The sequence below is a fragment of the Lactuca sativa genome, chromosome 4, assembly GCF_002870075.4.
Source record: "Lactuca sativa cultivar Salinas chromosome 4, Lsat_Salinas_v11, whole genome shotgun sequence".
NCBI lineage: Eukaryota > Viridiplantae > Streptophyta > Magnoliopsida > Asterales > Asteraceae > Lactuca > Lactuca sativa.
The window spans coordinates 88,810,569-88,882,657 of record NC_056626.2 but is presented as its reverse complement, the minus strand read 5'-3'; the positions used below and the strand labels follow the sequence as shown (position 1 = coordinate 88,882,657).

The 72,089-nt window shown below is 36.6% G+C and overlaps 1 long non-coding RNA gene and 1 pseudogene across 10 annotated transcripts; both read left to right on the top strand.

The window, feature by feature from the left end:
• Positions 1 to 37,758: 37,758 nt before the first annotated feature.
• Positions 37,759 to 41,222, top strand: LOC111919469 (TATA box-binding protein-associated factor RNA polymerase I subunit B-like; annotated as a pseudogene).
• A 1,761-nt stretch (positions 41,223 to 42,983) lies between these two features.
• LOC111919444 (uncharacterized) lies at positions 42,984 to 47,577 on the top strand. 10 transcript variants are annotated; one of them, XR_008231638.1, is made up of 8 exons: positions 42,984 to 43,267; positions 43,753 to 43,853; positions 44,402 to 44,497; positions 44,587 to 44,676; positions 45,552 to 45,625; positions 45,707 to 45,788; positions 46,419 to 46,523; positions 46,647 to 47,577. It is a non-coding gene; the product is annotated as an uncharacterized LOC111919444 (long non-coding RNA). The 10 variants fall into 10 exon arrangements; XR_008231637.1 differs by having other exon boundaries at positions 45,707 to 45,988; XR_008231633.1 differs by having other exon boundaries at positions 46,419 to 47,577.
• Positions 47,578 to 72,089: the final 24,512 nt, after the last annotated feature.

The window sequence follows — 72,089 nt, the reverse complement described above, 5'->3', positions numbered from 1 at the left end:
GTAAATTATGCACCCATCTTGGTCTCTGCACAACGAGTTGGGGCCTCCAACTCATCGAGTAGGTCTTATGAAATGTATAAAAACCCTTAAATTTCATACCTGGGAGTCTGGATGTTACAGTTACTTTGTGTTTAACTATTCATAGTAGTACATGAATGGGTGAAAATATTAGTATATTGGACCAAAATTGCTAATTACATAATAATTGGTAACCACCTTTATTAATCTATAAATAGTAGCTAGCCATAGGAAAAATTGGATTCCAAACTAAACGAAAGTGTTTTTCATATATTGAGTAAAACCATTTTTAGTTGAGTGCTTAAGTTTTTCTGAAGTTGAAAAATCAGATAAAAACCCCTTTTTAATTATTGCATGCTTTTAGATTAATTTTTAGTAGTTACTTTAGTATACTAAATCCGTTCCCTATGTTCGATAACCAACTTGTTTTACTATACTATAAACTGACTAGGTACACTGCCTATAGATGCATTAGTAGATAAGTAGTTAGGTTATAAATTTAAAGCTAGATAGGTGATATATTTTTCACACATCATCTTCAAATAGAACAACCTTCGATATAGAGAGCAACTTTATTATTTTCTTCAAGGACCAAACATTTTCTTCCTTTTATCCCAACACATCATGAAACCTCATCTTCATATACTTGAAATTTTCATCTTCATGAAAATTATCTGCAAGCTTGAACTATATAAACATGAACATAACATGATTGAAAGGAAAATCCAGTTTTGACATTGGCGAATTCTCGATTGTGAAACTCGCATTTAGCAACTTCTCAAAGGCATCTTCTTCTCTAAAGGCTACAATCTCTATTGTTTCATAGTTTCATACTTGTTCACATCACCTTTGTTCTTTCCAGGAGGATCATTTTCTCTCTGTTTCAACAAACTATTAAGTTGCTTAATCTGCTCATTCTCCATTTCTTTCATTTCCTTCATCTCTTCGTATGTAGGCTCAATACCTTTCCATTTGTCTTTACTCAAAGTATCAATTGGATTGAATATCGAAGAGATCCCTCCTTCAATGATTGTTAAAATTTTCTTTAACTGGTGCTTGGAAGCAACAACTTCGACATGAGGAGTAACAATTGCACTCGAAGTTGTAGTTATTGCTATAGTCTACACTAGATCGAGTGGAAATGGAATTGGAATCTGGGTTAAAAAGACCTTCCCTACAACTTTGCCTTTGTATTCATCTTCAACTTTCGACGAACCACCTTTTTCTCCCCTCGTGATACTTGCTTAGCATGTAGATCATTCATGGGTAGGCAAAGTACTAGATCCAAGATTGGTGCAATTTGGTATTTTAAACCGGCTTCAATCGTAGACACATCTTTCTTGACATTTACATCAGATATCAAAGATCCAGAATTAGCTGCAACCTTTGAGATTTTTTCTTGGAATGTATTGATAGAAGTCTCAATATCCTTGAATAGTGTTTCATCACCCTTTTTCTTCTTATCAGGTGCTTCTTTATATGCGACACTGATTGTGCGAACATCTTCGATAAGAGTTCTTGCCGCAGAGAGCAAAACATCAACATTCTTATACACTCCAAGGAATAAGCCATAAATCTTTTTGACTTTAGTAGTGATAATATCATGTACCTCCTTAACTTATAGTTCAACAAAATTTATGAACTCATACAAATTCTTTACAATGATTTCATGTCTCTCCCTAGTAACATTGCAAACTTCATTCAAATCAAACTTAACAGATTTCGTGGTTTTATCAAGTTTGTCATGAAGATCAGTAAATGCTCCTGTCACCATACCCTTGACCTTCAATTCATAGGAATTCACTAAAGAAACAAACTTCCTGCTTGTTGACAAATGAAGAATTGCTACCATAGAAATCGTTGATAAACTGCAAAATCATGTTCATCTTTGAGTTTAGATTCTTGTACTGTTTTCAAGACATCAAAGCCTCATCATCAATGTATTCTTCCTATGGATGAAAAGTTAATTCTCTAAAACCAAAACCTTCATCTTCCATATTTTGAGAATCAAACTTCCCTTAATCAAGAGAGTGATCGGTAGATTGTGAGGAAAAAAGTGTTGCAATAGGTTGAGAAAGAATGCCATCATATGCTGGATAATTTGGAGGAATAGATGTAGACGGAATCAATGATATGCGAAGAAGTGAATTTGATGTTGGAGGAACAATCGAAGTTTCTACGATAGATTTCTCACCCATATTGACATTTAAGTCCACATGAGATGTGTGATAGGGTTGTTTGACAGTTATTGTAGATGAAGGAAGAGAAGTCGAAGTTTTTTCATCGTTTATGATGTTTTTGTCCATATTAGATGTGTTCACAGTGACATCCGAATTGCGTATCTCCTCTATATTAGATTTGACACTGGCAACCTTTCGTGGTGAAACATGTGGAGTATCATGATGAAATTCATCGTTGATAAAGTTGTCTACATCATCTGCATTTGTATCACGATTGTAATGAGAAGATTGTCCCTTCGACATATCGATATCTTTTGTGTCAATGTCCTCATCATTTATAACTCCAAGAATACTTGCTTTAACAACTTTCTTCTTATTTTTAACTGACTTGTTAACTTGCTTCTTACTATCCATTGTCTTCAAAACACCAGTTGTTTTATGTTTCATAGGTTGTTTCTCCTCACCCGATTGTTCTTAAATTAAAACATCCTTTGATGTGGTCTTTGTTTTCTTAGGTGTAAGCACCTTGGGAACATCACCTATCAATTTACTATATGGAATCAAGACAAGATTTGATAATGAAACTAACTCGAGCATAGCATCAGGTATCCTTCCAATAACTGGAAAGACTTCAGGATCATCAATCAAACTTTTAAGAATTTGGATATAAACAAATACAACTTCCACTCCTTCTAGAACTTGAATTCATGCTTGTTGATATTCTTCGACAAGCACCAAAACTCCTAAACCTTGCACTTGCAATATATGTAGCCTTCTTGGATTGATTTACATAGGTATTAAATTCTTCCCATAATAAGGATGCATAATCTACCTTCATATTATAATACAATCATGTGATATCGGAATATAACTGGAGTTTTTCACTATCTAGGCAAAAATTCCTTCCAGTTAGACATCGAATGATCACTCCATAGAAAAAACACCACATTGAAGATAAATTTGACTTTCTAAAAGCAAAAATAAGAGTAAGAGACTGATAATACCTCATTTCATTCATCATAGAAAATACTTGATCCATTGACAAATATTCAAACAAACCATCAGACTTCAACTTCAAAATCAGAGTAAATTGCTTCTTCATGAGATTCTTCTTGCCTTTCATTTCCATATGAAACATAATGAGTTCATTATCATTGTTGTAAAATGGTAGTTAAACATGACAAGGATAACCACTACATTGGTATGGAAAAGGAAGCAGTTAAAGCATGATGAAGAATAGAATTGTTCAAGCATTGAATGGGCATCTTCAATTCTTTAAGATAGGTAGAAAGATCGGGATTAAACCAGACGTTGTTAGATTGAATCTTCATTTTTGGTACAAAAGATTTTTCGTCGGTAGTATTAAACAAATCGACTCTAGACATTATAATGAATCGATCAAAGACTTTTTTAGGAAACTGAACGGTTTACGGTTAGGTTTCTTGAGAGAAAGTCGGGAGATTAGAAAAACTGTCAAAACCCCTTTTATAAATGGCATCAAATTTGAATTTGAATTGTTCACTAATAATAAGCCTCAATGTGTAAAGTGAAAAACTAAAGAGACATTGTCTCTATATGACACGTGTAAAAGTCATGAGTGTTTGCTCTTAATCAAAGAGAAACCAATAATATTTTGTCACCTACTACACAACATTTAATTCAAATTTTCCTTAAACAACAAACATCAAGCATATGAGTATCAAAGATGTAACAAACTTCGATAGGAACCTTACCTTTGAGTGGGTCTCATCCACTTACGGGTAAAGTAAATGAAATCATAAACTAGACTTTGCGGAATCTTTGTACGAGTTGGTATTACTCGAAACCTATAGGATTCCAATGGAAATATGTATCCAAAGAAAAAGATAAACGCAAATATTTTTTTTTGGTAAGTCGTTGTGACATCCCCATTTTAACGGCCAGAAAAGACCGATTTTGTTTATGCTTTATAAAAATCAGAGTACTTCTTTTAAATGTTGCGGAAATTGTTCCCAGAAAAACATGATAAATACATTATTAAAACATTTTCGAAGAAACGTATTTTATTCATTTTAAAACGTTTGGGATGTCATCGTTAATACAGAAACATAAGCATAAACAGAACTTACATTTATTTACACTAGTGATATACATCTCTTTAAATCTCTCAGTGTAATGTGACTTCATATCAACACCTATGATATAAATAAACTGAGTGGGTCAGGTTGGGAAACCTGGTGAGTACATAGGGTTTTCAACCCACAATAATATAATTATTATGTTTAAACAATCAAGCAATTAAACCCCATTACCCATCCCCATTATATTCTCTATTCTTAAGGATCTACCCTAAGAATCAGCTTATTCCTCGTTCATTCGTTCCTAAGGATCATCCAAAGGAATCGGCACGAAGTCCATCGTTGCCATGGTTTACACAACGGGCACTAAGTCTGCATAGTTTGGGTTTAGGCACTAAGTCTTCATAGTCGCCAAGGTTTAGGCATCAAGTCTGCATGATCACCAAGGTTTAGGCACCAAGTCTGCAGGATCACCAAGGTTTAGGCACCAAGTCTGCATGGTCACCAAGGTTTAGAGTACACCGGGTGAACACATCGTTCACAACACCTACAAGTTGCAAGCCTGCTAGTGTTCCACTAGACTGTCTAGAATAGTACATGGTTGTCATCCATACTCTGTTGAACGACGGGGACATCGTTTGGGAAAAAGGCTTCTCACATCATACACCTCTCACCCATACCTCATGTTCTATATCATCTCTCAACTCATCGTCCAACTCAAATTTCATCTATTATATCTACCCATGTTTTCCCCCAACATTTTCGTAGATATAAAATACATACATAGTTTAAATCATTTAAAACATGTATAAAATCTTTCACCGAGCATAGACAGCAAGTAAACAGACAATATGCACACATAGCACGTAGTAAATACTTCATATCTATGTGTAAGTTGAAGGGGACCATGCACTCACCTGAAAGGTGGTGACGCAGTACTCGGACAGCGGTTCGATACTCTCAAAACAATTTTCCTTCGATAAAACCTAATACCAGTACCACTAGGGTTTAGTCTAACGATAACCGCGACAAATTAATAGTCTAGCTATTATTATTATTATTATTATTATTATTATTATTATTATTATTATTATATAAGCGTTAAATAACACTCAATATAACTCATAATAATAGCCCAAATACTCATTATAAGTTCCTAATAGCATTACTATATTAAAACATAAGTTATACTAAAGATTGGGTAGGCATAGCTCGCTTACAGCGGGTTTTCTCGAAAACCGGGCTTCGCTGGAGCAGCGTTCCCGAGCCGAAAGGCTCTTTTCTTGGGGCTCCGGGAGCCTCGGGGCTTCCTTCGGGTGCTAGGGGGTTTACCTAGGCTTTAGGGGGGTTTGGGAGGCTAGAGAGAGAAACTAGAGAGAGAAAGTGAGTTTGGGTGGTGTGAATAAGAGGCTAGACCCGGCACCTCTATTTATAGTGAAAATATCTGATGGACTCGCCGAGTAGGGGGACCTACTCACCGAGTTGGTGCATGTGGTTTCCTTCTGGTGGTGCCACGTGTCCAATTCTGGTGGTGCCACGTCACCCCCTATCGCGTATCAACCTTCAAACTTAGAAAAATCATAACTCTCGCATACGAGCTCCGTTTTTGACGTTCTTTTTTTCAACGCGTAGGTAAAATCAAGATCTACAACTTTCATTTTGACTCCGTCGGCTAATTCTCGACCGATCTCAAATTTAATAGTAGGAGGCGTTTAGACTGTTAAATGACCACGAAGAATTCGTAACTCCTTCATACGGACTCCGTTTTCGTCTATCTTTTTACTGTTGAGTTACTATTAATGAGATCTTCAACTCTCATTTAGGTTGCGTAAGCTAAAACCGCTCGAACTAAATTCGAGTTTCGGGTTGTACACTGCTAATCCGAAACTTAGAAAAATCATAACTTCTTCATATGAAGTCAGATTTGGGCGTTCTTTTTATCGATGTTCTTAGTTTAACGTATTCTATGAATTTCGTTTATATTGATAAGGCTAAAGTTCATTCTATCGTTAATTCACTATTTACGCTTCCCGGTGCCGTGTCGGTTTTGCCGTAAAACTTCGACGGGCCATAACTTCTTCGTTATAACTTGGATTTCGGTGTTCTTTATATGTACGGAAACCTTGAGACATATTCTAAAACTTGGTTAAGACTATTTATTATAAATAATCTTTTGCCGAAATGTCGTTTTCGACACTTACTGCCTCTAAATTGACTAGCCCGGATCTACGGGCGTTACAATTATCTCCCCCTTAGGATGATTGCGTCCTGGAATCATCAACGAAACAGGATTGTATAATGACTCCATACGTTATCTCTTCATCCTAGGTAATAACTGTAACTTCTATGTTGCTTCGAACGAGTATCTAACTCTTGGACTCCTTGACTGCAGGCGGTGCTCGGTCTTGCACCTGCTCGTTAGACTTTCAATCATGACCTTCGTGTCACAACCTCATTCTTTATCAGAGACTCCTTATTCTTCTTAACAAACTTAGGATAATTTAATTTGATTACTACAATTTACCGATGTGTCATATTCTAATGACCTATCATCGTATGTAGCAATGCTTAGACTCAGGTCTCTTAGAGTCAAATTCCGAAATGGAATATGCCTTCCTTCATGGTCTAATGTGATATAATCACATTTTAACATGTAGCATTTCTAGCTACCAACTTCTTTTAATAGCGAGCACGATACTTCTATTGATCACTTTGATTTCAATCGTTTGGTTTAAGTCGGACGTTACATCAAACTTGGTTCTCCGAACCACGTAACATACTTATCATAGTCGAACTCAATTCGATATGACCACTAGGGTCGGAATAACAATCATCCTCTTAGTCATTACCGAAACGATGGTAACGACATGCTTGAATAAAACGAAATCATTTACTAGCTTCTTGGTAACCTTGGGACTTTCCATGATCCAAGCGTGAGTCCTGTGCTTCCGGTAGTCTGCATTTACTACTTTTCACACCTACTCATACTCGTCCCAAGTATTGTCTCGCATTTTTCCAATTCACCATACAAGAAAATCACATAACAGTTTAACACATCAGAGAACAAAACGAAGGCTTTATTATTTCTTGAAACGATTACATAGGTGTTCAAGTTCACCCTAGACTATGCCTTTAATAGGCTACATCATACGATATTATGGCTACTGCATAACTTGATCTTCGTATATGAAGTCCTCATCCTTGATCCCTCGCATGGTTTTCTGCTTCGTCGAGGATCATGTGGAATGTCATTGGCCTTGGTGGTGTGTTTAGCCTTGCTGCCTCGTTTTTCTTTGGGCAGTCCCTAGAGATATGCCCTTCTTTGTTACATTCATAGCACACCTTCTTGTTGGACGTACACTTGCTAGCGTAATGCCCTATCTTTCCATATTTGTAGCAAGTCACCTCCTCGCCACATTTCCCGAAGTGATTCTTTTTACACTTCTCGCACCACTTGGATTCACCTCCTCCTCCTCTTTCTTCCGTTTTTGAGAATTTCCATTCTTTGTTGGATTTTGAAGATCCTTCATGCTTCCTTTTTTTTCCTGCCTTGTCTTTTTCTAGACCCCTTTCTCTTATCTGGGTCTCTACATTCTTAGCTGCTATAACAACTATTTTCAAGGTAGTTTCCATTTTGGCCATTGGACCGAAGTCTGTGGGCAGTCCGTTAGCAAACCTATCGATCTTTGAGAGTTCAGTAGGAACCAAGTAGGGAAATAGCTTCATCCTCTCGGTGAATGCGGTGGCATACTCATCAACACTCATCTTCCCTTTCTTTAGGTTCTGAAACTCGTTGTTTAGGTCTATCAGATCTATCTCTGAGCAGTACTGCATTTTCAACTGTTCCAAGAACTCTTCCCATGACATCCTTAGGGCTTCTCCTCGTGGCATCGTATCTGCCAATAGCTTCCACCAACTCAAGACTCCAGTTTTCAGTTGTCTTACTGCGAAGACAGTCTTCTGTTTCTCGCTACAGCTGTAGCTCTCAAACACCATCTCCATCTCGGAGATCCAATCCATAATCTCAACCGGCTTTGGGCTTCCTGAGAGACTTGGTGGTTTCGCACCTAAGAAATTCTTGTACATTCACCCATCCTTGTCGTTTCTCCTTTCTGGGCCATCCCTCCGTTCACCTTGAGTCCCCACTTGACCCATTTGGTGGCTGTAGTTCCCTTCCTCCGATTGCTCGGGAATCAGTTTAGGTTGCTCAATGGGCATAGTAGGTTCATCCCTATTCAACATCTGCCTCATTTCTTCCCTTTGTTCAGCTAACATATCCCGAATCATGGCTTGAACTCCATCCATGGTGACTGGCTCAGGTGCAACTTCTTCTACAACAGGTATTTGTTGAACCACTGGGGGTTGGTTCCTATTCTCATTTGCATTCACGTTTCCGCTACGGGTCCTTTCCATCTTGATCTATACACTGAACAAGGTGAATCTAGACCTTTATTTAGGATTGATGTTTAAATCATCCTTATAACTCCGAAACGTTTATATGCTAGTTCTAATATCGTATTCGTACGTTTATAATCCTAAACACATAAGGTTTCCAGATCCGGTCGGCAACAGACCATAGATCCGATCAAACTATAGCTTACCAAATCATTTAGCACATAAAGCAATTTAGGCATCATTCCTAAAAAAGCTAGTGCTCACACCTCACAATCATCACTTAGCATTCTAAGTTTAAGTCTAGAAATAAATCCATATTCCTAGTTCGCTTAAACTAATGCTCTGATACCAGCTGTGACATCCCCATTTTCACGGCCAAAAAAGACCGATTTTGTTTATGCTTTATAAAAATCAGAGTACTTCTTTTAAATGTTGCGAAAATTGTTCCCGGAAAAACATGATAAATACGTTATTAAAGCATTTTCAAAGAAACGTATTTTATTCATTTTAAAACGTTTGGGATGTCATCGTTAACACAAAAACATAAGCATAAACAGAACTTACATTTATTTACACTAGTGATCTACATCTCTTTAAATCTCTCAGTGTAATGTGACTTCATATCAACACCTATGATATAAATAAACTGAGTGGGTCAGGTTGGGAAACCTGGTGAGTACATAGGGTTTTCAACCCACAATAATATAATTATTATGTTTAAACAATCAAGCAATTAAACCCCATTACCCATCCCCATTATATTCTCTATTCTTAAGGATCTACCCTAAGAATCAGCTTATTCCTCATTCATTCGTTCCTAAGGATCATCCAAAGGAATCGGCACGAAGTCCATCGTTTCCATGGTTTACACAACGGGCACTAAGTCTGCATAGTCTGGGTTTAGGCACTAAGTCTGCATAGTGTCAGGGTTTAGGCATCAAGTCTGCATGATCACCAAGGTTTAGGCACCAAGTCTGCAGGATCACCAAGGTTTAGGCACCAAGTCTGCATGGTCACCAAGGTTTAGAGTACACCGGGTGAACACATCGTTCAAAACACCTACAGGTTGCAAGCCTGCTAGTGTTCCACCGGAGTGTCTAGAATAGTCCGTGGTTGTCATCCATACTATGCTGAACGACGGGGACATCGTTTGGGAAAAAGGCTTCTCACATCATACACCTCTCACCCATACCTCATGTTCTATATCACCTCTCAACTCATCGTCCAACTCAAATTTCATCTATTATATCTACCCATGTTTTCCCCCAACATTTTCGTAGATATAAAATACATATATAGTTTAAATAATTTAAAACATGTATAAAATCTTTCACCGAGCATAGACAGCAAGTAAACAGACAATATGCACACATAGCACGTAGTAAATACTTCATATCTATGTGTAAGTTGAAGGGGACCATGCACTCACCTGAAAGGTGGTGACGCAGTACTCGGACAGTGGTTCGATACTCTCAAAACAATTTTCCTTCGATAAAACCTAATACCAGTACCACTAGGGTTTAGTCTAACGATAACCGCAAAAAATTAATAGTCTAGGTATTATTATTATTATTATATAAGTGTTAAATAACACTCAATATAACTCATAATAATAGACCAAATACTCATTATAAGTTCCTAATAGCATTACTATATTAAAACATAAGTTATACTAAAGATTGGGTAGGCATAGCTCGCTTACAGCGGGTTTTCTCGAAAACCGGGCTTCGCTGGAGCAGCATTCCCGAGCCGAAAGGCTCTTTTCTTGGGGCTCCGGGAGCCTCGGGGCTTCCTTCGGGTGCTAGGGGGTTTACCTAGGCTTTAGGGGGGGTTTGGGAGGCTAGAGAGAGAAAGTGAGTTTGGTAGTTGTGAAGAAGAGGCTAGACCCGACACCTCTATTTATAGTGAAAACATCTGATGGAATTGCCGAGTAGGGGGGCCTACTCGCCGAGTTGGTGCATGTGGTTTCCTTCTGGTGGTGCCACATGTCCAATTCTGGTGGTGCCACGTCACCCCTTATCGCGTATCAACCTTCAAACTTAGAAAAATCATAACTCTCGCATACGAGCTCCGTTTTTGACGTTCTTTTTTTCAACGCGTAGGTAAAATCAAGATCTACAACTTTCATTTTGACTCCGTTGGCTAATTCTCGACCGATCTCAAATTTAATAGTAGGAGGCGTTTAGACTGTTAAATGACCACGAAGAATTCGTAACTCCTTCATACGGACTCTGTTTTCGTCTATATTTTTACCGTTGAGTTACTATTAATGAGATCTTCAACTCTCATTTAGGTTGCGAAAGCTAAAACCGCTCGAACTAAAATTCGAGTTTCGGGCTGTACACTGCTAATCCAAAACTTAGAAAAATCATAACTTCTTCATATGAAGTCAGATTTGGGCGTTCTTTTTATCGATGTTCTTAGTTTAACGTATTCTACGAATTTCGTTTATATTGCTAAGGCTAAAATTCGCTCTATCGTTAATTCACTATTTACGCTTCCCGGTGCCGTGTCGGTTTTGCCGTAAAACATCGACGGGCCATAACTTCTTCGTTATAACTTGGATTTCGGCGTTCTTTATATGTACGGAAATCTTGAGACATATTCTAAAACTTGGTTAAGACTATTTATTATAAATAATCTTTTGCCGAAATGTCGTTTTCGACACTTATTGCCTCTAAATAGACTAGCCTGGATCTACGGGCGTTACAGTCGTGATATCAAAGGTACACTCATATAAAGGTTGTAAGATCTCGGGTAAAGATTATCTTCTTTAGACATCAGGAGAGATATCGAATTTTGTGTGGTTTCCCATGAATTACAATTGAATACTTATAGAGAAGTGTCGACAGACCTTTTTTCATAGGTATCAAAGGTAGGATACGTTTTCAAACATGTTTTCAACTTAACATAAAACCAAAAAATGTAAAAGAGTCCTTGATTGATCAGTGTAATCAACTTTAAGTAATCATGGATAAGATTTTAAAGTAACAAGAGTTAAGAAAAGAATGTTCAGGCTAAAATCTCATTTCATGAAAAAAATAAAACCTGGATCTTATTGGGTAGAAATGACTTGGTATTAATCAATTTAATTAGGACCTCGCATAAGAATGAAAATGAGATTTTAAACATTATGCAAATGGTACATCGAAACATAAATACTTTTTCCTTAATTCCCTGTTAATATCTAGAAAAATAGATTGTTCACCGTCAATTCCTTAAAATTTATTGTTTGTGGGTTTCACTTTCATCATGGTGATAATGATTTCAAGATCATAAACACAAAGTTTTGGCATGCCGCAGTTCTAGTTGGTTTTGACTATAAATCTACTGGGTAATGTGTCTAAGTGTGTGTATAGTGTAAGAAAATTGAGATTAGAAGATAGATAGTGAGTCTCTCACAAACTCATGGTGATAAAAAAAAATGATTGTGGAGACAATTTCCGAATAACCATAATTCCAAGTTCGGTTAAACTCGGAATATCAGGGGTTAAACAAAAATCATGGGTAATAATTCCGTAAATTCAATAGTTTCGGACTAGAATAAAAGATTTCACACACAAAAAAATAGTTTTAAGATTTTTCATTTTTGAAATAAAAGACAAAAATAACAAAAATCTTTTTGGTATTTTAGATTTTTGAACAAAACTGAAAAATAAAGAAAATCTTTTTGATGTTTTTGAAATTTTCAACAAAATACAGAAATAAAGAAAATCTTTTTAATATGTTGAAATTTTGAAAGAAAAGTAAAAAACAAATAAAATATTTTTGGTCTTTTTGATTTTTTTTTAAAAATTCAGAATAAAACGAGAATTTTACCAAAACTTCAATAGTAAGCTTACACCTTTGAATGGTTCATCACAAATGTCAAATGTGAAGCTCTACGAAGTGTTGAATATGAGTAGTAACTACTTAACAATATAGTGGTAATGTCGAAGTTAAATGAATATCAAAATCTACATTAAGAAACAACAACATCAATATCAAAGCCATAAATATTAGCTTGATTTTGGTACATAACATGCATCCATCATTCTCAACCCATTTAAAATTCATAAGAATGATTTTCATCAAGTGGTTAGGTTCAAATATCAGCAAGTTGGTCTGTGCTATTGACAAAATGAACTTCAATATTGTCATTTTCGACATGATCTTTGATGAAATTGTATTGAAGAGCAATATGTTTTGTCTTGGAATGTTGATCTAGGTTATGACATAGTCGAATTGCACTATGAGAGCCACAAAATAAAGGAATTTTCTTCATGTTGATCACATAGTCACACAGTTGACTTTGTATCCATATCACTTGCAAAGTGCATGCAACAACGACATACTCCACCTTTGCAATTGAAATCGACACACTTGTTTGCTTCTTCAACCGCTACCTTACAAGTTTCCCATCAATAAATTGACAATCACCAGTCGTAATTTTGTTTATTAAGTTGACAACCACCCAAATCATCATCGGAATAGGCTTAAATGAGAAAGTGTGCATTTGTAGGATACCAAATTCCAAGTGTAGGAGCTTGATGTAGATATCGAAAGATATTCTTTACAGTAGTGAGATGTGGTTCCCTTGGGTTTTCATGATACCTAGCATAATTACATATAAAAAACATGATATCAGGTCAACTTGCATTCAAATATTACAAAGAACCTATCTTGATTCGATATGTCTTCATATCAACAACAGGTTTATCTAAAGATGGACTTAATCGAGTTCCACATGCCATAGCTGCTTTCACATCTAAGTAGTTGGTCGTGCCAAATATCTTAAGCAAATTCTTCATGTAATATTGTTTATTGATAAAGCTGTCTTCTTTACTTTGACGAATGTTCAACCCCAAGAAATAATTAATTTTTCCCATCATAATAATCTCAAACTGACTGTGCATCAAATCCTTAAATTCCTTCGGCAAAGTAGGGCTAGTAGAACCAAAAAATAATATGATCTACATAAATTTGAACAATCATTAGATGATCCCCTACTTTCTTTTGAAATAGTGTGGGATCAACTGATCCTTTCTTAAATTTAGATATTTTCAAAAAATTAGTTAATGTTGCATACTAAGCCACCGGTTCCTATTATAAACCAGCTTTATCGAGAATATAAAAATGATTAGGAAACTTACCATTCACAAACCCACATAGTTGTTCAACACACACAGTCTCTTCGAGTACACCATTGAGAAAAAGCACATTTAACATCTATTTGGTAAACATCAAAGTTCTTGTGAGCTGTATAGGCAAGAAAAATTCGGAAAGCTTCGAGTCTTGCGATAGGATCAAAGCTTTCATCATAATCAATACCTTCTTGTTGACAAATAACCTTTAACAACAAGCCTTGACTTGTTATGAAAAACATTCCCTTCTTTATCAACTTTATTTTTAAGAACCCGCTTAATTCCAACAACAAAAATATCTTCTGGTTTAGGAGTCAACCCCCAAACTTTATATCTATCAAACTCAACCAGTTCAGCTTGCATAGCAATAACCCAATCAGGATGTTCCAATGCAACCTTAAATATCTTAGGTTTGATCTTGGAAATAAAATCATGAAACATACAAAAGTTTGGTTAACTTTTAAAACCTCATTTCTAGCTCTTACTTGTGCTCTTGTTAAAACACCAGAGTTAGGTTTACCAAGAATGTATTGTTTAGGGTGATCATGCATCCATTTCACTAATGGAGGATAAGATGGATCCAAGTAGAGGTCAGAATCCTCAAAGATTTATTCTACATTATAAAACCCCTCTACAACAAAAAAAGAATCATTAATAGCATCATTTATGTATGCATTACCTTGAGTATCAGGTTTAACTTTGACAATGGTTTGTTGTTCATCTTTGACATGTGTTTGATTGATACTTTCAACATGTTTTCGACATTGCTCCCCCTGAACACATGGATCTACTATATGTTGTTCCCCCTCAACAAGAGCATTCGATAGTAAACCCCCATGCACCCAACTTGAGCAGTTGGTAACAGTTACACCCCTTCAACTAGTACTTTTGTCGAAGATTGCTCCCCCTCGACTTGAGAATTAGGTGTCGAAGTTACACATTAATTAGACCATCCACATGTGACTATGGAGTTATCAGAATTTTCAATGCCTTAGAAACTTGATTACCTTCGGTATTCACCTCAGCATTGATTGCTCTATCAAGAATACCAAAAATTAAATCAAAATCAACATCAAAAGTAAGCATCTGTTACAAATTATCTTGATTATTAGAAAAGATTGAATTTTGAGGAAAAAAAATTCTCCATTCTCTTGAAAAAATAATCATCAAACGTTAGATTAAACGTTTCTTCGATCCTCCTTGTTCTTTTGTTCATCACCCTATATGATACACAATTTTGCGAATATCCAAGGAATATTCCTTCATCAACTTTAGATTGAAATTTGGAAAGATGATCTTTTAACTTCAATATGAAACATCTACAATGAAAATCATGGAAAAAAAATAACATTTGGTTTCCTTCTGTTTATGATTTCATAAGGTGTGATATCAAATATGTGATGTATAAAAGAATGATTTTTAGTGAAACAAGCTGTAGAAATAGCCTCAACTCAATAATATTAAGGTAAATTCGCATATGTAATCATAGTTTTGGCTGCTTAACAGAAGGATCAATTTCTCCTTTCAACAATTCCGTTATGTTGCGGTTTATATGGAGATGAAAGATTATGAGTAATGCCATGTTGGACAAAGAATGAATCAAGAAAATGATTATTGAAATTTGTTCCCTTGTCGCTTCTAATTCTGCAAACTTTTTTCTTCAAGCTTACTTCGATGCTTTTGATAACGTCTATTATCACTTAAGTCGTTTCGGAATTTTTTCGAAGAAAGTACACCCAAGTAGAACATGAAAAATCATCGACTATCATCAATATATACTTCTTTCCACTAGTGGACTCAATTGACGAAGGTCCACATAAATCAATATGTAGAAGTTCCAATGGTTCAACCATCTTCAATTTGTTGACAATTGGATGTCCTTTTCAATGTTGTTTTCCTTGCACACAAGATGAACATAAAAAATCATTATCAAATTTAAGTATAGGTAATCCATGATCAAGATCATTTAAAACATCTTTATTAATATTTTTGAAATTCAAGTGTGAAAGCCTTCGATGCCAAAGCCAAATAAGATCTGAAGAAGCCATCAACAGTAAACAAAGGGATGGTATACCAATAATGGGCTTAATGTCCAATGTGAACATATCTCCTTTTTGTTTAGACTTCAATAACACTTCACGTGTTAGTTTGTTAAAGATCACACTTCCTTCTTTATCGAGAAACACTTGATTTCCTGTCCCTACAACCAATTGAGACACACTTATTAGGTTGTGTTTCAATCCTTCAACATAGACTACATGATTAACAGTAAAATTACCATTTGTGATTTTTCCATAGCCATTGATTATGCACTTATTGTTGTTTCCAAACATCACTACACCAACATTCACAAGTTTCCTAAAATCTCTCAAACACTCCTTCATTTCACTCATGTGACGCGAGCATTCACTATCACTATGATCTGGATTTTTCATCCTATGCTTGGATGCACCACTTTGGAGACAAGGTGTGCCACTTATAAGCAAGGTGTACCACCTTGCGATGCAAGTGTGTCATTTATGATGGAGGTGAGACAACTAGAAGGAAGTCGCTCCAATCTTAAGGAAGATGCACCAACTTGAAGGAATGTGTGCCATTTATGAAGAAGGTGTGCTAACTTGGAGGTAGGTGTAACGTACCCATTTTCCACCAAACATTTTCATTTTTTTTATTCAAATATATCAGACTATAATTATATTCAGGTAGAAACATGTTGCTAATACACGTGTGTACAATCAAACCTTGCCCTTCTCACGAATCAATGAAGCACCTAAAAAACATTTATAAACAAATGGGTAAGCACGAAGCTCAGTGAGTTCCCAAAATACCATATACCACAATACATATATCAGGTCCCGCCCAATAAGCATATAAATGAGCCCCACCCAATGAGCATATAAATGGTCCCCGCCTAAACTACATAATAGGCCCCGCCCAATATACATCATAGGCCCCAGCCGACATACATAACCATATTACACATATAGAAACTTCCCTTTAGGCTCTAATAATACAGGCACATAGAGGCGATATCTTATATTCTGCTAACTTCAAGTACATTAACATTGAGCAGCGAGGAACTATACTATTGGTTCTACTCTACTAGCTCTTATAACCTAACACACATGGATATGTATTGTAATACACAATATAGTGACGTAGCTCACCTGGACAGTTATTCAGAAGATTGACAGTTATATGGGAGATTCCATTGGTGATCCAACTGGCGGGTAACGCGCCTAACTCGTATTAACCTATAATACTATAACTTATTAATCTCTATGACAACTTGGTAATGAAAACTGGATCTTTTTCTAACCCCAATGAATACCAGAAGTTCTATCAAATAAGGATCAATCACGCAGTACAGTTGGGAGGCTGGATCATTTCAGCATATAGTCTTTCTAAAATCCAACAACCAAGCCAACATGACCATTCTAGACACCCCTCCCGTAAGTAGATCAATCAGTATTATAACTGCAATTATTGATAAGTCTTATTTATATATTCATAACAACGACTATATATATATATATATATATATATATATATATATATATAAGTTACACTTAAAGCGTAGTACGTGCAGCTCAACTTACAGAAGGATTTTTGCAGGTAGGACTTCAATACCGAGCACTTCTATTTATCAGGTGCTTAGATGCCCCAGAGTCTTACTACAGTGGAATTAATCAGACTCTCGAAAAACCTCCAAAGTTTGGAATTGAGAGAGAGATGTATGGAGTGAGTATGAGAAGTGAAAGGAGGTTGGAAGTTATTTATAGACAAAATTATGGGAAGGCCTTCTGCGTGCTAGAGTAACGTCGATCCATTCGCTCCCTGCCACTTTTCAAACCCCTATGGTCCATGTTGCACCTTATAGAAGCGCACGTTGCATGCTCTACGCATCGCGCATAGCGCAAATTTGGTAAATTGTGTAACTTCCTCATACAAGTTCCATATTTGACATTCTTTATATCCACGCACAGCAATCGATGAGATCTACAACTTTTATTTAGACTGCATTGGCAAATTCCTACATTATTTTAAATTTATTAATTTTAGAAGGATTAGACTGCTAAACTCCATTTAAAAATCATATCACTCTCGTACAACATCCGTTTTCGACTATCTTTATATCGACGTATAGATATTGACGAGATCTTCATCTCTCGTTTAGATTGTTTTGACTAACTAGTTTATATTTCGATTTTTGTGTTGCATAATGTTGTACTGAAAATTCTTAAAATCATAACTTCCTCATACAGAGTTAGATTTACATGTCTATATATGCATGCTCTCGTTTTTATGATTATTATGAATTTCATCATGTCTATGTATCCTAGATAGGCCTCTATCAAAAACGCCTATTTACGTAATAGGTCATTTATATTATATGAGGAAAATAGGGTGTTACAGTAGGTGCCCCATCTTGGAGGAAGATGAGCCACCCTTAGAAAAGGTGTGTCATTCATTGCACAAGATGCACCATCTTGGTGCAAGATGTGCGACTTGTGTTCCTTGATGTTCCATGGTATCCCTAGTGTGCCACTTATGTTGTGATGTTCACTATGATGCTCAAGATTGTCCCATGATGCTCAAAAATTGAAGATGCTCAAGGATTATTGCATGATGTGCCATAGTGATCTTGATGTGCCTCTTTTGCATCAAGATGTGCCACTATGGATCTTGGTGTGGCACTCTTGCATCATGATGTGCCCAAATAGATCATGATGTGTCACCAGGATAAATGTTCCAGAAGCTATTGCATGGTGGATTATGATTGGTTGACACCATTAATTGGCCTATAGAATACTGGGCTTGGCCTATTAGGGTTTTAGGTCTGATCCATTCAATATAAGTAAGGATGCCTAATAAGTCATTTATGGTGTCTTTTTAATCCTTAGTGAGTAGGTCGAATCTCTGCTAGTTGTACTTGTAATCTCTATTTGAGAACATTGTGGATATAATATTCCCCTCCCGCCCGTCGACGTAGGTCACCTTGACCGAACCACGTAAATATTGTGTCTTTGTGTGCTTTCCGTTTCCTGTGTTATCTGATTGGTTTTACATGTAATAATGTGGAAAATACCTTAAACTCTTATGGGTATATGCAAACTAATTTGATTTATGTCCTAACTCTATTGAAGCAACGAACTATTGAAAAAAAAAACTTTTAAACCCTAATTGAAATCCAAATTCACAAAAGGAATAACATACCTCTGATTTGTTATTGTAAACAAACCCTTTAGATCCAATTACATCAATCCAACAGTCTCTTGAAAACTAGCTTCAATTGTGTAATGGTTCACACCCACAACATATGAACCCTAGAAGATTTAGGAGAGAATGGAGAGGAGGCAAATTTTCGGCTTTGGTATGTCTGATTGGATTGGCCGAAAATTCCAAGTCCAAGACCCTATTTATAGTTGATTAGGAAACACCTAGAAACCCAAATTTGAACATAAAATAATATTATTTCAAAGAAGGTAATTATCTAGTTCTTTAACTATCTTCATGAAGGATTCTAGAAGACTCCAAGAGGAGCCTCCAAACCGTCAATCACATGAAGATTCTAGAACTTGTCATCTGCTCAACTTTTGAATAATTACATCTATAGCCCTTCAACTTTTAGTTAATTCTAATTAACCCAACTCAAATTAATTCTGATTAATTCTAAATTGGTTATAATTATTTCTAATTAATATATTAGTCATATAATATATTAATAAAATATTTATCTCTCACATATAATCAATCTAAGCAATTTCTTGGTTATGAGGGCAACCCAAAAGGACTTTAGTTTTATTGATCAACATTATACCAATTTAGTTAGAACCTTAGACACCTTAATCCAACAATCTCCCACTTGGATAAGTCGTTAACTATAAATGGTCGTACAACTCTGAATAACAAATAAAGAGTGTTTTCAAGACACTACAAGAACATGTTAGTCCTAAGAGAAGTGGTCAACTTTTCCTTCGTTCTTCTCAATATCGTTTGAACATGAGACATGGATTAGAATCAATCTTTTGTCCAAGATTTTGTCTCCCGATAATCTTGTTTTACGATGACGTCATTAGACCACCAAATGAACACATCAATTTAGTCCTGGCTGGGCCCAACACTATAATGTTAACACCAAAACACCAAGGGGCCAAAAGATATAACTTTTCCTATTACGGAAAAAGGAGCAAATAAACTTCAGCTATATAATCATACAATTTCACTCATCGAGCCATAAATGGAATTAAACTTTATAGCACCCAGTTACGAGATGTGTTGGAGTAAACCAATGTACAACCAATTCGTAAATATAACTTACATATATCTATTTTAAGAATAGAGGATATTATCATCTTAAAATTACTCTTGATTAAATCCATGAAGTAATATTTAAGCGCGGGTTTAACCAATACTCAAAATCGTTATTTCTAAGTACTCATGAATTCTTCAGTAATCCCAATGCAATGTCCAATCTCTATGAACAATCTATAAAGAATTCATGACAGTCTTAAATCAATACTTACTCCCAAAGTACGACCGACTGTGGTGCTTCGAATAAATTAATATCCAAGAAGTAAAACATGCAAAGTGAAATGAAATAATAAATTAATTAAAAATAGCATCATAACATTGAATATAAAGAAATCTCCATTTAATTAATAAATATTCAATTAAAATTTTAATTGTTATATAGTTTCAAAATAACATCAACACTAACATCTAAAATTTGAAATTGTCTCTAAGTCCAATGCTCCTAGCATGCTCAAAGTGTTTGATCTTGATCAGACCCTTCGTGAGAGGATCAACAAGATTCTCTTCTGATGATACACGATTCACCATGAGTGCACCCTCTTCAAATTTATGTCTACTATAGTATTATTTCCTCTTGATGTGCCTAGATCTACCATGATCTTTAGGTTCTTTTGTCAAAGCCACCGCACCATCGTTATCGCAGAAAATCTCCATTGGTTCTTGGATTGATGGAACAACTCCAAGATCTCCAATAGATGTCTTTAACCATATAACATCCTTTGTTGCCTCACATGCTACGATGTACTTTGATTCACAAGTAGAGTCGGACATCGTTTGTTTCTTGGAACTTTTCCAAGTTACTGCTCCATAATTTAGCAAGAAAACCCAGCCAGATTAAGAATAACTATTACCTGGATCTGTTTGAAAATTGGTGTCACTATATCCACTCACCTTAAGTTCATCTTTTCCGCAAAAATACTAATATAATATCTTTTTTTTTCGCAAATACTTATGAATGTTCTTCACTGCCTTCCAATAAGCTAAACCAGAATTTCCCTGAAATCTGCTAACCATGCTCTAATCATAAGTCACATCAGGTCAAGTACATGTCATAGCATACATGATCGATCCTATAGCCAAAGCATACAGAATTTGAATCATAATATCTACTCCTTATCACTATTGAGACATTGAGTATTACTCAACTTAATAGTATGATGCATGGGTAAGTATCCACTCTTGGAATTTTCCATATTGAATCTTTTCAATATTTTATCCAAGTATGTACTCTGACTTAATCCTAGTAACCATTACTGCTTGTTCCGATATATTCTTATACCAAGAATATATATAGCTTCTCCTAGATCCTTCATAGCGTAAGATTTCCTATGCCAAGACTTGACTTCCTATAAGATTTGGATTACTGTTTCCTATTAGGAGTATATCATCCACATAAAAAACTAGAAACTTTACAATTCTCCCACTAGCTTTGACATACTCACAAGATTCATCTTCACTTATAGAAAATCTAAAATCTTTGACCTTTTAATGGAAGAAAATATTATAGCTATGAGATGCTTGTTTCAGTCCATAGATGGACTTCTCAAGCTTACACACCTTTTTAAGGAATTTTGCATGTACAAAACCCTCTGGCTGAGCCACGTAAACATCCTCAGCCAATTTCCCAATAAGGAAAGCAGTTTTGACATCCATTTTCCGTACTTCATAGTCATAGTGAGCAGTTATGGCAAGCATTACCCTAGTTGACTTAATCTTGGAAATGGGTGAAAAGGTCTCATCTTAGTCAATCCATTGGGTTTGACTAAAGCCTTTTGCAACCAGCCTAGCTTTGTAAGTCTGTATAGTACCATCCATTCCAGTCTTATTCTTGAAGTTCCATTTATAGCTCACTGTCTTTCGAGCAGGTGCTTGATAAACCAACGTCCACACTTGGTTATCATACATGGATTGGATCTTGCTATCCATTTTCTATTTCCACTTAACAACCTTAGGGCTTGCCATCTCTTCCTTGTAGGTAGCAGGCTCATCCAAATTTACCAGTGTTGCAACACTGATAAATGTATATCCTTCTATAGTTATATGGAAACCATAGAATGTGAGTGGCATCCTAACACTACTGGACCGACGAAGGGGAAATGGGTTGTCAATGGGCTCAATAGTTTCATTCTCAGGTTGAGATCCAGTATCTTCAAAAGTTGCTTCATCGGATAACTCTCAAATCTCTTCAAGATCAATCGTCCTTCCACTGCCCTCTTTGGAAATGAGCTCTCTATCGTGAAAGACTCATCTTCGAGCTGCAAACACCATGTTGTCACTGGGTCTATAAAACAAGTATCCAAAGTATTTTGTGGATAGCCGATGAAAAAAACTTCTAGGCTCTAGGTACAAGTTTGTTTGAGGTTTCTCGCCTAACGAGAACCTCATAACCCCAGACCTTGATATGCGCGAGTGAAGGAGGTTTCCCTGTCCACATTTCATAAGATGTCTTGGCAACATTCTTAGTTGGAACATGATTGAGGATGTGGGTGGTTGTTTCTAAGGCATACCCCAATAATGGGAGGTGTTAATTGTGAAACAATTCCACATTCCTTCAGATATTCGTTAAACTCGATACTAAGATACTCACCACCTCTATCAGATCGCAACAATCCCTATCCTATTGCCCAATTGGTTCTCTAATTCGTTCTTAAACCCGTTGAACCTTCCAAAGTTTAGAGTAAATTACACGAATGGTCCCTATGGTTCGGGGTAATTTGCGCGCTTGGTCCTAACTTATTTTTTTAACCCGAAAGGTCCCTATTGTTTGTTTTTGTTACGTGCCTGGTCCCTAATATTTGTTTTTGTTAAACGTTTGGTCCATGTCTTACCTAAAAAGACTATTATTTAAATAGAAAAAAATGGCGAGGTAGGTAAGATAACATGAGGGGGTGAGATTGGGGGTGTGTTTATTTAAATAAATCAAAAAATCAAGGGCAAAATAGTATTTTTATGTAAGACAGGGACCAAGCGCGTAACAAAAACAAAAAATAGGGACCTTCCGAGTTAAAAAAATAAATTAGGGACCAAACACGCAAATTACCCTAAACCATAGGGACTATTTGTGTAATTTACTCAAAAGTTTATGATTTATGTTTGATCAAGTAAATATAACCATATCTACTATAATCGTCAATAAATGTAATGTAGTAGTGATTTGCATCCTTTGTGGTAGATCTGAATGGTCCACATATGTCCGTATATATTAGGGCCAAAAAATCTTCAGCTCTTTTACATGTAACAATGAAAGGTGATTTAGTCATCTTGCCCAACAAACAAGATTCACATTCATCATCTGATTTACGGTCAAATGATTCCAACACTCCATCCTTTGGAGTCGGAGATGTGTTTCTTGTTGATGTGTCCAAGACGACAATGCCATAGGCATGACTTGTCTAAATATTAGAAGAACCAATATTATACACATTGTTGGCTAATTCATTTACACAAACAATAGTTTCACACACCGTCATAAGGATAAGCTTTGAAACTAAATGCACCATCAAAATAAACTAAAATAGTACCATCTTTATTATCAAAACCATAATGATATCCTTGTCAAAATAAAGCATGAAAATAAATAATGTTTTGAGCCATTTCTAGCGAATAACAAAAATTATTCAAATCAACCCTAAAACTATCAAACATAAGATCATAAGTTCCAATCCTGGTAATAGTCGATCTTTGTTTATTTCCCATGATTAGATTCAGTTTCCCATGCTCGACCTCTTTACTTTCCTATAGTCTCTGCATATTGGAAAAAATGTGGAAACCACATCCTATATCAAGAACCTAAGAATTTGAAATAGTAGTACTGTTGACTTGGATAGAATACGTACCATAAGAAGACCCAATTGCTTTGGCCTTAGCATTTTTCACTTCTTGCAAGTACTTGGGGCAGCTTCTTTTCCAATAGCCCTTTTGGCCATAATGAAAGCACACGACTTCCTTTAGATTAGCAACAAGAGGAGTATTGAAGTTGGTCTTTCAAATGAGAGTCGGTAACTCAGATTCGATAAAAAGACACTGATTCTAAAATTCAATGAATCAACTGGCTTTGGTTTTGATCCACCAAACTCTCCATGATGGAACTTCCCTTTCCATTTGGATTAAGAAGGAGCCTTTCTCTTCTTTCCTTCGCTTTGTTGGATAGCCATGACAAGGGCATTTGCCGAACTGTTGGAATGAGACTTCTTCATTCCTACTTCATCCATTTGCAATCGATTGTGAAGTTCAATCAACTTGGTCTCTGTATTGTTCAAATGATAAGTCAATATGAACTAATCATAACTACTACACAGAGATTTAAGGACCATGTCAATGGCAAGATCCTTAACAAAGTTTACATTTAGCTTTTCCAATCTTTCCACATGCTTCTGCGTTTTCTGCACATGAGCGCACATAGATTCCTTTTCTTTTTAGTTTGCACGTCATAAGGGACTTGACCACATCATAATGCTCTTGTCTTTCCTTCTTATAGAACATTTGAGACAAGTTTGTGTCAAGTTCATATGGCTAGTAATCCTCATAAATCTTTTGGATCTTAGGTTTCATAGTTGCAATCATAATGCAAGAGACCTTCATGCCATCATACACGTGTTGATCATAATCATCAATCTCCTCAAGAGTGCCAGTTTCTTTGTTGATTTTTGGAATAGGAGTAGTGAGAACATTCTCTTTTTTCTCATAGCGAAGCATCATCTTCATATTCCTCATCTAGTCCAAGTAGTTTGGACCGACAAGCTTGTCCTTAGCAAGGATCGATAGTGGAGTGAAGTTGTGGTTTGAAGGAGGAGGAGGAGGAGGAGGAGGAATTTCACCAATTTAAGACATTTTCTAAAAATAAAGACAAGATTTTAGTTATTTGATTAAATCCTTGATATTTTAACCCAAATTAATATTCACGGCTAGGATCCAATAATGCAATTCGAAATTAAGAAAGGGATGTCGTAATCTAATCACGAATTCATTTAAGGTAGGTAATGCATTTTACCAATTTCAATCTATATAAAATTCCTAGACCATTTGAGATTCATTGAATCTTATCAATGGAATGTTTAATCTCGATTATGATATTCAATTTTGTGACTGGGATGTCAAATATCACAAACAAGATATGAATAACCATGCAAACTTGCTTGACAGCCTCAATGTCGATTATCATCTAAAATTAATGTGTCGATAAACCACTCACACTCCATTAATTGATGATAATTTTTGAGTTGTGCCATCATTTTAACTTTACATTCCCCAATTAGTGTGTTGGTTAACCACATACGCTCCAATAATGACTCATAAGGATTGATGTGCGTTTCCATGGATTAGTATACACTTTCACATTTTTTACTAAAGTAACTAGAGTTGGAAATTTTATAAAAGGTTCTATTACTTCATAACATTATACTTTTAATGAGGTTATGTCCTATTGAAACCAATCTGCAAACGACCCTCCACCAAAAAAAAGAGCGGTGGGTGAGAATAGACACCCATTCAACGACCATTTTATAGGTCGCTTCCTTATACCCTCTTTATAGCATGGCTTCGTGAATGAAGCATACTAGCAATTCACCTGACCCTTGTTATAAATATAGTATTAAACTTTATATATATATATATATATATATATATATATATATATATATATATATATATATATATATATATATATATATATACAAGTATAAGTATAAGGGTGTATTTTAAACATTTAAAACAAAGTTTAGAAATTTATATTAATGATTTCAAAATTAATCTTTTTAATTAATCAAATAATTAAATTTTAATTAAATCATGAGGATAATTCGAAGATTCAAGATATTAGGAAATCAGATTACCAAATTAAATATGCAGATTTTATCCAATTAAAGCAATATTTATTAATATAATTATCCTAATCAAAAACTTAATTATCCATAAAAAAATTCGTTGAATAGAGATCCCTAAGATATGAAAAATAAAACTCCACGTCGTGGCAGAAGAGAAAAAAATGTGGATCATACATTGGTCACGACGTGGCAGAAGATCCCATGACGTGTTGATGAAACAGAATTACGATTCTACAATCCTTCAATTGTTTAAGTTCAACCAATGCATATTCAATTGTTAGGCAATTTAATTCTATGATACCACTAATGGGTTTTACATGTAATAATCCTGAAAATACCTGAAACTCTTAAGGGTACATATAACTTAATTTTATCTATGTCATAACTCTATTGAAACAACATACTATTGAACAACAAAACTTTTAAACCCTAACTGAAATCGAAATTCAAAAATGGAATAACATACCTCTGATTTTTTATTGTAAACAAACCTATTTGATCCAACTAGATCAATCCAATAGTCTCTTGAAAACTAGTTTCAATTGTGTGCAAGCCTCTAATGGTTCACACCTACAACACAAGAACCCTAGAAGATTTTGGAGAGATGGGGGAGGAGGCTAATATTCAGATTTGGTATATCTGATTGCACTGGCCGAAAATTCAAAGTCCAAGCCCCTACTTTTTTTTTTGAACCAACAATTCTAATCTACTCCTAAGCTACCAACACCTATTTCACTTATGTCAACAACGGAACTTGAACCCTCGACCTCAAAGAGGGAGGGCACCACCTGAGAAACCCTAATTTGAACATAAAATAATATTATTTCAACTAAGGTAGTTATATAGTTCTTTAATTATCTTCATGAAGGCTTTTAGAAGATTCAAATAGGAGCCTCCAAACCGTCAATCACATGAAGGTTTTGGAACCTGTCATCTGCTCAACTTTTGAATAGTTAAAACTATAGTCCTTCAAGTTTTAATTAATTATAATTAACCCTCATAACCAATAAATTGCTTAGATTGATTATACGAGAGAGATAAATGTTTTATTAATATATTATATGACTAATATATGAATTAGAGATAGTTATAATTAATTCTAATTAACCCAAAATTAATTCCAAATCAATTTTGATTAATTGTAAATTAATTATAACTATCTCTAATTCATATATTAGTCATATAATATATTAATAAAACATTTATCTTTCTCGTATAATCAATCTAAGCGATTTATTGGTTATGAGGGCAACCCAAAAAGGACTTTACTTTTATTCATCAACATTATAACAATTTAGTTACGACCTTAGACACCTTAATCCAACATTATCTACATTACTTCCTAATAAGGTTAATTAGAACTGGACAAGTGGCATCAAATTTGTTCTGACTCTTGACAATTATCGTTTGATTTTCATAACAAGTGGTATTAGAGCTGCGGTTGGTGTTCTGTTGATTGACTATGTCATCTTAGAAATTCAATTTGGAGAAGTTCAATGGTTCTAATGATTTCACTTTGTGGAAGGTGAATATGAAATCTTTTCAGGTTCAATAAGTATGTGCAATGACATTGGAAGGAGAAGCAAAACTACCAAAGGACATGGAAGATGAAAGGAAGGTGAATATTCTGGCAAGAGCGCATAACATTATTTTGTTGAGTTTGACAAACAAAGTATTGAGAGAGGTCATGGATCAAACGAGTGCATCTGGGATTTGGGAAAAATTATGTGACAAGTATCAGAACAATTTTCTGACGAACAGACTATACCAAAAGCAACGTTTGTATACTCTTAGGATGTTGGAAAACACGCTAGTGAAGGATCATTTGGATAACTTCAATATGTGCATCTTGGATTACAAGGTGTGAATGTAAATATTGAAGATGAAGATCAAGTACTTATCATCTTATGTTTCACTGCCGAACCCTTACGAGAATTTCGTTGACACCATGTTGTATGGTAGAAAAACAATCACTATGAATGATGTGAAAGATTCTTTGATGTCAAAGGAACAGAAAAGAAAATTTTCAATTGGAGAAGAAGTTTCTAGTTATGGTTTGTTCGCAGTCAGAGGAAGAACATTCGACATATGATGAGGTAACAAAAAGAAGTCAAGTTTCGAATCTAAGGCCAACATCAAATGCTAAAATTAAAAGGAAAACGGGTTCTTCTATAATGCCCGGTTCCTGGTATGTATTTTAAATGAATTTATTCATTTTTGTATGTTCAGCAGCGAGGGCTAGGCGCTACCTTCAGCAGAGTTGCGCAGGTTATGTCGCCTATATTATGAATACCCAGGAGGCGGGTAGGGCGACAGTGGGCGATGTGCCCGTAGTATGAGAGTTTGAGGACGTTTCCCCGAGGAGTTGCCCGGTGTACCTCCAGAGAGGCAGTGGAATTCATAATCGACCTGGTCCCTGGTGCGGCTCCGGTAGCCAAGGCACCGTATCGGTTGGCTCCTCCTGAGATGCAAGAGTTGTCTACATAGCTGCAGGAGCTGTTAGACAAGCGATTCATTAGACCGAGCAGTTCACCCTGGGGAGCCCCGATTTTGTTTGTGAAGAAGAAGGACGGGTCGCATTGGATGTGTATAGATTATCGGGAGCTGAATAAGGTAATGGTGAAGAATCGTTACCCACTCCTGAGGATTGGTGACCTCTTTGACTAGCTACAGGGAGCATCTTGGTTCTCCAAGATCGATCTGCGATCAGGATATCATCAGATGAGGGTCAGAGAGGAGGATGTACAGAAGACGACGTTACGGACGCGCTATGGCCACTATGAGTTCGTGGTGATGCCTTTCGGGCTCACCAATGCTCCCGTCGCGTTCATGGATCTCATGAACCGCGTGTGCAGATCGATGTTGGATCGGTCCGTGATAGTTTTCATCGATGACATCTTGGTCTATTCCAAGACGTAGGAGGAGCATCTATGAGAGGTTCTGGAGACTTTGAGAAGGGAGAACTTGTATGCTAAGTTCTCCAAGTGTGAGTTTTGGTTGCGCGAGGTGCAGTTTCTTGGGCACCTTGTCAACCAAAACGGGATTTTGGTAGATCCGGCGAAAGTGGAGGCTGTGATGAGATGGGAGGTTCCGAGGTCTCCATCTGAGATTCGGAGTTTCCTAGGATTAGCCGGCTACTATCAGAGATTCATCTAGGATTTCTCCAAGATAGTCGTACCCCTGACCAGGCTAACAAGGAAGGTCGTGGTCTTTCGTTAGGGGCCTGAGCAGCAGGCTGCATTCGAGACATTGAGGCAGATATTGTGCGAGGCGTCAATCTTAGCCCTGCCAAAGGGCATGGAGGATTTTATCGTGTATTATGATGCGTCAATCTTGGGTTTGGGCGCAGTATTGATGCAGAGAGGGCATGTCATTGCTTACGCTTCGAGGCAGCTGAAGCCTCACGAGGCGAATTACCCAACGCACGATTTAGAGCTGGGGGCTGTTGTGTTCGCCCTCAAGATTTTGCGTCATTACCTCTATGGGGTTCGTTGTACGATTTACACGGATCACAAGAGCCTGAGGTATCTCATGGACTAGCCAAATCTGAATATGAGGCAGCGTCGGTGGATTTATGTGGTAAATGATTATGACTGTGAGATCCTCTACCACCCAGGAAAGGCCAATGTGGTGGCCGACGCGCTTAGTCGCAAGGCAGCGCCGATCAGGGATATTTGTCTGAGGATGATAGTGGTGACTCCGCTTTTGGAGCGGATTCGGGAGGCCCAGCAGGAGGCCATGAAGGAGGAACATCAGAAGAGCGAGCGGATTGTGGGACAGGTTTCCTCATTCGACTATGAAAGTCGAGGATTATTGACACTGCATTGTAGGGTGTGGGTGTTGTACCTCGGGGGTGTGCATCAGGTTATGATGGAGGAGGCACACAAATCCTGATTCTCCATTCATCCCGGGGCGACAAATATGTATAGGGATCTTCACCTGGACTATTGATGGCCCTGCATGAAATGAGATGTAGCATGGTACGTGGAGCGGTGCTTGATCTGTAGGAAGGTCAAGGTCGAGCACCAGAGGCCACACGACAAGATGCAGTTGTTAGACATTCCGCTGTGGAAATGGGAGGACATTACGATGGATTTTATCACAAAGCTTCCCAGGACCGCGCGAGGGGTGGATTCGATTTGGGTCATCATCGATCGATTGACCAAGAGCGCTCATTTTATTCCAATTCAGGAGAGCATCTCGGCCGAGAAGCTGTCCGACATCTATATCAGGGAGGTGGTGGCACGGCACGGGGTGCCAATGTCGGTGATTTCAGACAGAGATGTGTGGTTCACTTCCAGGTTTTGGAAGAAGTTTCACGATGAGATGGGTTCTTGTCTGCATTTTAGCACCGCCTTTCACCCTCAGACAGATGGTTAGAGTGAGCGGACCATCCAGACTCTGGAGGATATGATGTGAGCATGCGTGTTAGACTTCGGAGGTAGTTGGGATACCTACCTCCCTTTGGCGGAGTTCTCCTATAACAATAGTTATCACTCGAGTATCGATCGTCCTCCCTTCGAGATGTTGTACGGGAGGAAGTGTAGGACCCCGATATGTTGGGGCGAGGTTGGCCAGAGGGTAATGGGGAGCACCGAAGTAGTGCTCAAGACGACAGAGAGGATCCATCAGGTCCGGAGCAGGCTTCAGACTGCTCAGATTCGGCAGAAAAGTTATGCCGATAAGCGCCGATCAGACCTGGAGTTACAGGTCGGGGATATGGTTCTCCTGAAGGTGTCGCCATGGAAGGGCGTTATCCGATTCAGGAAATGGGGCAAGTTAGGACCCAAGTACATTGGACCGTTAAGGGTTATAACCAGGGGTGGGCAAGGTGGCCTATAGGCTGGATCTGCCAGCCAAACTCAGCAGATCCACAACACTTTCCACGTTTCCCAGCTGCCAAAGTGCCTGGTGGACGACTCGACAGTGGTAACCTTGGAGGACATTCAGGTTGATGGCAGCCTGAACTACATTGAGCGACCTGTGGCGATCCTCGACCGGAAGTCGAAGGACCTGAGGAACAAGAGAGTGGAACTCGTGAAGGTGCAATGGCAGCACCGAAAGGGCTCAGAATGGACTTGGGAGCCGGTGGACGAGATGATGGAGCACTACCCAGAGTTGTTTCAGGAACGAGCAGCAGACTTCGAGGACGAAGTCTAAAATAAGTAAGGAGATTTGTAGCACCTGGTTCTTGGTACGTATTTCTTTTTATTTTTATCTAAGTATTTTGCATTTTTGGCCTTGGACTCGGCGAGTTGAAGGACCAACTCGCCGAGTAGAAGCGGGATGGGACGTGAGGTTTAAGCAATGGACTCAACAAGTTGGGCCCCGGACTCGACGAGTAGACCCTGTCTGGACAAAAACCCTAATCCGAGGGTTTTCACTATATTTAAACAATGTTATGTCGGCCACAACGTCCCTTATGCTCCCAGAACACCTCTCATTGAAACCCTAGCCGTTATTGAAGCAATCTAAGCCTTGTTGGTGGATTTTGGTGTTTGTGGTCTTAAGAAGGAAGGAGAAAAGCTTGAGGAAGCGAGTAGAGACCAAGGGAACCCGAGTTTGTGCACCTTCTATATTTCATTGAAGGTAAAAAGCTGTAACCTTGCCCTTTCATTAGTTAGATCCCTCTTTTGGGAGATTTAGGGCTTTTATAAGCCATTTTTGGTGACCAACCATAATTGCAAACATGGTTGGGGTTGGGGATTCTAAATCAAGTCATTAAGAGATTCACAAGGCAGTTAGGGGCTGCTTTTGTACCCATGAAGGGTCCCATGCATCTTAAGAGCTTGTTTTATGTCTTTTCGAGCTCAAAGTCCCATGCAAGCACGTAAAGTTTGTAACTTTATGTGCTAGATCGATTGTAGAAGCTTGGATCTATCTTTTGATCAAAGGATGTACATCAAAAATCGAGGATTTAGAGTGTGGACGTGACCGACTCGACGAGTCCGTTCCTGGGGCTCGACGAGTCCAAGGCTTTGAGTCCCAAATCTGTTGAGGGTCAAAGAACTCAGTTGAGTGTTAAAAGGGTTGTAGCCGGACAGAAAGAGTGACCCAACGCATTGGACATAATTTTAGTCCTAGAGTTCATGGGACTCGACGAGTGCTAGAACAGACACGGCGAGTCCAAGGCAATCTCCTTAAGATTGGAGATGAACTCGACGAGTTGTTCATACAACTCGGCGAGTCGAGGACAGGACTTGTTCATCATATGAAGGTGGACTCGACGAGTGTTCATAGAACTCGGCGAGTCGGATGAGGTTCATACGGTGTTCATATGAGAGAGGAACTCGTCGAGTCGATGCCAAACTCGACGAGTCAAGTCATGGATAAGGACGAGTAAAGGGTTAAGGACTCGACGAGTCGGGTCAACTTGAAGTTGACTTTGACTGGACTTGGACTAACCCTGTTTAAGGTTGCACGTGCTGTGTGTTGACTTGAAGGTTGTCGTGTAGGGATTGAGGAGTCGAAGGGAGTCAACTTGTGCGCCGAGGAAAATTCAAACACTGCACGACATTGAGGTGAGTTACCTTCCAGTAGGGTTGGGTCTACGGCCACAATGTCGGCCCACCAAAAAGGGGTATTTAAAAGATGATTGTCTTCGTGATGATTATCTTGGTCTAGTTATGTTCTTTGGTCATGAGATTTATTTGTATGATATGTTATGTGTATAGTAGGGATTAGTTCCCCTGACAGTGGTCCTTAGGACCAAAGGGTAAGTCAGTACCCGGATATGCCTGACTAAATGCTTATATCTATTGTTGTATGCTAGTAGTAGGGGTGAAATAGTTCCCAGTTACCGGTTGAAAGATACTGATGACGGTTACCGGTTGAAAGATACTGATGATGGTTATCGGTTGAAAGATACCAATGAAGGCTACCGGTTAAAAGATACCGATGATATTGTATGGTATGTTGTATGATGGGGGAACTCACTAAGCTTTGTGCTTACAGTTTTGGTTTTGGTTTCAGGTACCTCTTTGTCGAAGGGGAAGGTGCCGGCGGTGTAGCAGTGCATCACACACACACACATGGTTTCCGCATTGAGTTTCTGGGATTGTACTTTGATTTTCATTACTTTTGATGTCATAGTTTGGGACACAACATTATGATTTTGAAATGTGTTGTTTATTTGACCATATTTTGGTAAAAATGTTTTTTTTTACTTATTATATCAAAATGAAATTTTTGGGCTTGAATTTTGGGATGTTACATTTTTGTTACAAATTTGATTTGAAATTACTATTATACCATTTTACAATTTAATTTTCCTTTTTTCATTTATGTAATTTTCCTTTTTTCATTTATGTAATTTTCCTTAAAAAAGAAAAAACCCAACCCCCATTCATCCTGTCTTCTCTTTCTCTCTCACCCTTTATCCTTTTCTCTTTCTCTCTTAACAACCTTCTTCATTGTTCAATCACTTCAGCTGCCACCTTCCTCCACCCTATCACTGCATTAATTTTCCTCACACGTTCCATGATTTCGTCAATAAACAAACAATTGGTGGAGATCCAAATCTGATAACTAATGGTGGTCATCACTCATCACAACCATTGTATCTACAAACAACCAGTAAAGTCATGAATACTTGTGGATTAGAATAGGGAAACATAACCATGACATCCTAGATTCATATAGAACCATGGCATCCTAGATTCATATAGAATATAACATTGTTCCTCTATTAGATTCCAGAACAAGAAAAGCAAACACTACAAGCAGGCAAAATCCCAAAAAGGGCATTTGAAACAATACATAAAAATGTATAGATCTAACAACAACAAAACATAAAGGATAAAAGACTATATGAAGAACAACTATTCCACTGGACAGAAAAATAATAGTATTGTAACACTCGGTTTCAGACTTGCTTCTTTATTTGGGGCTGCGGCCCAATCTTCAAAGTTCATGAGGCTTAGAGCCTTGGAAAGAAAGGATTTGGCCCATTTCAGATGTGGGAGTCATAGTATAAGTGATCAAAGTGTTCGATTGTGTCTTCGGAGGCCAAATGTATAATCGTAATTGGATATCTCAATCTTTTATGGATTTTGGCTTTTGTTCAGGAGGTCTTAAGGGTTGGGTGTGTTGTTAGGAGCATAGGGCTTCTCTCCACCTTTTCGTGGATATAAGGTTCGTTGGAAACGAACTTAGGACGAGGGAGTTATGGTATTTTGAAGAATTTGGCAGTATTGGCCCCTGATGAAAATATTTGGCAAATCAGTACCATGCATGCAAGGAGGGCAAGCACGTGTTGGTTGAGTACGCCCAACATAAATTTCGAAAATGGACGCAGGGGGTTTGAGCTGTACACCCAGCATACTAGAACTACACCCAACGTAGTGTGCAGGATCCCAAAACCCTAAATTTTAGAGTTGACTCACTATTTAAACACCTTAACCATGTATGATAGGGGTGAGCAAAAACCGCACCGCAACAAAAATTAACCGCAAAAACCGCATAATCCGCAACCGATTAACCGCAACCGCAATAAAAATCGATGGTGAGGTTTTCTTTTTTCCAAAAACCGCAAACTTGCGGTGCGACGCGGTTATTGGTTTTCAAAAACCGCAAAAAAAACCGCACCGCACAGTATATATTATATACAATTTTTTTATTAATTATTAACATATTAAATATTAAAAATAAGACAGGTTTCATGGATGAAATATGGATAAATACTAGAAGACAAAAGTATTTTATGTTTAATTTTAAAAAATTGTGAAATTAGACAATTTTAAGATATTTATTGTTACTTACTATTGATTTGATGTTTTTAAGATATTAGTTGTTTGTGATTTAAGTTAATTTTCTTATACCTTAAGGTTTTTTTGTGGTTAAAAACCACATAAAATAACGACACAAAATTCATGCGGTTAATAACCGCAACACAAAAAAAACAAACCGCACCGCAAAAATAACCGCCTAACCGCACCGCAAAAATAACCGCACCATCTAGTTTTGAAAATGGATTAACCGTATTTGTGGTTAGTGGTGAGGTTTTAGCTAATAACCGCACCGAACCGCACCGCGCTCACCCCTAAATTGTGTGAGCCTCTCTTTCATCCTTCATTTTCATAAACCCTAATCGTGAGCTGTAGCCTCATCCAAGGGTGTTGTGAGCCTTTTTATGTGCATCTTTGGTGGGTTTTAGTGTACATTCAAGAGTGGAAGTGTTTGCAAGGTGGTGAATTAAGGGGAAGGCTTGTGGATATGGACTATTTGCTATATTCTTAGCTCATAAAAAGGTAAAAAGTTCTTAAATTGCCCTTTAGAAGTTGAGATATAAGATTATGTGGGTTTTGGTCCCATTTTGACCTCAAGAGTGAGATCTAGTGGTTGGACACCACTCTAGGAGCTTTAAGTTGCCACTTTTAGCAGTTCTAAGGTCATAAGTTCATAAAAATGCTTGCTTGGTGTTTAGAAAATGTCCCATGCATGTTCTTGTTGGGTCTTAATGGATTTAAATGGTTATTGGGTCCTATTGAGTCATGTAAATGCATAAAGGTGCCGAATTTATGCATTAAGAGCTTAGTTGGAAGGTGTTTTGAGATTTTGATGGAAGGACTTAAGAGATTAAGTCATGATATGAGTTTTGGAGAAATAGCGGATATGCCCCGGATAAATTCATGTGCCCCACGTACCGACTTGAAGCCCCAATGTGTATCCTTGAGTACGCTGAGCGTACCTAGGGGGTACGCCCTGGGTACATGCATCTGTGGGATTTTGGGCTTGTTCATGTTTGGGCTTCGGACTTGGGTTTGAGTTTTGTATGTTGGGATTATTGGTTAGAGGAATCTTAGAGTCATGGACTCTTGTTTAGGCATGTCTAGTTGGGCCTAGGTTTTGTATTAGGCCTTGGTGGGCCTAATGGTTTTGGACTTTTGTGGGCCTAATGGGCTTAGGCCTTTGGGCCATCAGAGATTTATTATTGGACCAGAAATTGTTGGGCTTTAGGATAAGGCCCATATAGGGTTGGACCCAATTTGGAAAATTAGGCCATTAGCGGGCTTTTATGTATTTTATAGTTTTGGGCCTTTTTGGTTTCGGGCTTCGGCCTTAGTTTTGGTTCATGTTGGATCAAGGGTAAAATGGTCATTTTACCCCAAGTATGGATTATTGATCATAGTTTGAAACCCAATGGCTAATCGGGTGATATTCTGGTATTGATAGCTTAGGAAGTCGTCAGGTCAGCAGCTAAGAATTTCTCGTAGTGAGCTTCAACATTCAAGGTGAGTCTCCTCACTGTTCTATGGGTCGAAGGCACCAATGCCGACCCATTTGGTTTATGTATGGTAGGAAGACCAGGAGGTGATTAGTATTTTGCATGAAAGACCAGAAGGCGGCTCCTGGCAATTTGTATGAAAGACCAGAGTCTGAACTTTGACAAATGTTAGTTAAGTAGTTGTAGATTGTATGCTAGTTGTCTTTGTGATACTTGCATGGAAGACTAGGAGGTGGCTCCTGGCACTTGTCTGTAAGACCCAGGGTTGTGGCCCCCGGCCTGGCAAGGAAGACCACAAGGCGGCTCGTGGCATAATGGCAAGACTATGGTTGGCACATAACACCCCTATTGAGTATGTTTATGTATGTTATGTAAGGCTCGTTTGATGTGTATGATATGTGGTATTTGGGAAACTCACTAAGCTTCATGTTTATAGTTTGTAATTTTCAGCTTCAGGTATTTCCAATTTGAAGGGAAAGGGCACGGCTTGATCGCAACGCATACACTCGTGTTTTCCGCAATATGTGATCTTTGAAAATGAACTCTGATAAATGTTTTGTATTGAAATGTTTGGTTATGTTTGGAAAGAATTACTCTAGTGTTTTGAATATAATAAAAATGAAATTCTACCCTTAATTTTTGGGATGTTACAAGTATTTTTGTATTAACACATCAAAATCAAAAACCATGATATATATATATATATATATATATATATATATATATATATATATATATATATATATATATATATATATATATATATATATATATTGAACAACTTGAAAACCATGATATTAAAGGATCAAATGAAAAATATTATACTTATACAAAACATAGACTACGATTATTGGACAAATAGAACATGTCCTTTTAGAATGGTTCAAGCTGATCAACTCAAAAACTTATAAAACTGAAGCATATATTAATTAGAAAATTAGAATACAATGGCTCAGTAGCAATATCACCATCCATTGGCAGAGCTTCAGACCCATCATCTTCAACAACAGTTACAAATCATTCTTCCTAATCTCCAAATATTTTTTCATCTTTTATTATTTATCCGTAACAGTATGATTCTTGAAGATTACAAATTGAAACTCTTAAATCATCCTACTCAAACTCTAATCCTCTTTCTTGCTAATCGGATTTAACCAACGTAAAATTGACATTATCATGATTATTAACAAATCTGTGTTGATTATTCACAAAAGAATCCCTTGCTGGCCTATGTATCCTATGAAATTTTTATATGCTTGAAGCCTCGGTGTAAAATCTATTTTTCCGATTGGTCACCATCGATTTATGGTCCGAGATACAACTCCGTAAAATGAAAGAGGGGAGGAAGACGATCATGGCGCAGGAGGTTTGGTCATAGTGGTTTGTTTTTACCAAGTGAGAATAGAGGTAGGGTATAGAATGAGAAAGAAGGAGGGTATATGAGGGTTAGGTGATGTTTTTTCTCTTTTTTAATAAGTTTTAGTTAAAGAAAAAGATAAAAAAAAAATTTAAAAAGGTAAATAAGCCATTTCATATAGTTTAAAAGACTAACACACAAGTCTTAAAAAATTATAGAGATAATATTCGTCAAAATAAATTAATAGATCTTTATAACTTTATTAAATGGTAAAATAAAGATACAGCGACACAAACGCCTGCTTCTGTCGATCGTCGCCTCCTCAAGCTAGCCATCCCTGCTCACCTCCTCCCCTGTGAAGCAACCGGCCGGAGACAAGTCGCACCCCACAGCAACACCGGCGACCTTCGACCCCACAGCTAAGGTTCGTTTTTGTTCAATTTTTCCTGCTGTCGAGCCCTCTCTTGCTGTCGATTTTATTTCCTAGCCTTTCATTCTTTTTCTGTTCCTGGTTTTTGTTAGATTATTTTGTTAGTTCTATCAGTTGATGCGTAACAAACTCATAAAAGAGCTTGAAGGATTGGTTTTGAATGAAATACCGAGGAGTTTGAAGGATTAGCCAATCACTTTTTAAAAACTCCAAACCGCTGTAACTTAATAAACTATAAGTTAAATAGTTAAAAGCATTTTTAATAAGCTTAGCCAAGCACCCTCTATCTCTCACTCGATTCACGCTCGATCTCACTCAAACAAGGTCAGTTTGTTTATGTTTATTGCTCCAGTAATGATTACTGATTAGGGCAAATTTTAAATCCACTGAATTAGGATTAGAGCTGGTAATTAAATATCCATTACAATCAATTGGATTTTTCTATTTGAATTAGGATTAGGGTAACTGTTTACTTTGTTTTTTATTTGAAATTCATGAGTACTTGAACTTGATTGCAAGCCTTCTTAGTTTTTTATTTTCTTATTTGTTCCAAATTGTTCTTTATTCCAATCAAACTAAGTTACTAAAGAAAGCAATTCCAATCAAACTAAGTTACTAAAGAAAGCAATCAGTGTAAATAATTACTTGTTTCAACCTGTAACTTATTTAATCAAACCAAGTTATCAAAGAAAACCAATCAAATTCAAATAGTTAGCATTTTGCAAAAGAATCATTAAGTCCAAAACCAATAAGAGTCTAAACTTCTCATTTCTTACATGATGTTGTGTTTCTATAGGCAATTAGGCACCCAATCCAAAGATGACAGATGGATTAGGTTTGGAATGCCAAGTTTGTGGCTTTGTGGGATTGGATGATGGTTCAGATGGCTTCTTTTACTGCCAAAGATGTGGCTCTCAAGCAGATGGAATCAGGGATACAGCTGTTGATGATAATGAGATGCTTTTAACAAAGGAAAATGTTGGTGGAATTGTGCAAAGACGTGTAGCTGTGGTCAAACCTGAACCTCTCTCTCAATCCCAACCTCCTTCACAGTTTTGGGAAACTTTAAGGACTCAAGAGAATGATGAGGATGATGATGGGGTGGGTCCCACTAAGCCTATTGATTTTGGGAGAGGGCCAAGAACATTGAGTTATGAAGATTATTATTCAGAAATTAGGATGAGGTATGTGATGGGAGTGCAGATCATGATTGAGTTGCAATTTAAGGCTTTGGTTGAAAATTTTAACGTGTGTCCTATAATTGTTGATATGGTGGAGCCCATTTGGTTAAGATTTGTGGCATCCACTAAGCTTTTCACTGATGATTGGGCTGATGAGGTTATTAATGAATCAGAATCTCAAGTACAAGGTATTCGTTTTATTGTTTTCTTTTGGTATTTTTATATAGAGAAATACTTACATTTACTTATTCTATTCATCAGGGGAAACAGAAGCTGTTGCACCAAATGCTAAACACAAATCCGAACCTCATAACATACTTGGAAAAAGATCCGTAATGATATGGTATAGATCCGTAAGCAAAACAATACCCTTACCCTATTCTTTAGCCATTTCTTTTTTACTCTGCCACCTGGCACGAGAGCCAATTTTATCAACTGATATAGCAAAATGGACACTCGAAGGAAAACTCCCTTATTTCACAGCCTTTCTTGAAATAGAAAAACAAATCGGATCCCCAACTAACGCGTGTCCATTAAGTTCAAGTTGTATGTTCAGACCATTACATTGTATTTCTATTCAGAAGCTGGAATCATTAGCTGCTTCAATTGCTCATTCCATTGGATTGGAATTACCTCCGGTCAACTTCTATGGAATTGCTGCCCGGTATCTCGGGCAGCTGTCTCTTCCAGTTGAGACCATTCTCCCTCATGCTTCCCGGATTTATGAGTGGTCAATGCCGCCTGAGCTTTGGTTGCCAGGGAATGAATTCCGGCTTCCTACACGTGCTTGTGTGTTGTCTATACTTATTTTTTCAATTAGGATTCTTTATAAGATACATGGTTTTTGGGAAATGGGAAAAGGGTTTGGATTTATCATCTCAGAAGAGAAAAGACGGAAAGGAATCTAAGATTTTGGATAAAAAAGTGGAATCGGAATCGGAATCGGAATCGGAATTGGAATCGGAATCGGAATGCAAGATGTCGTCTCTTTCTAATAATCTTGTTTCTGAGAGTTATGATAAGCGACTACCGAAACAATCGAACTTGGATGCTACAGAGATTTTACTTTTGCTTGAGTCAAAATACAGTCAACTCATTGATACAAGCGGTAAGCTCTTACAAATTTCAATTTAGACTCTATACCCTAATCTCAAAAATTGTATAAATCGTTGCAACCTTTGATTTTCATGAAATTTACAATACGTTAAGTTGTTTCATATGTTTAGGTTAGTGATTGAATAAGGAAAGGAATGGAATTGTTCATTCCATTCCGCTCCTTTGTTATTCCATTCCATCCAACTACACCTACTCTTAGTATTTTTCTAACAGATTGTCTTGTCTTTGTTTGGTAGTTGATGGTAGGGATCTTGAAACGTATCTTGAATATTGCAAGAATGTGGTGTTTGCTGGTGTGGAATTGTCATTTGAGGATCATGAAGAAGATCAGATAATAGAAGATCTTTGGAATTATTATCATAAAGAAGAGGTATGTATGACATGATATAATTGAGGAGAGATTTACATATGGAATTCATGATAATTTTTGTTTTTTTTTTGTAGGAGGATCACAAGCCATCATCTCCAAGCTCTAATTGTGGTTCCCACAAGAGACCTCTTGATTTTTCCAAAACCAACACTAACATGAACAAGGTCAAGAAACCTAAAGATGAGAATGCTTCCGAAACTAGCAATGAGACCCAAAAAGAAAAGGCAATAAGACGAATGATATCAAATATGGAAGAAAAAAGATTTTGTTATATTCCTCCAAGGACTAACATTAAAAGACCCGATGATTATTTACATTATACAAGGAAAAAAGACGATGGAAACTATACTTATGCTTCACATGCGGATTATTATATTTTATTAAGATCATGTGCGAGAGTTGGTCGACTCGATGTTAGGGTTATGCATGGTGCAGTGTTGAGTTTTGAGAGGCGATTGGCGTGGCTTGAGAAGAATATTGATCAATGCGTGAAAGAAATGCCTAGTTTTCAAGTGTCTTGTGAGCTTTGTCAACAAGATGATATGAATGGTGATGAATCCATGGATTTTTCTAAGTTAAACTTGTAACATTTCTTCATATTTATTGCATAACCAAAATATAAATTATCCCAAAGGTGAGAGGTTATATGATCTATGACGTGAAACATACATTGATTAACATGCTATTGACTCTAAATCATGGTTATTGTATATACATGTTTTGGTTCGTTGAAATCGGTTCTAGGACCATTTGGAACACAAAAATAGCCTAAAATCTTATGCCTTTCTAAATCAGCTCATAAAACTGATTTTTGAGGTTATTTTAGGCTCCTTAAATTGTAGCCCATAAAGCTGATTTTTGTCCAATAAAATGACATACGTCCCTATTGATATAACAAACCTAACTTCCTTAAATTACAAAGAACTAATTTAAACCGTTCGAAACCAAAGTACCAAAGATGTATCATCATTCAAAAACATTTAAAAACAAATGTAAGAGAGTAACAAAGTATTAAATGCAACAAACTATGGTATGTTTACATATTTGGTCATTGTACTTTAATTTTACACGATTTACCATTAACTCACATGTGATGTTTGAAATCTACCATTTTTTATCAATAATAGACGACCTAGTCGGTTTTTGGTGACCCTTTAGATAGGTTAATGAACTTTAAGTATTAAATGTGACAAACTATAGCCCGTGTACATATTTGGTCATTGTATTTTATTTGTACAAAATTTACCATTAACTCACATATAATGTTTGCAATCTACCATTTTGATTTGTAATAGACGATCTAGCTGGTTTTTGACAACCTTCCAATTGGTTAACGACTTTATAGGGTATCAAACTATGTCTTTGTTTACATTTAGTCTCTTATCCCATTTTCTTTAAGCAAATTACCATTAAAGTAAAAATTATGTTAAAAAACCATTAAACTTTTAAAAACCATTTTACAAACTTTTATTACCACTTTTTATAAAACTTGTTTTGTAATTTTTTTTTTTATAATTTACAACTTTCCCCCCATTTTTTAGTATTTATTTATTTATTTTTATATATTTTTACAACTTTTAGTTGTTTTTTTTCCTACAAATGAGTAATTCTCAAAAAGTTGTTAAAAATATATGAAAAGTTGAAAACATCAAAATAAATTATAAAAAAATGTAAAACAAGTCTTAGAAAAAGTTGAAAAGAAGTTTTAAAAAGGTTTAGAAAAAGTTGGAAAACAAGTTTAACGGTGTATTTCCAACAAAATTGTCAGTTGATAATTTATGTAATGACTATCTATGTACAATGATAATATTTTTTTTATCATATATAAAAGTCATTAATTTACGGAAAGAATCACCAAAAACTGGCTATACCGGTATGTCTACCAAATAATATATTTTGAACACGTTAAGTATAAATCCATATTTGTCTACAATTAACATTTTAATGCACATTTGCTTCCTAATAACCTTTTGACTTTTAGGATCATAGGCCAATACTTAGGTGAAGAAACGATAAAATATTCATTTTAACATTGCAATTGCAATGTCCTAAACCATTGATAAATAAACATTTTAATAAATTAAGTTTGTCTACAATTAACATTTTAATGCACATTTGACTCCTAATAACTTTTGACTTTAGGATCATAGGCCAAGACTTAGGTGAAGAAAAGATAAAATATTCATTTTAACATTGCAATTGCAATGTCCTAAACCATTAATAAATAAACATTTTAATAAATTAAGTTTTTCTATACAAAACAAGAATTAAGCATATTAACAAGTTCAAAATTTAATATGCTTGTTCTTATAAGCCAAATTAAAAAATCTTAATTTTGGAAAGCTTTTATAATATTTAAAGGGTTGGCTTCGTTTTCCCGCAATATATACGCTCTCAACGGACCCAAAAAAGCCCCGGGGACCCCTGACGATCTCTCTAACTCCTCTCCCCGGAGACCAATACACCACCTTCCTTCGCCGGAGATCTAAGAAAACCCTTTGAATTCGAAAGGATTGGTTTGTGGTCGCGCGCTCTTCATTCATTCCGCTCTCAGCAAACCCAGACACCCCCACACCCATAGTGATCTAGGTAGCGCCACTGCCGGAGGCCTAAACACCCCCAACCTTCTCAGGAAACTCTCATTCATCTCTCTGCTCCAAGAAATTATCAAGATCGTTGTAAGTTTCTCTAGGGTTGTTTTTTGTGATTAAGATGTTGTAATTTCCATGTAAAATTAAAATTGGAGTTTGAATAAGAAAGAATCGAAGGTTAATTGGTATTATTTTAATTTGCTAGTATTTCCCTGCCTTCTTCTTCATCTATTTTGTTGGCGGGTTTTTTCTGTAAACTCTGATTTTGTCAGGTTAACTAACCGCTTTAGATGCATTACAACTTAAAAAGGAAACTGCGTTTTATTGTTCTCTTCATTGGGATTCTTGGTGTTCATCTTCTTCTTCACCTTTTCGTTCTTATACTTTTTTTTATTCGTTTATTATACTTTATTTCTTCAGGGGTTTTCTGCTATTGAGATGTGATTACTGTATAGACGTGAAATCTAATTCTATCAGATCACGATGTTTTAGTCAACAATCTTCCCTCGTATTTCAGTATTTACTGTTTTTGTTTCTGTTTCTGTTTGGTTAAAAATATGCAAAAACACCAGGTTTGGTTAACTTTACAAAGGCAACTACATTCCATTATAAAAGTAGTGAACAATGTTGAAGAAGCCATAGAACATATACACATCAATGGAAGGTAATTTAGGTAAATATTTATCTTTGTTGGCGGTATTGTATTATTATTATCATTATTATTATTATTATTATTATTTTCCAATTTCAATTCCTACACTGAGTGCAATGTAACTTTCTTTTTCCATTTCTTTCTTTTTGACATGTAACTCTGTTGCTATTTTGTGTAAAAAATAAAGTTACTTGCACATATTGGTAAAAAGAGTAAACTATGTTACTCATCTAACAAATCCTTTTTTTGTGGCTTTTTGATAGAAGAATAACTTAACTGGAGCAGTTAAGAGCACCTACAAATCTTGAAAAAAGCTAAATGACTTACTATTATGCGTCTGGATGCCAAACTATTTGATAGAATAACCTCAACACATGTTGCATTCATTCAACCTTCAATTCTTACATATAAAAAAGCGATATATCTTCTATTCCATTCTAAATTTTTTTACATCCATGCTTAGTGTTAATGCATTTGAAAAGCTTCATTGTTTGATTGTAAAAATATGTTTTTAAACCCCCCTAGGGTTAAAAGCGGTTATATTTACCATTTAATTATGTCTTATGCAGGTGTTACATTATGTTATGAACCAAGAGTGAATGGTTTGGTTACCTTTTACTAAGGCAACTACATTTCATTTTGGAAGTAGTGAACAATGTTGATGAGTATGTTGTTTTTCTTTCTTATTTTTTCAATAGCATGCTTATTAAGAAAATAAACTTCCGTGATCATAGTTTGATGCATAATTGTGTAGAGTATGACAATCAGATTTCTCAAGAAAGTTGATTGTGGCAAATTGCCAAGACACTGAGAAAGAGCAAAATACTTTCAGTTCTTAATCCAGGTATGTTATTTCTACTAAACATCTATTTATTTTGTTGTGTCTTCCAAAATTCTTGTTGTAGTTTACATTGATTAGCACTTCAAACCAAAAACTTTAATAAGCAAATGGGCTAATTGCAATAAATAGCTAAATACTGCTATGAACTTGACTACAAATTGATTTATAAAACAAGAACATCTGATTAAGTCGGAATCACTCAAAAGATTACAAGAAAATGACAATGTGCTCTCCTTCCATTCACGTAACAACCAAGGGACAAAAATGACTAGCCAACCCTCCTAACAGAAATAAAACCAAAAATGCCTAAATTACCCTTCCATTACCAAAGATGCTTTTTTATTTGGTGAATTCCCCTTTTTATCCTCCTTTAGAATGCTCGACTTTGTTGAGGCATGGAGTGCACTTTTCAGCTTTCTTTTGTATAAAACATCGTACAAAAAATTTCCAATCAAACCATTTTACTTAAAAAAATCCACCAAATTTAGCATTGCACTTTCAGTTTTCTTATTATATGCATCTTTCCCTTTGAAAAATAAACCCAACGATATTATTGCATTTTTCAGATTTTTTGTTAAAAGATTGTAAATTTGTATTTTTCTTTTCATATCAAGGCATTTTACTTTGAAAAATCTACCAATTAAAGCATTGCACTTGAATTTTATTTTTAAAAGCATGTTTCTATTTGAAAATTCAACCCTTTTACAACATTGCAATTTTTAGTTTTCATTTGTGACAACATTTTAACTTTAAAAAGTCTATACATTTTTTCTTTATCTAGGCATGTTAATTTGAAAAGTCCACTAATTTTAGCATTGTACTTTCATTAGTCTGTTACTTAATCAATTCATGTTGCTTTACACTTCGATATGTTTTAGGGCACAAATAGTTTATGTCAAGGACAATGTAACATTTCATACAAGTCAATATGCCTTAAAGTTGATCAAACAAGGTTCTTCATTATTTGTTAATGTCCTATTTTTCTAAATTACTATTTTAGTTTTTTGTAGTGTGATGATCTACTTAATTTTAGGTCTAGCATTCCCTCCTCTTTACTTCTAAAGTGGAGGAGTCCAGGAGTTTCTTGCTGCAATTCAACATGTCCTCATTATCAGGTTTGTGGTTTAGGTCTAAAATGATACAGTAGTTACTACTTCAGAAGACAATCATTCGGGCAGTGGGCAGAGGCAAAAAACTCACAACCCTGCCCGAGATTTTTTGGTCAAGTTTTAGAAAAATTCTCTCTTGTGACAAGGATTGCCTGGAAAACAACTTCCCAACTCTTCTGTGACAGCCTTGTTGATTTTTATATATGGTAAATTTCAGGAAATAGCAACATCATTTTTTTTATCAATGTTTTGGCAATATACTTTACTTTTTACCCATAATAGCAACATACTTATATATCTTTACATATAAAAACATCATACTTGCTTACAATTCCTTACTCATAATAACAACATACTTAAATCTCTTTACAAACAATAGCAAAGTATATTGCTTTTATCTGTAAAGAAATGTAAGTAAGTTGCTATTAAGGATTAGTACATTGGTTCTATTGGTAAAGAAATGTAACTACATTGCTGTTATTGGTAAAAAAAAATGATTATGTTGTTATGTAAAAACTAATAATATACATTGCCAATATTGGTAAAAGGAGTCAAGTACATTGCTTTTCCATGCAAGTTGCTTTTTGTATACTCATATAAAAATTAATCAAGTAATGCTAATTGTGTTGTACACAGGTCAAAGAAGGTCCTCCCTCTATCTCAATGTATAAGAAGGGTCTTTTGGTCATTTAGTTAAAAAGAAGAATGAAATTGAATCCCTTCCACCTGTCCCTATGAATGGTTGAAGCCCATCAAATATGAAATTTAATTTTGAAATAAACAACCAACTCTGCCGGAATCCATGATTCCATTTTTTTTTTCGCTGTGGTTTCTAACATGTTTATTATTGTTTTGATATGGCAGCTGCTGGAACCACTCAATAACCCATTAGTTCAAACAAAACGACAGCTTGAATTACTTCTTCTGTTTCCGTTAGATTCCAATCCAATTCAAAAGGCAAGTAAATTTACTCTTCTACCCTCGCAAACTACAATACTAGTTACAATTTATGACATGGTTTCAGTTAATTTGAATACAATAAAACAATAAGATACGGAGCCAATGTGGTTGACGAATCTTGTTGATGAGTCAACGCAGACTGCAACTGACGAGAGAACTCGGACTTGTGCTGTAAGTGAACGTCATAGCTATGGTGTCTTGTTCAAGTCATCCAGAAAGACATCAAAATGAAAGTGACATGTGATCTCTCTATACAGATAAAAGAAAGGCCACACAAAAGATAAAGAGAAATGTCGGCTCCACTTTTCTTTTCTTTCTCATATGACACCTTAGCCTCTATATTTTCTAGACTCTCTTTATTTAGCTCTACACTATGAGACCCTACCTAAGTCAGAACCTCATTATTCCCTTATAAAAGCAATGCCATCGGGAAAAGTCTTATGGGTTGTTCCTGTCAGCTCAAAGTCAAAAAAGTAGATTTGATTGTCAATTGAACGGTATTTAGGTCCAAATTGTTCAAAGAAAGAATTTATATTCAAGAAAGAAAAAGGATGCATGATACAATGTTTATAGTTGTTCAATGTCTTGGAAAGATGCTTGCTCCTATTATGTGACATGACATCTTCTTTGTTATGTAGTGTGCTCACATGATTCTTTACGAGTCTCAAATAGAGTGAAGACAACAACACAATCACATGTGGACCATGTCGAGCTCCTTAAGTACATGTATGTATGGTATTGCATTAAGAAAGAATTCGTTTGTTATGATGGAATTAAAGCTGCTACCTATCATGAATTTCTCTTTATTTTTTATATATTTAAAAGTTTAATGAAACATGATATATCATGCGACAGAGAGAAAATGGAATAACCTTTTTTTTTTTTTTTGGGTTAGTGGTGGAGTACATGGCATAGTACTTTTAATGGCTGCACTGTGACATGTATGCTATATTTGGTATTATGAACTATAGTTGTCATATCTGTCGAAAAAAGGCATGTGTTGGTATGGTTTTTGTGTAAAGCGAAGAAGTCTTTAACAAAGAAATTAATTTTGATATGAAGCATGTCACGAGGAATTGAGTCTCACGTTCCTAGTAATAAAGTTAAAGCCATTAAATGAATATTCAATCGTGCTTGTCCCAAAACCTCGGATGTTGAAAACACGTGTCACGACACATCTGATCCAGCCAGGGATTATTCTAAGCTAGTGGAGCCCACTTTTGAGTCATTACGTCCAGTTAAACCCACATTTGGGCCTTTTCCTAAACACGAAACCCACCACCACTTTCCTTTTAATTCTTCCCAGGCCCAAAAAAATGAACTCCCATCTCGCACACAATCTAAAGCGGAGGTCCCAAACCTAAAAAGAGAAAGAGAAACAAATTGGGAATCGGACAATTTCATCACCTTCCCTCACCCCATCCTCCTCCTTCTCCATCACCGGTTCGACCACTCCCATTGACAATGGCGTCGTGGCTCCTAACATATACCACACCCTTGAAAATGATGACGACGATGATAAAAGCTCAAAATCAGAAGACGAATTACGACAAACTGTTGAAATTGGGGCTGCTATCGGTTTTCAAATCGATGTGCACAACCAATTTTCTCAAATAGATTCGATTTTTTCTTAATTTTATTTTAGTTTTTTTATATATTTTGATTACTTATATCATTTATATATATATATATATATATATATATATATATATATATATATATATATATATATATATATATATAGTTCGATTATTTTAAAGAAGTTTAGAATATGAACAATAGGCTAAAGGGTGTGGTGATGTTTTTGCCAATAGTAAAAGAGTGACACATAGGCGCCCCATAAGTTTTTACAATTTTTGTCATAGTTTGTCTACGAATGAGGTATGGTGGTTTTTTTACCAATGGTATATATAGTGGTATTTATGTTAAAAATAAAAAAAGAAAAAAGAAAAGAAAATTACAACGACCAATAAAGAAACAAAAAAAAAAAGTTTACCATTGAGAAATGTTATTGGTAAAAGTTCACCATTGAGATTTACCACCAGCAAAAAAAATGGTTGGGGTGTGGTGTTCACCATCGGTAAAAGTGTCACAGAGGAGGCTTTTACCGATGACAAAACTCTCCCACATAGTTTAGAGGGTGTTTGACTTAACTTTTAAAATGACTTTTGACTTTTATCTTTTAGAAAAAGTCAAAAAGATGTTTGGTAAAGTGAAAAGGACTTTTGTAAATGACTTTTCCAATAGAGTAAATTGAGTCTTTTTGAAAAGTCACGTTATCGTGACTTTTCCAACTTTTCAACAGCTAAAAATATTAAATTACCAATATACCCCCCATCTATCCTAATCAATTCTTCAATTCACAGCATACGATTCCCTCATTACTCTCTCGTTCGATCGTTCCTGCAACACTAGCGACCTGCAACACTGCAACATCGGCGTCTTCTTTCTCTATCTCCGATCAGGTAAGTTTTGTTTTCTTTTCCAGTTGATTCTGATCTCCGATTTACAATATCTTCCTGTCGATTTCCGATTTTCAGTAGCAAAGAAATGTAGTTTTTGAATTTTCCTTGAACTGTTCTGTTCTCTCGCATCTGAAATAGTGATTATTCTGTGCTTTGTTCCTCCCGATTTCTGAAATTGATATGTTGTGATATTCTATGATTAACATACCTTTGTGAAATTGATGAAATATGGATGAAATATTGATTAATAATTAGTGAACTTGATGAAATATTGATTAATAATTAGTGAAATTGATGAAATATGAAGTTGATGAAATTTTTTGTTTAGGGATGATATTTGTGTTATTTGTGTTAACAGGTAACCGATTTGTGAAATTGATATTCTGTGATATTCTATTTTTTCTGTTTTGATTAGAATTTTGATAAATTAATGAAATCATTTAGGAAGGTTAATGAAATTGTTTTGTTGTTTAAATGTTGATACTATATGTAATTCACAGATAATGGATGAAAACAACACTACAATTATTGATTATGAAACATCTTTAAAAATGAAAAACCAAAATTTGGGTGGGATAATCGTAACTTCATGGTGTTTGTTGATTCGTGCTTGATTGAACAAAAAAAGGCCATAAACCTGGTACCTCCTTTGATAAATTTGGATGGGAAAATATACAAAAACGCATTAAGGAGAAAACAGGTTACAACCTTGAAAAAAAACAACTAACAAACAAATGGGAGAACATGAAAAAAGAGTGGAAGCTTTATGACCGCTTAATGAGGCTTGAAACTGGACTCGGTGGGACGAGAAGCCTAGTAGATGTGTCGCCTGAGTGGTGGGAGGAGAAAGTAAAGGTATGATTAGTATTCTTTTTAATTATTTTAAGTTATGATTGCATATAGATTGAACATATTTGATTTACAATATCTTTTTGTCTTGCAGGAGAATAAAGATTATGCCAAATTTAGGAACACATATTTGAGCATATTTGATGATGGTACTTTGTTTCGGGATTCTATTGCCATTGGAGATCAGACTATGACTCCGTTACAATTTCAAAACAATAGCAATCCAAACGAAGAAAATATGGAGGGAAAAGGAGATAGTAATGAAATCAATTTAGATGATGATGAGCCTGTTTTTCCTAGTCTCCATGAAAGTAATTCAAGTAAAAGGAAGAGGTCTAAGTCTGCTTCCAACAACCGTTCAACCAAGAGTAGAAGTTCAATTTATGAAGAAAAAGTTGATGCTTTATTGGATGCCTATCATCAAAAAGCACACAAACTTATCCACAAAATAATCCCTCCCCAACAATAGCAGATTGCATGGCCATTGTCATCAAGTTTCCCGATTTTCGTGAAGAGTCCAACGAATTTTCACAAGCATTGCTTGTCTTCACCAAAAAGCAAAATCGTGAAGCTTTTATGTTTCCAACGACCGACGAAGTCAAGATGGAGTTTCTTAAGTTACTTATGAAATAATGATTTAGCAATATGTGTTGTGCTTTGACATTTATGTTCTATCCCATGTTCAAGGTATTATCCAATGTTTATTTTCTTGGTAGTCAAACTTTAACAAATAATTTATTTATGATATATTTTTATTTTTGAATTTGAAGGATTGCATTGGTGTTATAGATAGGACACATGTCAGGGCATCAGTTCCACAAAAAAATGAAGTGAAGTACATTGGTCAAAAAGGATATGCAACACAAAATATAATGGTTGTTTGTGATTTTAAAATGTGCTTTACATTTGTTTGGGCCGGTTGGGAGGGGATTGCACATGATACAAGAATTTTCAATGAAGCCTTACAGAGACCAGATCTTAATTTTCCCTATCCAACGGGTGGTTAGTATTTTTTTTTTTTGGAACACAAGTTTTATGTTTTTACTACTTGTTTGAAACGAATAATAAATGTTTGTTTTATTTACAGATAAATGTTACGTTGTTGATGCCGGATATCCAAATATGAGAGGGTATCTTGCTCCATACAAAGGCACAAATATTCGTTATCATTTACCAGATTTTTGACGTGGACACATGGCTGCTATTCATGAACCTCGTGGACCGAAAGAGAAATTTAACTATCTCCACTCATCATTGCGAAATTTCATTGAACGAACTTTTGGAGTGTGGAAAGCTAGGTAAACGTTATTAAGAGAGATGCATGTTAATTACAAGTATAAGAACCAAGTGAGAATTGTGATAGCATTAATGGCGATCCATAACTACATTAGAAAGGTTGGTAGGTCTGATGAAGCGTTTAATAGGGCACAACAAGAATCCTACAATCTCGTACGAGGTGATACCGGTAGTGATGTTTACGAAGAAGGTCCAAGTACACGTCACACGAGCGATGATGATTTATATATGGCAGTGATACACAATATTATTGCACAAGATATAATCACATTGTGAAGATGAATGTAATATTATCTATGATATTTTTTTTTATGAATTATTTACAATTTGTATGAACGTAATTTTAATATTGTCATGGTCTAATCCAAAAAATTAGAAATATTTTAATTTGTATGAACGTAATTTATATTTTATATTTGCATGAACATAATTTTAATATTGTCATGGTCTAATGCAAAAAGTCCTCTTATGAATTATTTACAATTTGTATGAACGTAGTAATTTTAATATTGTCATGGTCTAATCCAAAAAATTAGAAATATTTTAAAAGAAATTTATATTTTATATTTTCTAATAAAATGTTTACAAAATTATAATATGTGTTTAAAAAAAATTTAAGTATAAAATAATATATGTAAAGTAGTAAATCAATGTAAATATATAAACATATCATTTTTAGTCATTTTACATGTAAAAGTTAAACCAAACACTTTAACTTTGACTTTTTCCCTTCAAAAACTAATCCAAACATATTTTAAAAAACAACTCTTGTAAAAAGTCCATTTAAAAAAAAACTTTTGCCCCACAAAAGCTAAGTCAAACACCCTCTTAGTCTTATAGTATTAGTTATTTATATGTTAGTTTGTTGTATTAATTCTTATCTTATGTACCCTAATAAATAAATATCATTTACATGAAATGTTAACTTTTTTTTTTAATTACACACATGTCATTTTTTGAGAATTTTAGAACTTTATTTCACTTGTCATCTTTTTGTTTTTATTATTATTTTTTATTCAAACATCACTAACTAAATGTCACCTCATATTAATTAGTTTTATTAATATATTACTTAATTTATATTAATATAGATGGTAAGATTCCATTTATTAATTTTTATATTTTAGATTTGAAACAAAAAGGAAAAAAAGATTCTTTAAAATACATATTTAAACTATAAAATAAGAAAATATTGTCGATTTTGAAATCAAAATCAAAACTCTTAAATAAACGAATAGTTAAATTTCTAAAGTTGAAAATTATTATTATTATTATTATTATTATTATTATTATTATTATTGAGGTTTGAATCGAAACTTGCAAGTCACATTCGTGAACTCAAACATCTTCAATGATACTTTGTAAACAAAACCATCTAATTTTCTTTCTAATTATATTTATTAAAACAAAGATTCTCTCTCTCTCTCTCTCTCTCTCTCTCTATATATATATATATATATATATATATATATATATATATATATATATATATATATATATATATATATATATATATATAAACATGACAATTTTGACATTAACCCGTTTCTGTACGGGCTATACTACAAGTGACGACTTGCGCCCATCAATATGTGATTTAGTAAAATTTAGTTTACATATATAAATATAAATTTGAATTACGACTCTATTAGCATATTTTCTTTTTTAATATTTATATTATTAATTATTATTATTATTATTAATTTTTAGTTATTCAATAAATTTAATATCAACAAAAATAATATATTATTTTTATAAATTTTTATATTTATAAATTTTGATTATATATAATGATATTTTGGTTGAATCAATATAAATTAAACATTTATATAACGTTTGTTTTAAAACTAAAGAATAACTACTCAATTAAGAAGCATGAGTATGTGACTCTACTTTAAAAACTAAATTATAGCTACTATAAAGATGTGAAAATGGAATATGCTAAAGTGTAATGTAATTATGAAGCTTTCTCTCAGTGTCCAGGTTGCTTAAATTTGTGAAAAATCTTAATGTATATGTTGATCTTTGAAGGTTTTTAGATATGTTTACGACTCCTGGATGGTGTTGGTGAATTCTGGAAAATTCATGGGTCTTATTGGTTGCTTTTTTGTCAGATTTATTAATGTTTAAGTATTTTTTTAGTGCTAGGATGTTGTACTATTAGACGTTAGCATGGTGACTTGAATTCATCATAAATTGTTTCAACAGGTGATGTGAGTTCCTTGAGTTTTAGCTACACAAAATTTGTCCTCTTTTGTTGAATTATATTAAAGGATATAAAGATCATTATGATCAAGTAACGACTTGTGAATATGAATTACACTGTCAACTGTATAGATTGAATTACTTATTTATTCATCATTTCGTTTGTATTTATTTCAAAGTTTTAATCAAACAATGTAGTACACGGGTATCACACCTAGTTCACTAATAAAGAAATAAAAAATGCGGTTTGGGCCTGTAGGGGCAAAAATGCTCTAGGGCCTGACGGGTTCACATTCAAATTCATCAAAACCTATTGGGATACATTTAGGGACGACATAATAAGGTGTGTCATGCACTTTGAGGAGTTTGGTTTCCTAGCACGAGGATGTAACTTGTCTTTTTATTACACTTGCGCTAAAGACTAAGGACCCTTCCAATCTAATTGATTATCATCCCATGAGCTCAGTTGTATCAATAAAATTATCTCAAAGATCCTTGCCCTCCGTCTCAAATCAGTAATTGGTAGGGTCATCAGTGATGTCCAGTCGGCATATGTTGAAGGTCGAAACATACTAGGTGGTCCTATGGTGATCAACGCACTATACTCTTGGGCCAAGAAAGTAAACAAAAAAAATCCTAATGTTCAAGGTCGACTTCGACAAAGCGTTTGACTCCATTAACTGGGAATATTTGGACTCTGTCTTAGCACAAATGAGATTTGTCAATAAGTGGCGCATGTGGATTAAAGGGTGTCTTAGATCATCAAGAGCACTAGTCATCATCAATGGTAGTCCCACGGTTGAATTCGAAATCTCCAAAGGGGTTCGACAAGGAGACCCCCTCTCACCTTTCCTCTTCATAATTATCATGGAGGGGTTACACATTGCTCTTGAGGAAGCATGAAAAAAAAAGAATTTTCAAAGGCATACAAATCCCCAATGGTGGACTAGAACTCACCCATTTATTCTATGCTAACGACGCGTTATTCGTGGGTGAATGGTCCCGGCCAAATCTCAAAAAACTTGCTTGCATTCTCAATTGCTTTCACATTGTCTCAGGCCTTAAAGTCAACTTTAACAAATCTAGGGTATTCGGTATTGGTGCTATGGAGGGTAAGACATCGAATTGGGCGAATATTCTTGGTTGTGAAGTTGGCACATTCCCTTTCAAATATCTAGGTGTTCTAGTAGGCGCAAATATGAAGACAAAAAAGCATTGGAAAATCATTATTGAGAGATTTAACTCCAAATTATCCACATGGAAGTCCAAAACGATTTCCTTCAGTGGATGGTTAACATTGCTCAAATCTGTTTTGGGGAATCTACCCACATACTTCTTTTCTCTATTTATTGCCCCGGTGGCGGTAACTGATGCACTTGAGAAAATTAGACGGAACTTTTTATGGGGTGTAGAATATGTCAAAAGGAAAATCCATTGGGTCTCATGGCATAAAATTGTGGCTTCTAAAACTAATGGGGGGTTGGGAGTTGGATCAATCAGAGCCCTAAACATTATCCTAATAGTCAAGTGGTGGTGGTGAGCGAAAACTGAGCACAAGTCGTTATGGTGTAAAGTGATTACATGCATCCACAATTTGCATAATAAACCCCATGATCAAATAGCAAACAAACATCTCAACGGTGTATGGAACAACATAACATCAGTGAGGAAAGATCTTATAAAACACGGGATGGATGTTGATGACATTTTCAAACTACATGTTAAATCAAGAGGCAACACGAAGTTCTGGTACGATAAATAGATCACAGAGGTACCCCTCAAAGATAAATACCCCCTCTCTTTAACTTATAGTCAAAGAAAAAATGTGTAGTAGCATATAAATTTTACGAAGGTGAATTTGTGGGCAACTGGAATGCATGCCTGGGAACAACTGGATTAGCACAAGATCCATTGTAACATACACGTTCTGAAATTGTGTATTGTTATTATTAAAAGTGAATAAAATTGAGTGTTGAGTTCTAACAGATAGTTTTTACTAGAAATGAAGTAAAACTATGTTTAGAATCACTCATAAAATATTGGAAGTCTTATGAGATTCCAATTAATAGTCAAATAATGAAAATTTAGCGAAAATATAAAATTTGAAATAAGTAAAATTTTATTATTTGATGTTGTAGAGAATCTCTTTAGAAGTGTTTAGGCGAAAACCTCGTCGAAATCCGAGTTATAACGAAGAAGTTATGACCAATCGAAGATCCGCGACAAAACCGACACGGCGCCGAATGACGTAAAAAGTGAGTTTTTGATAAACTAATTTTTAGCCTTAGTAATCTAAATGAAAGTCATAGTAGTTGTTAACTTGAGAATTTCGATAAAAAGAACGCCAAAATCTGACTTCGTATGAGGAAGTTAAGATTTTTCGAAGTTTCAGCTTAGCAGTAGACAGCTAAAAACTCGAATTTTAGATCGAGTGATTTTTAGCCGACACAACCTAAATGAGAATTTAAGGTCTCGTCATTAGTAGTACAACGGTAAAAAGTATGACAAAAACGGATGTCGGATGAAGAAGTTATGAATTTTTAACGGATTTTCCTGTCCTGGTCTGTTAAAAATAATAATATTAAAATTAAAGTCAAAATTAGCCGACGAAGTCTAAGCGAAAGTTGTAGAGCATAATTTTAGCTACGCGTGCATATAAAGAACATCAAAAACGGAGCTCGTATGCGAAAGTTATGGATTTACAAGATTTGGCACAAAAATCGAGAAATTTCGCATGAATATTGTTGCCACGTCACCTCGCATGAACAGTAGCCGCTCTACCCGGATCCAACGCGTGTTGCCTTCCGATTCGCCCAAATCTTCGGCCCAATGCGCGTCCGACGCGCCTCGCATCGTTGGAGCCAGTCCGAGCCTCGCTGCTGACTCGCCTTCCCCCTTCACGTGTCTCTCTCCCTCGCTGCCACCGAGCTGCTTTGCTGAGTCACCCTTCTCGGCCGAACCTCGCATGCGAGCCACGTGCTCTCTTCTCATTGCCTCGGATCCGAGCCTTCGGATCTTCTCCCTATAAATACAAGGCCTGCGAGCCTTGCTGAGGAATTTTAGACTTTTGCCATTTTTGACCCCAAAATCAATATTTTTGTTATTTTGACATCCCCCGAAGCCCCAATATCATTTTTAGCACCCGAAACACGCCCCGAAATTCCCGAGAAGCCCGAAAAAATTATCTTTTCGGTTTTGAAGCTCTACCTTCGCAGAGCCCGGTTTTTCAATAAATCTCCCGGTTTTCAACGAATAAAGTCATATTTAGAGCCGAAATGCTGCACAAATTATTATTTTGACCCCCGGATTATTTCAAAGTGAGTTCAATATACAGGAACAATTGTATGTTATGTGTTATATGTGCTATGTGCTTTTCAATGTTATTATTCTGAGTTATTTTCCCGTGTTATTTTATTCGTTATTTTTAATAGCAAAGTTATACCTTTGACCATGTGATCAATGAAAAGGACTTAGATTCACGGTGGTACTGGTATGTAGCCTCTGGCCATGTAGAACATGTCTCATAAGAGAATGACTTCTATTCTATGGCATTGGCAGAAGGTTAGATAGGACTGGTATGTAGCCTCTGACCATGTAGAGCATGACTCCGTAAGAGAATGAACTCTATTCTATGGTATTGGCAAATGGTTAGACATGGCTATAAGCCTGAAATCTACCAAAATGTTAATCAGAAATTATATGTCTTCTGTGCCATTTGGGCCAAAGCTTTATTGATGCATATCAAGTATTGAAATCGTTATGTCTCATTGATCGTAAATCTTTGAATCAAATCTTGAGTTGATATTGAAAGCATGGCATATGATACGCATATGCTATTGTTGTTCTTGTTCCCTTTTGCTTCTGTCATATTGGTATATATAAGGCATAAGATTATATTGTATCTATTTATTGAATTCACTAAGCGTTATCGCTTATCCCTCTCAATGTTAAACAATTGCAGGTGATGAGTATCCAATATAGTTTTATACTGCTGAAAGATTTAGAATAGTTAATACTATTTCTCTGTATTTTAGATGTTAAAGTATGTATATGAATAGTAGATTCCTGGGTAGATATAAAATGTAATAAAACTTAGTCGGTTTGTATCCAATCTTTTGTAATCACTTTATCAATATAAAATATTGTTTTATAAATATGCATGTAGCATGTTTTGAGGAAGTAACTTAAGAATAATGTTGGAATAGTATGAAAGTTTGGGTCTTTCAGAAATACGAAAGTTGGGGTCTTTCATCCATCCAATCTTCACATGGATCTGAACTTAATCCAACTTTAAAGCGGTGAAGATAGATGGAGCATCTTACTTGATGATGATCGAAAGTTCATAGTTGGAGCGTTAAGAAGGAGATTTGACCAACAGGTGACAACACATGTTTCTACCCCTCACCCCTAGTGGAACAAAGAAATTTCAATAAAAGTAATATGTTTTATCTGGAAAGCAGTACAGAAGAGAATTCTGACAGTGAAGGCACTACAAGAGAAGGGCGTGTTAATCAAATCATTAGGTTGTGGATCTTTCATTTCTTGTTTCGACTGTGTTGATCACATTATTGTGCATTGTCCATTCACATGCGAGATAAGAAGAGAAATATTCAAATGGTGTGGTATATATCAGAGCATGTTTAACAATCTTGAAGATATAATCAGTTTTATTAACACTTGGGGGAATGGTTCAAAGAAGAATAATCGGTTCATTGCTATCAGTTATGGAATGATATGGAATCTATTGAAATATCGAAATGATATGCTATTCAAATCGATATTCACTAGCCCATCCAAAGGTGTGGACTTCATTAAGTCATCAGTGTACCTATGGATCAAAAGAAGGGGTAGAGGTGAAATTTGTAAATGGGGTGATTGGGTGTCATCCCCATTCCATACGTGTTAACTTTGTATATGTTCTCGTTAATTTCTGTACTATGTCTCTGTTTTTTGTTGCTGCTCCTCCGCTAGTTACTTGCTTGGCGGTGGCTCGTTTTTAATATATTTATCGTTTAAAAAAAACAATATTTGACCTCGAACAAATGGAAATGTAACAATACAAAGATAAATTAATTTTTCCGAAGAAATCTAAAGTTATAATTAAAGTCTCCATGGTATTGTCATTAAGGAGAATACACATAATAAATATGATTTGCATTATGGGTTATGAATACATGATGATGAGATCATTTAATGTCGCAACACATAGTAAAAATGTTGGTCATGTGTATGTTAGAATAAATTTATCGGCATGTGTGGATTAGAGCTTTAAGAGTATTAAAGATTAGTTTAAAATCATCAAAGTAATTCATGAAATATAGCACCTTCTGGAAGTATTGTTTGGTTGCCCGCGTATAAGAGAGTACACCTAGTAGGACAGTTAATGCAAAACAATTAAACCACACTTGACTTTTAAAGCTATAATTAATGTCTCCATGGTAGTCATTAAGGAGAATACGTATAATAATTATGGTTTGAGTTCATGGGTTATGAATGTTGGATTAGGTGTCTAAGCCCATAACTATATTTGGTATATACTTGATTTGATTATGAGCATGGTCCTTTTGGGCTACCTTCACTCATGCAACTTGATAGGATGACAAGTGGAGAGAGAGTATGATTTATTATATGAATAATAAATTGGTACTCAGAATGATTTTATTAACATATTACAAGATTAATATATTATTTGGAAATCATATTATTAGTTAGTAATTAATCTAGTATTAATTTTAGGATTAAAAGGAACTAATTAATAATAGAGGGACTGGTTTTGCAAATCATTGATAGTTGCAAAATGGGCTGATGGACTCAATAGAGTGGAGTGGACGAAATCTATAGGGCTTCCCTATAGATTTCGTCCAAGGGCTCTAAGGAAAGAGTCCATGGGTTGCTTAGGCCTTAAGCAGGAATTAGGGTTTCCTCCAGAAACCCTAGCAACATACACAGCTATTTAAAGACCCCTCCATAAGGAATTCAGGTCCTAAGCTTTAAGAAACCCTAACGTGGCCGATTTTCACCTCTCTCAAAGTTATCCTTTGCATTGAGTGTTTGTGACTCCATTAGAGGTGCAACACTTGGGGTACTAAGCTTTCAAAGGTGTTCTTGTTATTGCTACATAACAAGTGAGGTAATCATCAAACCCTAACGTTTATATGATTTTCGAATTGTGTATGCTAGTTTTAGGGTTCATTGCTTTGGTATTCAATCTGCATGTTCAATAGAGAAAAACGTAGACCCAAAGCAATTAAGGTTTCATGTACACCATAGGATTGTTGTAGTGTTCAAAACCCATTAGTGGTGTCAGGGCCTAGGATGTTTTTCAATTGAATTGATGCAAGAGTGAATTGTTCAAAGCTGAAAAAAAAATCGTTTTTTGTTGTTTGACCGACGGACTCGACGAGTTCAGTTTTGGAACTCGACGAGTTGGCCCTACTCGAAGAGTGCAGTGCCCAGAACTCGACGAGTTGGCCCTACTCGGCGAGTGCAGTGCCCAGAACTCGACGAGTATGCCCTACTCGACGACTACACTACCCGGACTCGACGAGTAGGCTTATCAAATCCCCGACTTTTCGTTTTTTTCATGTTTTTAATTCCTAAAATTGATTTTTCTGTTTGGTATGAGATACCCTTATCAAAATTTAAGATTTTGGTTAAATATGGATAATATAAGATTATTTGATTCAAATATTTGACCGAGTAATTTTGAAAAAGTTTTAAACTACACACTTTTGGTTTTATAGTTTAAATTTGAAATTAAAGGTTTTAGGTTTAGAAATTTGAATAGTTAAACCCAAGTATTTTGAAAAGTTTCAAAAGTGCACCTCATGGTTTATAATTTAAAATTTTATTAAATAGTTTTAATTTTGAAATCTTAAATTTAGATCCTTGGTATTTTGAATAGGTTAATTTACCCCTTATGGATTTTCCTAAATTAATTAAGTGTTTAATTAAAAGAGAAAATTAATAAATCCATAATAATATGGTTTAAATTTAACTAAATTAAAAGTCTAATTTATTAAAAGATTAAACCACACCCTTATACTATATAAAATTAAAAGTCTAATATTATATATATATATATATATATATATATATATATATATATATATATATATATATATATATATATATGATATATATATATATATATATATATATATATATATATATATATATATATATATATATATATATATATATATATATATAAGTAAAAGGTAAGTCTTACCATTACTAGGCCGCATTCACGAAGCTGGTCTATAAGGGGTGTTTAAGGAAGCAGTTTGTAAAATGACCCTCATTGGGTATCCATTCTTACCCACCACACCCTTGACCGGTAGAGGGTCGTTAGCCGAACGGGTAGGATATGACACCAAACTCTCATTAAAAGTATAATGAACATATGTCACAACTCGAAATTTTTAGATCAACTAAAGCCTAAACTCTAACCTGGTACAAGTGAAACTGCATTACAAGTCTTGTTGCATTTTGATAAGATTAAAACTTAATCTTGAAGATCGATTAGATCTTAAACAGGTAAATAAAGATTAAACAGCAAGAACACGGAAACAATGAACAACTCAAGAATGAATCAAACGTGTCGAATGATTATAAAACAACCCTCAGAAGAGCTCGACAAAGAACATCAACTGTAGAGGGTTAGAAGGTTTACAGGAACGATAAAGAAAATCAAAGCTATCGTAATTCTCTCTATTGTATTCTAGATCGTTAACCTAATATGCATGCAAACATATTCTTATATAGTAAACCTAACAGGCTCACGGTTGGACAGGCCCAAACCGGAGTACAAAATAATTGGACTAAAAACCGAGCCCAATGACGCAATACTTAAATGAATCTGCAACCCAACAATCTCCCCCTTTGCGACAATTGGAGTGAGATCTTCACTTCTTGCTTGGGCCAGCAGCAGCGGCAGGTACCTTCTTCTTTACAGTCTGAAACAGACGAGAGATAAGAGCAAGTATCGTTTGTCTGAATCTGATGTACCATTGAATCATATCGTTGAAGTATTTGATATCATCCGTTGCATTCTCTTTACACCGACGGATGATCCCTAACACATGCTCAAGACAAGTAGTGGTATAAAGATGTTTATCCGCTAAAGCAAAGAGACATTTCTGTCCTTCTGCTCTAGTGAACATGACCGAATTACGCCTCGGGTCAATCTTGCCCATCTTCATCTGATTGAGATCACTGGCCGATCCAACAGGAGATATCTTCGGTTTCTTCTTGAAGACTGTGGCTATCTCCTGATCCATAAAGGCAACCTCCATGATGTAACAAACTATCATCCTTTTGAGATGGTCTATAATTGGACCATATTCAGCTTCATTCGTCAAAAAGGATGTTATGCAGAACGATCCAATCATGGGGGTTGAGGTTCGGTAGATCTGCTAAGGATATAAGATGTTCGGTTCTTGCAGACCCTCTGATCACCCTGAACCGAACGTTGATGAATCTCCCTTCAGTATATGGCTTTAAAACCCGAACATTAACGATCTTCTGAGCGCTCCATGTTTGGTACTGTGGTTGAGCAGCCTTCAGATAGAATTCGATTAACTCCCTATCAACCTCAGGATTAGGATGAGGAACTTCAAAAATGTTGGAGAAGGCGTGGAAGATAAACGCCTTTCGAGTCAAGGGCATATCGAACTGCGAATCGACAGAATTGTAGCAGTCGAAGGAGATCACCGGTTCGAGCCATAGGATGCTTGGAGTATCTATGGCCTCCTTTATCATTCTCTCCCAAGTCCAAGCAGGGAAAAGAGTCTTCCTGCTCTCGAGGAGATCGTGGGCTTCTTTCTTCTTGCGTTCGGCTTCTTCAGCTTCTCGCGCCACACGAATGTTTTCATTTTCAACATTGCGACTATTTTTGCGTTTCAGCAAGTTAGCAATGGTTTCTTTATCATCATCATCCTCTTCCTCAGTTATTTTCTTCCCTTTATCCTTCACACCCGAACCCGAAGTTTGACTAGTAGGAGGAGGTTCGGTTGTGTGAGCAGCTTTAGAGGAAGGAGGTGGTTTCGATCCAGACTTCACTTCTCCCCCTTGTTTCGGATTGGACACGAAACTAGGTAGCCCTTCAATTTTGCTGAGAAGGTCCAGGGCAGGAGTAAGTTTTTCAGCAAGGGTTCGCCTCACCGAATGATTGAGAATCGGATCGTGTGCTTCCAGGATGTTGGATAGGTCAGAGTGTACATCCGAAACACATGTTTTGATAACCTCCCGTTCGGATCGAAGAGCTTCAATCTGTTGCTGAGAGTTTGAAAGCTGAGCGCTCTTGACCTTGAGGGCGGTGGTTTTACTAGCAAGAACGTCCATTAACGAGTTTTCGGCAGCGAGATCCTCTTGAAGTTTAGCGAGGCGCTCGTCAATGGAGGCACGAAGGGCCGAGTTGTCGTCACTGATGGATTGGCGAAGGGTAGCGAACGACTTCAACTCCGTTGAGACGAACGTGGCCAATTGTTGAACGATTGGTTCCAACGTTGTCTTTGTAGCATCAGCTCTCTCCTGTAAGGACTTCAACAGGGAAGAGGCTTCAGAGAATAGTTTATCGACTTTTGCGGTCACAGCCTCACAAGCTTTTGTGGAGGCGTCTATTGCTGCAGTGGCTGAAGCGACGGAATCATGCTGAGCCCTGGAGAAGGCATCAACAATCTTCTGAAGAGCGGCTTCAGAGAGAGAGGACTGAGTGTTGGAGGATGAAGCAAGAAGCAAGTCAACCTTCTCATTTAGCTCCTTAAGATGCTTCTTTGTTACTGGAGCATCGTCCTCGTCGTCGCTTTGGACCTGAAACGGACTAAAGTAGACCGAGTCGAAGGTCATATTTTCCCCGCCAAGGAAAGGGTTATCTCCATCAGAGGCATGATCTGGAGATGTTGGGGGTGGGGAAGCTGGGGGTGTGGTGGTTTGTGTAGGTTCAGGTTGAGTGTTGGTGGGGGTAGTTTCGGGTGGTGGTTGAGAGTGGATAGGTTCGGTTGTATGTTGGGTTTCGGTTGTATGGAGAGGTTCGGTTACAGGTGGTGTTTCGGTTGCATCGGTATGAACCCCCGTATAGATACGTTGGTTGTAACCTTTGCAGTTGTTGTTGTAGTTGTATCAGTGAAAATGGGTGGTGGTATAGGGATAGAGGTTTTGGGAATGGTGGTAGAGGGGTTTATGGTAGGAATGGAAGTAGGGATTGTTTGAGTAGGTGAGGGAATTGGTGAGACATGGATTTCCATGTCTGGGGTAGGTGATCGGGGTGGGGTGTTGCCTCTTGGAGGGGTTTCGCCTCTTTGAGAGTCGTCCGAATCCGAACTGTCACGGTCTGAATCACTCGAAGAGGAAGCGATTACAAGCTTTCACTTCGGTTGAGTCTTTCGCCTCTTCGACTGCGGGGACTGTGCAGCTTTGGTTGGTTTCCGCTTCCTGGGAGAAGGACCTTTAGCACCTTTGGTCACTTGCTTACCTTTATCCGCCTTTTTGCCTCTATTAACCGGCTTGTCAGCATCATGGATGGACTTAAGCATTTCCTGTGTGAGTTCCCTAGGTCCAGACGCCTTGAACTTCTTAATAGTCCGGATGAGCCGGCTGTCAGATGGAACATCGCCGTACATGGACTCCGGAATTGAGCCAATGAAAGAAAACTTGGATGTATCTGAGACGATAATCTTCGTGGTATGAAAAGTACCGATCGAAGACATCGATGCACCGGCAGCAGTGGGGACGTCAAACTTATCCATCGCCCATTTGGTGATGAGAGTCCAGAATCGTGCATACGACACCTCAGAATGTCGTGAAGATGAAGAGAGGCTCTGGATGAGTTGTTGCCAAAGAACAAACCCATAGTCAAGATTGACACCGTTGTAGACGCCATACATAATCGACAAGAAGAGTCGACTAGAGCTGTCGGAACCTGAGCTCCGTTCAGATAAGCCCTTGAAGAGGACTGTAAACATGCCGTTCCACTGTGGCGGCAAGCAGGATTTTTTAAACTTCGCTACGGAGGTGAGCGCCTCCGTGTACCCTATATTATAAAACATGTTGTAGAGGTGCCCAATCGGAATCGTCTCTAGATTAATTCTTGAAGGGTCAGCAGCAAACCCTAGCAGTGTACCAAATCGTTGCCTTGAAATGGAGGTCTTGTGATCAGAAACCTCGAAGAACACCCTATCGACTGCTTTATCGTAATGTGCAGTCACATACACCTGCGATAGGAGCTCCATGGGCACAGACTCAACCCTAGAAAGTGCAGAAGCGATTTGTGAGTACTTCAGGCACTCGATGATCGGAGACATGTAGGAATCGTACGCCAGAGGGGTTAGGTCAATCACCAAACACTGTTGAGGGCGAATGGGAAGGATGTGTGAGGTGGCATGGATGGAGGATGATTCTGCCATTGTTGAAGTTAGGAAGAAGAAGATGAACAGTAAAAGCTTTTGGAAATTTTGCTCTCTTGGGAAATCGGATGCAGTAAAGAGGTAAATGGGAGAGGAGACTGCCTTTTATAGTGGGTGTAAGGAGAGAGAAAAATCTGTTCAAATCTTCTATGGAAATACGAAAAGGTTTTCCGGAATGACAGAGCGTGACCGTTAAGGCATGCGATGATCACGTAGGAGAGAGAGTGTCAGATTCCTAGGAACATGCCGCCCAACAAGCGCCGTTTCAGAAGAAACCGTTTCAATTCCACACGCGCCTTGATGTGCCAGAGAGGAACCGCTTGAAATTCGCACACGCGTCCATTATGTCAGTTAAAGAATGGGCGTTTCGAATTCGCATGCGTCCCTTTTTAACCGCCGTTTGAAATTCAATCTTTTTATCTCCTGCCTGAGTCAGCAACCCTTCATCTTATCTTTTAAATGGCATCTTTTGAATTAATTTCCCACGTGGATGATTTTTGACCACGTCTTAATAATTAACCACCAATGCAATAAGACAGCCTATAATTATTAGTACCAGATTTTTGGAAAATCAAAGATTTTCGTGCTAAGAGTGTAAAAAAAAAAGGAATAAAGCAACTCTTTTAAGGAATAAATGTGATGTCAATAAAGACACGAAACAAGTGATCCCGGGCATGAATCTCTTCCTTCAAGATCAAGAGAGACCTTAAAGTGTTTATGTGGATTCCCGTTGAATTACGATCAAACATATATGAATAAATGTTGAAAGGCTTCTTTTAATTAGGCTAAGTAAAGGTGGCTTTCGCTTTGATTCAGCAATTCTAATCTTGAAATAAGAAAGAAAGTGAACAAAGTACCTGTGAGACCGGTGTAGTCTGTTGAACAAGTAGGTAGGAATTAATTTTAAATAGCTTGGAAAAGATAAAATCTCAAAAAAAAAAATTAAAAACTGGATCCCAAGGGAAGAAATGTTATGGTTTTTAACAATTTCATAGGAATCACACAAAAAAAATTGAGATTTTAGTAGGATACATCCGTCAATTCGTTGGTGAAAACTTGAGCAAATTAATTGTTCACCGTCAATTCGTTAGGTGTTGAATTTTGGGTTTCACTCAGCTCGTAGTGACACGAAACTAAGATCACAAACACAGATGTTGTGTAACCATAAACCTCAGTGGTAATTTCTGAGAGTCTCAAGGGTTACGTTGATGAAACGAATATAGTGGAGAAAGGTAATGGGGATGGTGTAAGAAATTAAAGTACCTCTGCTGCGAAAATAAGGACCAAGCAGAAAACTCTTATCTCATGTGAGAAGATAGTGAGGTAGCTCACGATTAGAATAAATGTGATAGCCTAATTGGGAAGACATGGTTTGTTTATACCAGGTCATTAAGGCGATTATTCAGAATCTTATGAGGCTTAGGACACATACAGCAGCATGCTTCTAGGGACACTTAAGTAATCCAACAATTATATCCCCATAAACGAAGGAGCACAAGTGAAATTAAAAGAGAAAAATATTTTTGGAGTTTTTGAAGTAGATAATAATAAATAATAAAAAAAATAAAATAAGAAAAATTAAAAGAAAAAATAAAAGGTAAAAAGTAAGCAAAGAAAATAAGACTCGAAAAAAAAACTTTGGAAAACTTTGAAAAACCGAACCCGAACGTTCTGTTGAAGTCGGTTGGGAAAAATGTGAAAAACTGAACCCGAGCGTTCGGTTGGTTTCGGTTGAAGAAAATTTTGAAAAACCGAACCCGAGCGTTCGGTTGGTTTCGGTTTAAGAAAATTTTGAAAAACCGAACCCGAGCGTTCGGTTGGTTTCGGTTTAAGAAAATTTTGAAAAACCGAACCCGAACCTTCGGTTGGTTTCGGTTAAAGAAAATTTTGAAAAACCGAACCCAAGCGTTCGGTTGGTTTCGGTTTAAGAAAATTTTGAAAAGCCGAACCCGAACCTTCGGTTGGTTTCGGTTTAAGAAAATTTTTGAAAACCAATGAATCGAGACAGGTAATCAGAAAATACTTTTAATAATAAGATAAACAACTTTGTACAAGAAAGATACAACCAAGAAAACTACCTTTGTGGTGATGAGCGAGTCAGATGATTTAACCGAACCCGAACGTTCGGTCAGTTTCGCTTCTTACGTTTGAGGTTGAGAGGTAGTTTGAGGTACTGACTCTGATTCCATCATACCTAGCCCTTGCAATATTCTGTTGAATGATGCTTCAGGAAGAGCTTTGGTAAAGACGTCAGCCAGTTGATCAGTGGTTCTTACGAAATGAACTTCGACGTTTCCATCTTCCACGTGATCTTTGATGAAGTGATACCTCAGTGCTATGTGTTTAGTTTTAGAGTGTTGCACTGGGTTATGACAGATCCTAATTGCACTTTCAGAGTCACAATATAGTGGGATCTTCTTCATATTGAGTCCATAGTCTCGAAGTTGACTCTGGATCCAAATCACTTGAGAGGTGCAGGATGCAGCGACTATGTATTCCGCTTCGGCAGTAGACAACGACACGCACGTTTGTTTCTTGGATTGCCAGCTTACCAACTTCCCGTCAAGGAATTGACAGCCGCCAGTGGTGCTTTTTCTGTCGAGTCCACATCCTCCAAGGTCTGCATCTGAATAGGCTTGAACGAAAAAGCCTGAGTTGGAAGGATACCATAGACCTAAGGAGGCAGTTCGCTTCAGATAGCGTAGAATGTTCTTCACTGCAAGCATGTGAGGTTCACGTGGGTTTGCCTGAAATCTAGCACAATAACATACAGAGAACATGATGTCAGGCCTGCTAGCAGTAAGATACATTAGTGAGCCTATCATTTGACGATAGAGCGTGATATCAACAGCCGGTTTGTCTAGAGATGGAGTTAGCTTGGTGCCGAATGCCATTGGGACTTTGACTTTGGAGTCTCCCATCATACCAAACTTTACTAGGAGAGTCTTTGTGTAAGCTTCCTGATTGATAAAGATGCATTCGGGTCCCTGTCTAATATTTAATCCAACGAAAAAGTTAATAGGACCCATTGAGCTCATTTCAAATTTAGTCTCCATCAGCTTTCTGAATTCAGCTATTAGGCTGGGATTCGTTGAGCCAAAGATGATGTCATCGACATAAATTTGAACTATCATAAGGTGGTTACCTTCCTTTTTGCGAAAGAAGGTTGGGTCAACCGAACCTTGTTTGAATTTAGACATCTTTAAGAATTTAGTTAGCGTTTCATACCAGGCTCTCGGAGCTTGTTTGAGGCCATACACAGCTTTATCCAGAATGTAGCAATGATTTGGATATTTTTCGTTCACAAACCCCGGAGGTTGCTCCACATACATGGTTTCTTCGAGTTCTCCATTAAGAAATGCACACTTGACGTCCATTTGGAAAACTTCAAAGTTTTTGTGGGCAGCGTAAGCAAGAAAGATTCTTACAGATTCCAGCCTAGCTACAGGAGCGAAAGTCTCTTCATAATCAATGCCTTCTTCCTGGCAATATCCCTTTACGACTAGACGAGCCTTGTTCCTTATAACATTCCCTTCCTTGTCCATTTTATTCCTAAAGACCCATTTGAGACCAACAACCGAGGCATCTTGAGGAGTTGGAATCGGGCGCCAGACTTTGTTCCTTTCAAATTCGTTCAGTTCGTCTTGCATTGCTTGAACCCAATCGGAGTGATCGAGAGCAGTGTTAACTGTCTTCGGTTCAACTTTTGATACAAATGAGTTGAACATACAAAACTCAACCTTTGAAAATAAGGATGTCTGCTTTGCCTTGAGTTGTGATTGGGTCAGTACCTTTTCAGAGACATCACCAACCACTTGAGAGATAGGATGATCTCTGGTCCATTTGGTGAGAGGAGGGTAGTTTGGATCAAAGGTGGGATCTAGTTTAGCGTTGATCATTTCTTCTGGCTCAGATTGGCTTTCGTAGTCGAGAGTCATATCAGCTTGCTCCCCCTCGATAGATGAGCTTTCTGGAATGATTGGAGAAACTTGAGGTTCAGAGGTTTCTTGTGGTGCTTGGGATTCAGGCATTGATGCACCTTCGGTTGGAGAAGCACATTCGGTTGCAGTTGGACTTTCGGTAGAAGTAGTAGTGCTTAGCTCCCCCTCGACTGAAGCCTCATGGTATGGAGGTTCATCAGAATTTGATCCTCCTTCATTCATTCTCCTGGCAGCTTCTTCGACAATTTGCTTTATGTGGTCTACCTTGTTGTCTGCTGCACCGGCTTCTGAGAGAGTAGCTTTCTCTGGTTCGTCAAATAGCTCCATAAACTTCTCGAATAGATTAGCGATCGAGATTGTGACCTGCCCAGTTTGAGGAAAGATTTCCCCGGTGGTATCTTCTTTGGTCTGTAGCTTTTTGACATAGCTATCGTCAAAGGTCACGTAATATGTTTCTTCGATTTTTCTTGACCGCTTGTTGAGGATTCTGTATGCTTTGGATGTGAGAGAGTAGCCCAGAAAGATTCCCTCGTCGGCTTTGACATCAAACTTGTTGCGGTGCTCTTTAGAGTTAAAGATGAAACACCGTGAGCCGAACACATGGAAAAATTTCACATTGGGCTTCCTGTTGTTGAGAATCTCATAAGGTGTGAGCGTGAATCGCTTGTTGAGATAGGACCTGTTCTGTGTAAAACAAGCAGCAGAAATAGCATCAGCCCAAAAATAAAGAGGTAAGGAAGCGAAACTTAGCATAGTTCGGGCAGCTTCACACAAAGATCGGTTTCGTCTTTCGACAATTCCGTTCTGTTGAGGTGTGTAGGGAGCTGAGAAGTTGTGACTTATTCCCTTTTCTGCTAGAAATTCTTCAAATTCCCTGTTCTTGAATTCCAGACCGTTGTCGCTCCTGATGTTGCGAACGACCTTCTTGAGCTGTACTTCAATCTGCTTGATGAACAATTTCAGCTTATGAGTCGCTTCAGATTTGAGCTTTAGAAAGAACACCCATGTAAATCGTGAAAAGTCATCAACAATAACAAGAATATACTTGCTACCACCGATGCTTTCGATAGATGATGGACCACACAAATCAATATGAAGTAATTCAAGTGGTTCAACAACTTTTGTGTTAATTATAGATGGATGACTTTGACGACTCTGCTTCCCCATTTCGCATGCAGCACACAAATGATCTCTGTCAAACTTGAGCAGTGGAAGGCCTCGAACATGACCTCCAGTGACAAGTTTGTTAATATCTTTGAAGTTGAGATGAGAGAGTCTTCGGTGCCACAACCAGCTTTCGTCAGATTGAGGTTTTGATAACAGGCATATAGCTGGGTTTCCTTTGATGGGTTTAAGATTTAGAGGAAACATTTCACCCTTGCGTTCCGACTTGAGAATTACTTTCTTTGTCTTCTTCTCAATAATTTCAGAACCTTCATCGTCGAATGAGACTTTGAGACCTGTACCTCCAACAAGCTGAGATACACTGATGAGGTTGTGTTGGAGTCCTTCCACATATGCCACCTTCCTTATTGTAAAATCACCATTAGTTATCATTCCGTATCCCTTTATGGTGCCGAAAGCATTGTTTCCAAACTTGACGTTGTCACCATTTGAAAGAGACCTGTATTCCCGGAGCTCCTCTTTCCTCCCTGTCATGTGACGCGAGCAGCCACTATCGATGTACCATTCTTCGTCAAACTGCTCGTCACTTATAACCTGCAAAAATTAAGCAGATTTAGGAACCCAAAGTTTCTTGGGTCCTCGTGAGCTTTTCATGGGAACAGGAATAGTAAGAGAGATGTCAACAAGATATGTTCGTTTTATAAGTGTTGTTTCATCTTTCCTTTTAATGGTAAAAACTTTGATTTTATTAGGATTAGGTGCGTTCGGTTTAGACTCTGGTTTGGATGCATCAACCTTCTGTTTGCCTTTTTGTTCAGCTGACGAATGAGATTTTTGGGAATGAACAGAATGATTTTTAGAGCTAGATGGAGATGAATTGGAAGAATTAGAAGAATTAGATGAATGAGAAGGAATGGACTTAGATTGAGATGACTTCTTGACTGGAGACTCTAGGTGACCCTTTTGCTTTTGATTATTGGTGGGACTGACCTTAGAGTTTTGATCTCTTTTAACTTCAGAACCGAACCTTTGCTTTCGGTTGAAGTAGTTCTCTGAACCGAACCTATGCTTTCGGTTGGAGTCATTCTCAGAGCCGAACCTTTGGTTTCGGTTGGTATTCTCTTCTGAACCGAACCTTGGCTTTCGGGTGTTATTATCTTCTGAACCGAACCGTGGCCTTCGGTTGTTATGGCTCTCATGCTTTTTGACAGGATTGTTCTCAAACTTCAGATTCTTGTCTTGATGTGAGAAATATGCATTCTGGGATTGCCAGAATTGTTTCCTTTCAGAGAGATTTTTCCTATATCTCTGGTTCCTTTCACGTTTCAGATTCCTCATCTGCTTCGGTTGATGATGAATATTGGCTTTCCTTTTCGGTTTCTCCTTAGCAGGTTCACTTTGAGCTGTGGGAGTTTCACTTTGAACTGAGGAACTAGAAGGAATGTCTTCTTTTGCCGAACTTCCATTCTCTTGAGGAATGTCTTTCGTACCACTAGTACTTGGCACATCAAAATTACCTGGCTTGTTCAGAGGTTCTGGTATGTATCTACCTTTACTAATCCATGAAGTCCTTTCTGACAAGCCTACCGTTTCATCTGCATTATCGATTGGTGCTGACCAGAAGAACTCATCACATCCACCAGCATTGTCTTCGTTTACAATAGCTGTTAGTTCAGCAGTCTGATGTTCGGTTACTCTAGTGACCTTGTACACTTGATTTGGAGTGGTCTGGACCTTTTGATATACAACCGCTTTCTCTACTAAGATCGGGGACTTTTTTTTGGGACAATCGAGCGAACTCCACTAAATTTTCAGAAATTAGATTCTTGTGGTTTTCAGGTTCGTTTTTTACAAATTCTGAGCAGTCAACCGTGTCCTCTACAGAGATTTCACTCATGTTGTCATCCTCATTAAGTTCAGATGCATTTTCAACATCAATTTTTTTTTTCTGAGCTCAGGTTGGCGTTTAAAGAGTCAAATTTTTGTATGGTTTCGGTTCTCAGTTTAAGTCTATCATTTTCATCCAAAAGATTTTTAAGCATGTTCTTGTGGTCCTTGGAT